The 72,089-nt window shown below is 36.1% G+C and overlaps 4 protein-coding genes and 5 non-coding genes across 9 annotated transcripts; 7 read left to right on the forward strand and 2 right to left on the reverse strand.

The window, feature by feature from the left end:
• Positions 1–14,447: 14,447 nt before the first annotated feature.
• On the forward strand, positions 14,448–15,371 carry LOC106712757 (carbonyl reductase [NADPH] 3-like). The gene has a single exon (XM_045679062.1). It carries the CDS (start codon positions 14,484–14,486, stop codon positions 15,348–15,350), a length of 867 nt encoding a protein of 288 aa, XP_045535018.1. The 5' UTR covers positions 14,448–14,483; the 3' UTR covers positions 15,351–15,371.
• A 1,718-nt stretch (positions 15,372–17,089) lies between these two features.
• On the forward strand, positions 17,090–18,029 carry LOC106712799 (carbonyl reductase [NADPH] 3-like). Its single transcript, XM_045679290.1, has one exon. The coding sequence runs from the start codon at positions 17,103–17,105 to the stop codon at positions 17,988–17,990; it is 888 nt and encodes a 295-aa protein (XP_045535246.1). The 5' UTR covers positions 17,090–17,102; the 3' UTR covers positions 17,991–18,029.
• A 2,462-nt stretch (positions 18,030–20,491) lies between these two features.
• On the forward strand, positions 20,492–21,498 carry LOC106712788 (carbonyl reductase [NADPH] 3). Its single transcript, XM_014505431.2, has one exon. The coding sequence runs from the start codon at positions 20,538–20,540 to the stop codon at positions 21,417–21,419; it is 882 nt and encodes a 293-aa protein (XP_014360917.2). The 5' UTR covers positions 20,492–20,537; the 3' UTR covers positions 21,420–21,498.
• Positions 21,499–21,639: 141 nt separating this feature from the next.
• Positions 21,640–22,565, forward strand: LOC106712790 (carbonyl reductase [NADPH] 1). The gene has a single exon (XM_014505433.2). It carries the CDS (start codon positions 21,672–21,674, stop codon positions 22,536–22,538), a length of 867 nt encoding a protein of 288 aa, XP_014360919.2. The 5' UTR covers positions 21,640–21,671; the 3' UTR covers positions 22,539–22,565.
• Positions 22,566–31,381: 8,816 nt separating this feature from the next.
• Positions 31,382–31,453, forward strand: Trnaw-cca. Its single transcript has one exon. It is a non-coding gene; the product is annotated as a tRNA-Trp (tRNA).
• Positions 31,454–43,737: 12,284 nt separating this feature from the next.
• Trnaw-cca lies at positions 43,738–43,809 on the reverse strand. Its single transcript has one exon. It is a non-coding gene; the product is annotated as a tRNA-Trp (tRNA).
• Positions 43,810–48,040: 4,231 nt separating this feature from the next.
• Trnal-cag lies at positions 48,041–48,124 on the forward strand. Its single transcript has one exon. It is a non-coding gene; the product is annotated as a tRNA-Leu (tRNA).
• Positions 48,125–51,650: 3,526 nt separating this feature from the next.
• On the forward strand, positions 51,651–51,722 carry Trnaw-cca. The gene has a single exon. It is a non-coding gene; the product is annotated as a tRNA-Trp (tRNA).
• Positions 51,723–68,798: 17,076 nt separating this feature from the next.
• On the reverse strand, positions 68,799–68,870 carry Trnaw-cca. The gene has a single exon. It is a non-coding gene; the product is annotated as a tRNA-Trp (tRNA).
• Between the last annotated feature and the right edge of the window lie 3,219 nt (positions 68,871–72,089).

Here is a 72,089-nt window from a genome sequence, read left to right on the forward strand (position 1 = left end):
ATTTCTTAAATTCCTGAAATATAATTTGAACATGTATCTAAGTGAAGACTAAAGTTGTGAGTAAAGCTTTTAGTTTGTAACCCAATCGCAATTATTAACTGGCATCGTTACTGAACAAAGTGATTTGATTCTCGAAGCCTTCGCGCACAATTAATTCCTATCTTGTCCACAGCTTTTGATCCTAACATAATGAAACAAAACGTAAACAAAATTAAATTATAGTATCAAGTAATATTAAAACATATTTATAAGGTAATTCCTAATTTTAGACTTGCTTATCTAAGCTGTAATAGTGGTAGAGGCCGCAAAACAAGCATGAAGTGGGTGCGATTCTGCGTTTTAAACTGATGAGTCTGCCGAAAAACTTATTTTAGTTCTTTTAGTATTTTGCACATTTTATATAAAGAAAGGATGGGAAAAGAACGTGGATTTAGCGGAGGACTGGACGCATAGGAAGGACAAATTTCCTTTTTCTGTCCGTCTCCTTCTCTACCTGTTAAAGGTTGGCAGCCCAACTGTAAATGCTTAGCTATGGGCAGAGTTCGCTTCGATATTTTGGTGAATTAAAGTGGCTGCTTGGTCGTTTACCACTTTTAAGAAAATCTGTGTATGAGAGGCGGCCGTACTTGCCGAGCGCCGAGCACATTACGCGAATCCTTTCGGGACGTATTTCAATTTGATTTGACGGCCGACGAAGCTGTTCAAATACCGCCGAGAGCGATTAGTTTCCCAGGCCCTTTCTTCTGCCCTTCCCTTTCCCCTCCCCTGGTCTTACAAGAAATCTTTATACTTTTGTTTCATGTGAATAAACAAAATTATTGTGTTAATTAACATTTTTGATGAATTAAATGTATTTCGTCTCTATTTACGAAGTTTATTTGGAAATGTAAGCAAAACGATTTCGAACGAAATTCAATTGACCCAAATGAAAGGGTCAAAGAAGCGCTAATTTTCCAAAGCTAACTAAATTATTTGGTAAAGTGATTAGTGTTATGTCAATTCAGTATAAGGAGTGTTTATATTTATTCATTTACATTGCCTAAATTAAAAACATTATGACTAAATGAAAAATTAAATAGCCATCTCACAAGTAGTTAGATAGTATTTGTCTTTGCGAGGCATGAAAACTAATGATACTAACTATGATAAATGTAAAAGTAAACAACTTTAAATGAACCTTGTTAATTATTCTGAAGATTTCACTATTTAATTAGTCTGCTCATTCTTTTCATAGACTTGACATCATAATAAATATGGCTACGGCGCTTATTTCGACGTAAACAAATAATGACATGGTAGTTGTTTCAATACTTTTGATATTGTACTAATTTACTTACATCTAAGTGTAAGGATGTCGAATGAATGATATTTAAACATCATCAATCATCAACCGGTTCTTGTACATCTTCCATACATCTCTATCAGCCATCATATCTCAATTCACTCAATTACTACACATATCATTTACCACACAATCCAACCAGACTTACTATATCTTTCAATACGTTTGTAGCCATCCACAATCAAATTCATTAGTTTTTTGTTTATGTGATCATCATCTCTACCACGTATGTCAGTACCGCGGTAACCTTTTGCTTCTCAATTTCTCCATCACTGATGTTAATTTCATACTTGATGAATGAATGATATTATATTTTCTACAATATGTTAATCAGACTTTTTCAAATCGCATTTACATAGAAATGACGCGATTCATCGCGACACAAATGAGTACTCTAGGTATACTAACGTTCAGCCAACTTCATTATAATATTCTCAAGACTTTCAATATTATACTTGTTCAGTAGATCGGCCATTATGGGTAAAAATTAAGTTTCAATATCGCGTCAAACGCTAGATAAATGGTTTTAAAATTTCTGGCCTCTCTTGTTGTTAATAAACTTTTAAAACTTGGTTTTTGTTTTTGCTATTGCTTATTCATTAGATTTAAAAAAAACAAAATAACATTTGCTTTAAGTTGAAATTACTAAAAAAATCAGGATAATTATTTTCAAGGAGAACCGAAGCTTACAAGTAACGAAGTCTCTTTGTATCGTTTTACAATTAAACGCCTTACAAAATGACGAAGTTAATTTACGAGGCAGCTATATTCATAACAAGCTATTGAGACGCGACTACAGCGGCCGCTTGAAAGACGAAGAAATCCTGAAAGAGAGAAGCACCATAAATTACATACAAGAGCTCTTAAAGTGTCCGCTGCAGAATGGTACGACATAATAAAAAGTAGACCTTCTGTTAGATAGCTGAAAGGAAAGATGAATTTGATAATATGATATATGAAAATGGTTTTAAGCTTTCACTGAATATAATTTTATTACTGACAAAATGATATCAGTAAATTGTTCATTGAAAATGTTTGAAAGCAGAGAAAGGAGGAAAAACTTAAATGTAGAGTGACTATTTACTTTGTACGACTTAGAATCGTCACAAAGTTATAGTAAGTTATGTTATTTTACGTAAGCAATTGGTGGTAAGCACCGATGTGCAATTAACTTCATGGTAAGTCTTAAAAATGTTGGGAGGAATCTTTACATCTTTTGATATTCGCATGAATATTAATTCCTAATTTCGTTAAATTATAGTTACGTTTTTATATATAAATGGTATGAGAAAGTTTGCTAACGCGCTACAGAGGCTTATCAACTTTATCCGCAAATATCTGGCGCAGAGGAAGTCCGAGCTCGAACTATGATAACGCTCCAAAACTCGCCTTCTGAACAGTTAGTCAGCAGTGCGATAGCCAAGCGTTCATTCAGTTTGGAAAATTGCTTGAAATTAAAATATAAGTATTTTATGCTTTAAGTTAACAAATAAGAGGAGCTCTTATGTAGGCCCGTAAACAAAAATAGATAGATATAGTACATAGGTAAAAGTCTATCTTAATATGTGACAAGATTGTATGTACATGTATATAGGTATATTTCAGACCCAAATTTTGTTGCAACAGGATATTATTCTTCATAAAATATTAATGCAAATTCCTCCTTATAATAGCAATAATTTTGTATCTTGTTTCAATTCTTTGTCCTGTTTCAATTTATAGCGCCGCCGTTGTTAAAATTTTATTGGTAATTTTGAGAAGCATCCAACAACCGAGCACTAGGCGCCCCGCGCCCCGTGCCTCACGCCGCGACGTTCACGCGATAGGCTCACGTTTTCATTGTTATTTTATATCGAGACTTTGTTAGCATTTAAATTTGTTTCGTAAAGCTCTTTAAGCCTGTCAATTTATATTTTTGGAAAGGAAACAATAAAACTTGTTTTCATTTGTTGGGTCTGCTGAGTCGTGGAGTTGCTACTACTAACTGTTGAACTATACATATGTAGATATTTTTGTTTCATTCTAAACATTTTGTAGGTGAATGTAATGAGTTAGTTTAAGATCATATAAATCGTCTTTAATTTTTAGTTCCCGCTATTTTTTTAACGAATGAGCCTAAAGTAGGTAAGGTAACATGACACAGTACATATTAAAGTTTTCCTCATAGAAATTATTGGTCGTGAAGTATATGCTGTCACCGTGTTTGCTTTCTGCTTGAGTAATTGCTAATGTTTTATTTGGGTAAATAAGTTACTGATATTAATGTTATATATATTTTTATTAATTTTGTTATGTTCATTATAGAAGTGGTCGCGTGCCGTTTTCGTGCATTAGAGATATTGCGAGCTGAAGAATTGCTTCATCAGCAGACGATATTTATCTGTTCTCTGCTTCTGTTTGTGATAAAAACTGGCTTAAATCTTTTTCTACAAATGAACAGAGGAAACTTACTCATACGGCTCCTCGACTACTGTATATAGTAAGGATATTTTTTATCAAAGTTTCTCTGGAATAGTACACGATGTCTAACAATGGATCAAATTTAATTAGTTGACAGTAATGCTGAGAGTCTTCACGATAGTTTATTTTTTTTTTGTTAGGGGAGGAAAGAAAACGAGCGTCAGGAACACTGAGATGATAAACGACACCAATGGACATTGAAATTGATATGATTGAAATGATTCAAGGACAAGTTAATATTTAATTGTGGCGCATGTTATACGCCTGCATAGTAAATTACTGTGTTCTCCACTATGAGAGATCTTCACCGACATTGTGATGGTCCCGCGGATGCGCTATTACCGAGGTAAGTGATCGCTTGTCCCTGCGGGGTGGGAGTTGTGGGGGGTTTGCTCTGACTGATATTCTTTTATCCCGTCTGACAGAGTGATGGATGTGCAGGAAACGTCCCCGCTGGGCCGTGTAATATGAATATAATGACTACGTACACGAATTACAGTTCGCCATCGATGTAATCTTCATTGATCACTTAGCTGTGTATTAAATTTAATAGTTTATGTATTATGTTGAAGTTGAAGATCTTATCAATGATATCCAATGATTTGATCATCAGTTCAATGTACTCGTCGCCTCGAGTGGTTTAGAGACTCTTTATTTATTCGCACAATCTAATTTTCACATCCGCACCCTTTTAGAGTTTATTTGACGTAATTTTTTATTCAAAAGGCAAAAGGAATGTTTTAGAAGACACCTCGTCAAATGAAAGTTCGCTCGTTACAGCTCTCGATATATAATCTCCAGACAAATTGCTCCATCCAGTCGCCGCACGAAGAGAAAAGCTCTCACATTTCCGTTTCGAATGAAAAATTGTTATGCAAATACGAGCTAGACGTTTGATAAGTTGATATGGAAAAATGCATTCCCAAAGAAATGTCGCCTTCGAGCGACTTGCCAACATACGTGCAGTTATTTTGTCTTTAATGTTTTATTATATATATATATATATATATATACTTCGGTAGGCTTTTAGTATTAGGTCGGCATGTCTAATACTAGTTTGTGTTTAGCTGACTTTTGATGTGACGAACAATATGCATAATATAACAACTTTAATTCCCATCTCACACAATATAGCTTTCGTTTACTTCTTTGCTAGCGGTATTTTTTAGTCCATACATACATTTTATATTACATAAATAGTTATTGATTTGTCAGGAAGTTGTAGATTTTTACTGACAGCCGACCGTACATTTATTTCTAGCAAAATTTAAAATGAGTATAAAAAAGAAGTGAGATTGAATTAATTTGTATGAATCAATATTTATCCGGTTCGTTGGCCGCGACGGGATTTTATACTTTGACGAGAGCTCGAGGCGATCAAATGAATAATTTATTAACCTCTGATCATCCGAAATATCAACCTGAATAATATGCAAGAAAAAGATATAAGAATCAAATATTATTTCCTTATCCACGATCGTCCAGCAGCCGACCGAAAGAAAATCGATGCTTTTGAAATGTGGTGTTGGCGGAGAATGTTGCGTATACCATGGACAGCAAAAAGAACCAACAAATCCATTCTCCGTCAACTAAAGATTAGCACTCGCCTATCCACTACCTGCTACCGGCGAGTCCTCAGTTACTTTGGTCATATTGCCCGGAGACAACCAGACAATCTGGACAAACTGGTTGTGGTAGGGAAAGTCGAGGGTAAAAGAGCAAGGGGACGATCGCCTATCCGTTGGTCTGACCAAGTCCAGACAATTTTGGGGCTCAACATTCCGACCGCCATGAGACAAGCTGCGGACAGAGCGGTGTGGAAGCAGCTCGTCGACACATCAGTGAAGGCACTTCAAGATGAGCACGACCTTCAGTAATGAAGAGTACGAATAAGAAGATCCACGATCGTACTGTTCTAGTGCTGGCTGACAACTGACAAGCTACGAATGGAAATTTACACATTTAAAAAAATACGTATCTTGTTTACAGTTTTCTTCATCCTATGTCGTGTAAAATAAAGTAAATATGAGTGGAGCAATATAAATAGCTGGGAGACCAACAAGCGAATATTAATGTAAGAAAAATTGCAAACTCCCGACGCGGCGCGACGTGACGCCGAGCACGCGAGCACGCGAGCACGCGAGCACGTCGAGCACGTGACATATATTTAAAAGTCAATTCATTCGTGTCACTTGGAAAAATGTCCAACATCTCCGTTGTCGCAATCCCACAAAGTGTTTCTAAGGACGTATGATTTATGAAGCTTTGTTAGGTCATTGAAACTATTTCTTAGTTTAGAGTGAAACAACAAATACGACGTGCTTTTAATGAAAACTATATTATTGAAGGAACATTTTATGTATAGTAAGAATATATTTTCAAGTTATTTTAATATTATTTTTTGTAAAATGTACTTTTGATAAAAAATCGTCTCATTGTTTATTCAAAGTCCGTGACTTTAGCTGAAGCTGAAATTTATTTCAACACAGAAAAAGGAGCGCAATTTATAAATAGAAATAAAGAAAGTATAAACAAGCCACAAATCTAATTGAAAAGAGATTTTACAACGATCAAAGAAGAGGAATAAAAGTTTGAGTTCGGGTGACGAAGTGGCCGCTTGTGCGGCGCGGGGCGCGCGTCACCAGAGCGCGGGGTTCTGAGCGCGGGGTGCGGGATGCTGGGTGTGGGGTGCGGGGTGCGGGATGCGGACAAGATGAATTAGACATGAGCTGTAAATGTGACGCGGATATTATTGAAATCTGCTTCGAGTAAAGTATTACGAGGATACGGAATCTTAATTAGGATACACGAATTCAATTTTATTCATTAAATAAAATTATCCTTTGTGTATTCAATCTTCTCACAAGTAACATCTACAGAGATGAACTTCTGTTATCACTTTGTACCAGATATTAAACCAAGTCACACATTGAATCTCTATTAGTGGTCACTAAATATGATATCTAATATATAAAATTCGCGTGTCACGGGGTTCGAACTTGAACTCCTCCGAAACGACTTGACCGATTCTCATGAAATTTTGTGAGCATATTCAGTAGATCTGAGAATCGGCCAACATCTATTTCTCATTTTTTTTAACTGCGCGCGTACGGAGTCGCGGGCGACAACTAGTATTATATAAAATATAATGTAGAGAATTCGAACAAAGCATAAACAAAGTGATGATCGATCTGGTGACATGTTATATTTGTCATTTTGTATTATTTGTACCACTCTATTATAAAGTCATTACCTTTTTCAAACGCAACTGAAGTAGTTTCATTCATAAAAATGACGACTATAGAATTGTCTCAAATAAGTGATATATATAAATGTATGATGATAAAAATATATTAACTATGATCTGTTTCATATCTAAACTATGATATAATATGTACATATAACGGTCAATAGTTTGTTTTGTTTGTTTGTTTGTCTGTTGTATGATAACAAATCATGAATATAATAATAATAATAGAACGAGCACCGAATACGGCTTTGTATTATATTTTCCTTTCATTATCTCCGTTATTTCAGGCTGGTGAAGTGAGGGTCAGTAATTAAAGAACAATATCAACATAATAAATTTGGTTTCAAAGGGTTAAAATATAATGTGTGGAGTTAGGTGAAACCTAATTATATTTTTTAGAGATTAAATTAGCTGTGTTTTTATATCAGTAGTAGTTAAATATTTTATTTAAATATGTTTTGATATACTTTTAATTGTTGGCATAATTTTGATGGAATCATCCAATAAATTAAGCAGACATCTGTAGCTGGCAGTTTGCTTTAAATTATGATGGTTGCCGGCGCTCGGTCCGTCCGTCCATCCGTAATATAATTCATTAAAATCGACTCGCTCGGGATGGCTCCCAGTAACATATCGCATTTTACATTTCTCGCTAATTATATAGTTTCTGCGAAACTGATGAGAATCACTATTTTTCATCTGTCCAACGAGCAAGTACAACTACAGTAAAAGATTAATCTAAATATTAAAGGCTTAAAAACGTGTTTCCTTTTCTCGTAACATTCAGGGAACATAACTTAGGCTCTAATCCGCAGACACGTCCGCGGAGGGGATGTAATTTGAGCGTATGTTAAACAAATTGTGTCTCATTCGTCAGCTTGTGTTTAAAGGCCTGGAGCAATAAAAAAGGGGACGACAGAGTGATACAAATTACGACCGCAAATGGGGCATAATTTACACGAAATAAGCAAATAAGAATTTCAACGATTTTAATGTGGGATATATAAATACATTCGCTCAATAGTCTCTAGAAATCATTTATAAGGAAAAAAATAGAAAAGAAATCTTGCATTGATGACTAGGAAACAATTTATGACAACTAAAATAAGCTTAGTATATAAATTCGAATCAAGCCTTTATCGAGACTATAGTTGTAAGGATATAGAAGGTTATGATCGATTTGCGTATCAGAACATAGTAAGAAAATTAATACACGTTACCCAAAACTTTTCTTCTTCCCCTCAGATAACTAAGTAGTGAGTAACGAAGTGATTGAAAGACGATACGCGCTAGTGTAACATTGGGTGCTTTGATTGATGCAGTCATTAGGCGAGGCGTCCGGAAAAACCCGTAACATCGATGCCCGAGCTTAGACATTACCGCTTGTCATTGCTCCCTGTCAGCGCTTACATTCCACCCACACCCCGCACCCCACACCCCACGCCCCGCGCCTCGATTCATCAGTTGCACCACTGACAGTCGGAAGTCAATTAATTAAGCGATCACCACGTGACAGCCGTTTACCGCCAATGTGTCGTTACTTACAAACCTAAATTAAAAAAAGATCAAAACGTTTGCTCGAGTAGTAGACGTGTCAATGTGTTCGTAGTGACCGGCTGTTGTGTAGGTAAACATCTTGACTGATTTGTTGTTGAATTTATAAATCTCTATCTTAAGATATTGGGTCCACATATATGTATTACTAGCTGTTGGCCGCGATTCTGTCCGCGCGGAATAAAAAAAAAACTTAATAAGTAGCCTATGTGTTCTACCAGACTATGTTTTACATATGCTCCAAATTTCGTCGAGAGCCGTTTGCAAATTGAGCCGTTCCTGAGATACCATCAAACAAACATCCATCCATCCATCCAATTCTAAACATTCGCAGTTATAATATTAGTAAGATATTTAACAAGACTAATATCAATTACCTCAAACTGTATTTCAATTCAACAATGGAATAGTCTGTATGGTGTGCGCGGCGTGCGGGGGCGCGGCGTGCGGGGGCGCGGCGTGCGGGGGCGCGGCGTGCGGGGGCGCGGCGTGCGGGGGCGCGGCGTGCGGGGGCGCGGCGTGCGGGTGCTCGTGCGGGCTGGAGTATTGAGTATTGAATTGAAACTTACACTTCGATAAACATTATTACAGTTATCTGGTTTTCAGAGAATTTACTACAAAGAATATTACAGTTCGGTGGATGTATTCAGTGCTTCACACATGTCATGGTAAAGCGAAACCAAATAGGATTACAACTGCCTACGTCGTAATATATTACTTACAATATTTGCAGGAAGAAAAAGTTGAGATATTTTTGACATGAGAATAATAATAATTGGAAATGTTTTAGACGTTATGTTTGCGACATCAAAGAAATAGCAATATTTACTACATAATTTGATTCTATGATTTTATAAAAGCAAATATATAATCTATAAAAATCTTTAGTTTATCAAAACTAGTGCATTTTGTAGCTAATAATTTAATTTGATCCAATATTATTTTATCGGAACATTGATTTTGAGTAAATAAATATTCATGATGCGCAAACAGCGGCAGATGTCAAACTTGTACAATAGTAATTCCGCGGGACGTTTCGTGATTTGTCGGCCCGTTAGCCGCCAACTTTGCTGCGTAATCCGGCGACAGGCGTCAGGCGTCAGGCGCTCACCCGAACAAAAGGGGAAAACTTGGCGACTGTTTACAAATCAATGCGTCCAATGTTGACTACTTCGGCAAATATCGTCCGAAAACGCCAATCATTCCCAAGTTATAATGCTTATTGGTGTAATCGTGATGTTCAATACATTATGCATATATTTTTAAATTTTTATACCTATTATATTAGCTATTCAGCTAATTCGTTCACAGCTGTAAGATATAAATTGCACCAGTGCAGTATGCTCCGTGTGATACATGGGCGAAAGCAATTAAGGCAGTAGTACAGCGCCGGCGCGGCGTGGGGCGGCGGTGTTTTCAATTAACAGCGCCTGTCGATATCCTACCCGCAAGCTCTCGATACCACTACCCGCCGCTACAGTTGCCCCCCTCCCCCGCCCCACCCCGGAAAACATACAAATTAACTAAGTACATATATCTAAATAGTAAAATGTATGTATATACATTAGTTAAACATACAACAAGCTGTGAAGTTAAAGTTTAGTGAGAGATTTAGAAAATATTAATTGATCATATAATATGACTCAGCTGTTATCGTTTTAATCTAATGTTAATATGTTGTATGTTGATTAAATTCAGTCAATGTGCAAGTTCTCAGAACTGCAAGATTAACCGTCTTGAATGCAGCTCGACGTTCCCGCTCATAGCATTAATTGATATTGCAAAGTGCATTTCCTTGTACTAGACCGGCAATAAAACTATCACTCGCACCCCGCGCCCCGCGACCCGCGCCTAACGCCTCTTTCTACACTCAAATAAATAGTAATAGGTCAATTGTTGAAGGAAAGGCAAGTAAATTAATTCAGAGGTCATTTACTTTATAAAAAGTGGAGTTTGATTAATGTTTATATCCATCAATGCCACATTATTTACTATAGCGTTTTATAGAAAAATATTTGGCACATCGAATCCTTTTGGGCGGCGTTCGGCCTACATGCCGCTCAGAGCATAGGCTCAAGTGCGAACAGTTTGCTTTGGGACTGTAAAGATGCGCGGTAACGGCAACTAACTGTTGACCTACATCACGAGGGAGTTCCCTTTGACGTGATGAGAACGCGAGCCGGAGTCGAAGCTCTAATTAGTCTGGCACAATGCGTTGCGTATTTATGTTGCCAGTTACACTGCAATTAAAATCTACATATACCTATAGTGAATCTACATATATCTACATATATCTATACTCGTATACCTTTTCCTGTATGATATTGAAAACTTAATTGAGTCTTTTTACGTTACTCATATTAGATATTTAATAAAATTTTAAAATAGAGTCACCGCATTCGCTTTAAGTAATAACATAGTGGTACTTAATGGTAAATATAAATTAGGTACTTATTTCAACTTAATATAGATCTATCGAAGTAATTTAGGACGTTCAGAATATAACTCTCGCAGTTACTAATCACAATCGACTTAATTCGTAAAACAATTTAAAATTTCAAAGTAACATTGAACTATCAAACGTTGCTCTCAACTCCGTTAATTAGATATCGGCCTCGAAAAGTTGCCAATCAAAATTAGTTTGAAATTAATTATGAAGTCTCATATGAAGCAAGTATAATTTAATTGTACCTGTAATCTGTAAAAAGCGGCAAACAGAATTAAGTCTCTCTCTGTGATATTTTATAACTCACTAGCTGTCGGCCGCGACTCCGTCCGCGCGGAATTAGAAAAAAAACTAATTTATAAGCCTATGTGTTCTTCCAGACTATGTTCTATATACATGCCAAATTTTATCCAGATCCATTGAGGCATTCTGGAGATACATTCAAACAAACATCCATCCATCCATCTAAACATTTGCATTTATAATATTAGTAAGAATTTGTTTTTCCCGCGATTTATTCAATTGCAGTTTCAAAATCCCGAATATTTAGGGATGTATTAAAAAAAAAACGATTATTTAGAGTGTACATTGTGGAGACAATAAAAATCAATGTATGGTAAACAAACAAGTCCGCAAACAAATGGCACGGCCGTGTCACTCACTGCTACAGACTTTCTGATCGACAACTATAAAATCATAGGATTCCCTTTGAGTGAAATAAAAACCTGATATGAATCCCATGGTTTAATGTTAATACTTACTTGCTATTAGATAACTTTATGCTATTAGATGACTTCATAAAAAAATATCATATATGTAAGTACTATAGTTAATATGTATGTAAAACAAATGAAGTAATTAAGGTAAATTAGAATATAAACTGACAATGTAGTCGAATTAATTCTGTGAAACTAAACAACAAACGAGAGTCGGCTCATTAGCCTCGCTCAATATCTATTGGCGATTAACAGTTCAACCACACGGTTAAACTCAAATATACACGATGCAAATTAAACTCTATAACTAATTGGTATACAGCTCATTTTGAATCTTTTGCTACGATGTTGATATCCCAAGTATAAATGTACATAATTATGGTAAAATTAAATGCGGTCTTGTTTTCTATATCAAGTTATTTTCAGACTACATTTTGTTAATTTATATGCCTTAGGTATTAAAAAAATAAAATATTGCACCGCTCAAGTTATGCCTACATTTACTTTTCAACAAGTGCAAGACCAATCTCTCAGAGTACTATTCACGTACTACACAATATTCTAAAATGATTTGATAAACTGTCCCACAGTTTCATTGCAGGAAATAGCAAAATAAAGAGACACTTCCTATATTGACGACAAAACGAATCAATTTGTTTAATTTTAAAGCATAACGAAACTATTGAACGTGCAGATAATAGTTTTAAGTAATTTAATACGCTAGATTGACTTCATTCTATGAAAAATAAAATAAAACGTACAAACATTTTAACACTTAATAAAATCGAGCGTTGACTAAATCAAAGTAACACAAAGTAAGTTGTGATAAATATATGAAGAAGTGTCATTACATCTAAAAAGATTTTTAAAAAGTCGAATAAAAAAAATTAAGGAAAAATAGAGTTAGAAAAGTAAGGTATCTAAATAGATTGACGTTGAATGGAAACTTTTCTAAAGGAGTTTTGAGTGAATGCACCAAGTTAAGCAATATCTTCTGGCACTTAGTGTACACTTCTTGTACTTCTATTTGTCCGAGCCTCGGAGCTACTTTCCTCGGATATAACTGGATTGAACACGATATTCGATACAACAGCCTTAAGCTGTCAATAAAAACATGGACATCTCTAGCATATTATTGATTCGTTTGCTTTTTATGGCACATCAGTGAGTCGATAAGTTTTAGACATATAAAAATTTATAAATGAAACTAAATTAAAACATTCTACTTTAGAAACAAATCTAATTTTATGATATGATAATGACAATAATATATCGTTAGAATTAAACTTAAGAGTCATTTTAAACGAAATAAGTATTAATCGTATTACATTTTGAGAGAGTGGAATTGCAACTAGCGTTGCCAGGCGTCCGGATAAAGCTGGATATAGGTAGGCTTTTTGATTGCGTGTCCGACCAAAATAAACGGTTGTCATGCTTTTGTTAGGCATTTTACATTTCCCAAACGAGAGTGTACCTATTAATACTGAGACAAAATTCTAAATAATATAGGGTGTCCGACCTTTGTACCCAAATGTCCGGCCAAACTGGCTGGTCTGTCCGGCTAGTAGGTTTGGCGACCTGGCAACCCTAAGTGCAACACATTCCTCTATAGTTAGATTGTATTGTATCGCCAAACAAAGAGAGTGTGCGCGATGTCGCTATCAGTGCGCACACGCCGCTTGTTTGTTGTCAATCTAATATCAGAGCTCTGAGCAAACATCCTAATTGTGTTGATTCAAACAATCTCCTCTGGGATGATGAAATTTGAGTTTCAACTTACACCAAACTGGACTTAAGGAATCGACATTATATTATTTAGCAATAGATGTCTGATAAATGCTTATAACTAGTGAAATTGTGTCAAATTTACTTACAGGTGTTTATTGTTCAGAATGAGGCCTACAAATTGTAAAACATCCGCATTATATGAATATCAAAAGGCTTTCTTTTGGTGCCTCTATTTCTAGGATTTGATCTACATATTGATGAAATATCTTTTACTAGTTCAGTACTCATGAGACTACTACTATATAAATATGTACATTTACAATAAAAAAAAAGTTGTTCCCATATGATTTTATGAAGATAACTTTTAGGATACCATGAATTTGACGGAGGAGGGGGTCTATAGTAACGGGGAATATTCATTTCATATGTGTCTTCTTCTCGGTCGATTAAAATTAGGTAATCTTACTAATATTATAAACTAGCTTTTACCCGCGACTCCGTCCGCGCGGAATAAAAAAAAAAATAGAAAACGGGGTAAAAATTATCCTATGTCCTATTCCTGGTCCTAAGCTACCTGCCCACCAATTTTCAGTCAAATCGATTCAGCCGTTCTTGAGTTATAAATGGCGTAACTAACACAACTTTCTTTTATATATATAGATGCGAAAATTGAATCTCTGGAACGACGAAGTCGCGGGCGACAGCTAGTAATAATAATAAATGCACGTCACCAATGAATATAATTTATTTATATCATAAAATTTTATTAACAGTTTAACTCAATACCATTAACAATAATCTATGCATGCATAACTTAAATATTATTAGACACATTAGACTAAAGAACTTCAAATATGTATATTGTAGTCGATAAGACGGTCGCCCCCACCGCGCGCTGCCGCCCTCAACACGCCTTATATAACCCAACCCAAGAGACATTTACATACAAGCGCTAAGCTAGCGGTCGGAAGTCAAGTGCGTCAAGTCATGTCGTCCAAAGTGGCCGTGGTGACTGGAGCCAACAAGGGCATAGGGTTCAGCATAGTCAAAGGCCTGTGCCAGAGGTTTGGCGGTATTGTGTACCTGACGTCGAGAGACGAGGCCCGGGGGCATACTGCAGTTGCTGAGCTCAACAAGCTGGGCCTGAAACCCGAGTACCACCAGCTCGATGTAACGGACCGGCGCAGCGTGGCGGCGCTCGCCGACCACCTGCGCCAGCGCCACGGTGGTCTCGACCTACTCGTTAACAACGCCGCCGTTGCCAACAGCGTGGATCTATATAACTCTTACGAGGAGAACGAGGAAATTGTCCGAATCAACTACAAGAGTATTCTCTTGATGCAAGAATTCATTTTCCCGCTGGTCCGAGACGGCGGGAGGATCGTGAACATATCGAGCGACTGCGGACATCTCTCCAACGTAAAGAATAAGTATTGGATCGATAGACTGTCCAGTAAAGATTTAACTATAAAGGATATCAACGAATTTGTCGAGTGGTTCCTCGACAGCTGCAAAAACGAAACATTCAAGAGGGAGGATATCGCAGATGAGGGGACAGTCGCGGCGTACAGGGTGGCGAAGGTGGCCCTGAGCGCCGCAACTATGTTGCAGCAAAAGGAGCTCGAGGAGAGGAACATATCTGTAAATTCATTGCATCCCGGCTTAGTACGCACCGATATGACCAACGGGGTGGGGTTCTACAGCGCGGACGAAGCCGCTGAGACGCCGCTCTACCTGCTGTTAGAAGCGCCAGCAACCCTCAAGGGTGCTTACATCTGGTATGACAGAAGAGTTCTGGATTGGTACGACTACAAGGCTGACTATTACTTTAAAACATCCACACTTAAAACGTAACTTGTTTATATTATTAACAACATAACAGCTCTTTGTGTTAATTCATCGTTTTATTATTCTTTTACTTGTTATCATCATTTTACAATAAAGTTTTATTAAATAAATATATTTTTAATACGCATTTGTCACAGTGACGACAATCACGTCTGTCAAGACGTCGCTACGAGTACGTCGACTTCGAAGCTGAGTATTTCGGTAATAAATGTGAAAAATCACGATATTTGTTAGACGTTAAAGTCGCAATATTTGTCGTTTACAAAATACAGATAATAAAAATAACAAGTAATAAACAAAACTTTTTTTACAAGCCTTTTTGAGAACGCGTCGTTTTGTCGACGTCTTCAATTATAAATTATATAGGATTCTAAAAGAAAGTTTAAAAAACAATGCAAATATTATTTTTTGGAGTTATTTAAATTACTATTACTATGAACCAGAGAGCGGACTGATATTTAGTAAATGTTAACTAATGTGTTCGAGGGCAGATATAATGAGTGCCATACATTTAGAACGCGTTGATAAAGAGTGTTAGCGACGTTAACAAAGTAACAGTACTGAAATTTATATTTTCAAATTATATCGCTGGCACTGACCTTTAATGCCTCATCTAAAGTATATCATTTATAATAAATAGTAAGTTAAAAATGATTGATTCGATAAAATGCCTATAATTCAGGTTAATCTGAATCCTCTGTGATTTTTACATATCAATATCGCATAAAAATTCTACACCAATTGTTGGAGCACTGACGTAATCCTCTCGTACACAAAATAGAAGTTTTTGCAGTGTAATCGCTGTTAAAATTAAAGCTTACCACAGAGCAGCTTACCGCCTACGTAGTGTTTTGCATAATTTTGTTCATCATCATAACGCTGGCCTTAGTGGGTGAGTGGGTCACATGGGTTCGGCGCACAAGGTTTTCATAAATATTAAAGATGTGGCTTCATTTTTTACAGCCGGCCGCCGCCTGCCTGTCACCAGCTCTTCTTGGGAATATCTTAAAATGAAATAGAATACTAACTAAATAATTATAGCTAATTAATTCAAAATTACTTCTAAAAATTAATCGTCGAGCTCGGCAGCACCGGTGTCGGGTGCTCCATCGATGGCCGTACAGTGAACAGCATCAGCTATGCGGACGATATGGTGCTGCTGAGTCCTTCGGCCGCCGCTCTGAGACGACTGATCTTGATATGTGAGGAATATGCCAGTGCTCATGGCCTCATCTACAATGTCCGCAAGAGCGAGCTAATGGTATTCCAAGCCAGGGGTCGCAAGATAGAACATGTTCCTCCTATCAAATTAAATGATGTTGCCTTACTAAAGGTGTCGTCCTTCAAATATCTCAGATATGTCGTAACTGAGGACATGAAGGACGACAATGACATTGAAAGGGAGCGAAGGGCGATGGCTGTCCGCTGTAACATGCTGGCTCGCAGATTCTCGCGATGTAGTACAGATGTTAAAATCATGCTCTTTAAGACGTATTGCCAAACTTTGTACACGTGTAATCTGTGGGTTAGCTACACGCAGCGGGCTCTCAGCGCCCTTCGTGTACAATACAACAATAGCCTTTATTACATAAATGTTGTATTACTTTAATGTAATCAGACCATGACTTGTTTTAAAACTGTATTATACATATTATCAATTGACTTACTTTTTTACTGATAAACATATAATTATACTCGTATAATTAACTGGCACATTAAAATAACATCAGTCGTAATAAAAAAAAGAAAAGGGGAGACATGTTAAAAAAAGTCGCGGTAGTAACGGGCTCCAACCGAGGCATCGGCCTGAGCATTGTTAAAGGATTATGCCGACGATTCGATGGTGCCGTCTATTTAACTTCAAGAAATGAAGTAGAAGGGAAATCAGCAGTCGACAATTTGAATAAACTAGGACTACATCCTGAATATCACCAACTCGATGTAACAGACAGAGCAAGTGTCCTAAAATTTAAAGAACATATCCAAAAAAAGTATGGTGGAATTGATATATTGATTAATAATGCCGGCGTATTGCCAAGTCGAGAATATTCATACGAATCAGAAGAAAATTTTAAGACTATAGACGTTAATTTCAAAAGTATATTAATTATTCAAGAATTACTTTTTCCTGTAATTAGAAATAATGGACGGATTCTCAACATATCCAGTGCGTTTGGTCATCTTTCTAATATAAAAAATAAATACTGGATCGAAAAGTTGTCTGACAAAGACCTATCTACTCGAGTTATCGAAAATTTTGTGGATTGGTTTCTAGAAGGTTGTAGAAACAAAACATTTAAAAAAGAAGATCTCGCAGATGACGCAACGTTTGCCTCGTGCAGAATATCAAAGGTGGCTCTGAGTGCCACCACCATCGTACAGCAAAAGGAACTCGAGAAAAGAAACATATCAGTTAATTCGATGCACCCCGGTCTGGTCCGCACTGACATGACGCAAGGCGTCGGCTTTTACAGCGCCGATGAGGCTGCTGAGACACCACTTTATCTAGTTCTAGATGCTCCCGCCACTATGAAAGGCTCTTTCATATGGCACGACGGGAAAGTACTAGATTGGTATGATTACAAAGCTGACTATTATTTCAAATATGCAAATTTTCTAGAATACCAATCAAAACATCAACAATAAAAAGAAATCTGCAGAACTTTTGCAACTTTCTCGTCATTTACATATGCGGGTTTAATGGACAGTTAAATTATCATACAAAAATCAATGTAAGTTTGCAGTAAATTGACCTTTGACTTAAATTATGCCAACTAAAGTTTACATTGTCAATTACATTGCGTAGAAATTTAATTTTAATTACGAGTATATAAATATTTATGAAAAAAACATATAGCAAAAGTAATAACTGTTTAAGCAATTTTAAGTATTGCAAGTAACGAAAGATAACATATCTATAGTTGTGATCGGACGACATTTTGTTTTTCGCTTTAACGTTACTGATAAAATACATTACATAACATATAATTTTGTTTTTTATAACTTACTAGCTTTTACCCGCGACTCCGTCCGCGCGGAATAAAAAATAGAAAACGGGGTAAAAATTATCCTATGTCCGTTTCCTGGTTCTAAGCTATCTGCCCACCAATTTTCAGTCAAATCGATGAAGCCGTTCTTGAGTTATAAACAGTGTAACTAACACGACTTTCTTTTATATCTATAAGAAGTCGTGTTAGTCACACCGTTTTCTATTTTTTATTCCGCGCGGACGGAGTCGCGGGTAAAAGCTAGTTCTTTTATATATATATATATATATATATATATATATATATATATATATATATATATATATATATATATATATATATATATATATATATATATATATATATATAAATATATATATATATATATATAGATAGAGTAGCTTTGTCGTGAACTATAACTCTATTGCTGTAGTCACGAATTGTCTACTGTGAATATACGTACCTACCTACACACGCATGTGTATACGTATCTGAATCGAGGTACCTACATACCTCGTCGATCTCTATGTAAGATGAGCATTCTCAAGCAAGGGTTTTGCACCCCGCGAATCTCTATCTAAGATGAACATCCTAAAGCAAGGGTTTTAAACCCCGCCAATGGCCTCCACCACCCCTTACAGCCATCCCTGTCCACACGGTCTGAATAACTCTGATTAATATGAACAAACAACTCACCGCAGTGATACATACACGACACATTAACATCGCATATAAACTGTACTTCTGATATTAATACTTAATTTTTTACCGAACCTATTCGCGTGCGTTCGCGACAAGGTTTTACCCGTGACTCCGTCCGTGCGGAATTAAAAATAGAAAACGCGGTTAAAAATTATCCTATGTCCGTTTCCTGGTTCTAAGCTACCTGCCCACCAATTTTGAGTCAAATCGATTCAGCCGTTCTTGAGTTATAAATAGTGTAACTAACACGACTTTCTTTTATATATATAGATGGATTATGTCCTTTCTAAGGTTAACTTGATTTAGATCAAATAAAAAATAATTTTAAAATTCTTAAAAAGTCACAATCACTTCAACTTAAAACAAAAAATCTACATTTTTAAAACTACTGCACCCTTATCTGAAGAAAAATATAATTTATTAAAACAAAGTCGGTCGTCATTGTCACCAGGCAAATTGATGACAGATATAGGCGAAGAAACAAGGAACATATTTGAAAGAACAACAAGACCGGCAACGAATAAATCACCCAAAGGAAGAAAAAGGTTACCTTATCAAGTGAATAAAGGTGAGTCATTTTATCCCAACGACGTATAGATTATTACACTTTGGGCGTGAAAGAGGTTGCTTAACAAATTATCAAATATATATATTAAAAAAAAAAATGGGACCCATCTGCAAGCACTTCCTTTCGATTAAAGTATTTTTTATCAAAATCGGACCACCAGGGGCGGAGTTTCGCGGCAACACACATAAAAAAAAATATAGTCGAATTGATAAACTCCTTCTTTTTGAAGTCGGCTAAAAAACTACCTAAACACATAGTGTTGTGACAAAACACTATGTAAGCCGCAGCAACCATCAGCGCCAAAATATCTAAAATCAAATAGACGCAAAATACTACAACTTAGAGGAGTCTGATATTTATATACATATTTAATAACTGCAATAGTTCAAGGTCAAGTTGTGAGACAAACTAGGCCCAAAAACGTCCACAAGCTAAGAGACACAAAATGTATGTAGTTGTATCGCTCACTCTCGAATAAATTGCTATAAGTATCACTCGCTTGCACAATAAGACGGAGGTGATTTGCCTTTCTGGTTCTCTGTGTGAAATAGACACACTTATTATCTTTAACGATAAGAAAAAAACCGGCCAAGTGCGAATCGAACTCGCGCACCGAGGGGTCCGTACAAACCTGTAGGTATATTAAAAGTTAAACCATCACGACAATCGAGTGATAGTTAAGACATTTTTATTGCAAAATGAAATCCCATAAAAATATAAACGGCAGTATTTTTTACAGTTCCAAGAGACAGTAGACCAGATATAAATTTCAGCACAAAAAAAAAGCAGCGGACAACAAAGTGATTCTATTAGGATCCGTTTTGTCCTTTCAAGGTACAGAACCCTAATGTATAGATTACAACGGGTACATTATATTTATAATCATGAAATCAGATAAAAATTTTAGTCAGTCGGAGACAATTCAGTCAGACAGTCATGCCAACAAAAGTCGCTGTGGTGACTGGATCTAACAAAGGCATAGGCCTCAGCATTGTCAAAGGTCTGTGCAAGCGATTCGATGGAGTTGTTTATTTAACGTCAAGAGACGTAAGCCGAGGAAAAGCTGCCGTTGAAAATTTAAATGCAGAAGGGCTATTCCCTGAATTTCACCAACTCGACGTATCAGACAGAAAAAGTGTTGAGCGATTTAGAGATCATATAAAAGAAAAATATGATGGGATTGATATTTTGATAAACAACGCTGGTGTTTCTGGTGGCTTAAATTCTGCGAACTACGATGAGTGCAAATCAGTAATAAATATTAATTTTAACAGCATTTTAATATTGGAGGAAATAATTTTTCCAATAGTAAGGGACAATGGTCGTATCCTTAACATCTCTAGTGACTGCGGCCATCTTTCCAACATAAGGAATAAGTATTGGATTGAAAAGCTATCCAGTAAAGATATAAAAATGGATGATATTCTACAGTTTGTTGATTGGTTTCTTCAAAGTATTAAGGACAACACGTTTAACAAAGAGGATATCGCAGATGGTGGGACAGTGGCAGCTTACAGAGTAGCGAAAGTGGCGCTGAGTGCCGCCACTATCGTTCAACAAAGGGAGCTCGACAAAAGGAATATTTCTATAAACTCAATGCACCCCGGATTGGTTCGCACGGATATGACCACCGGTATTGGATTCTACAGTGCTGACGAAGCCGCCAAAACTCCTATTTACCTAGTGCTCGATGCTCCTGCAAGTCTCAAAGGTGCTTATATTTGGCACGACGGAAAAGTGTTGGATTGGTACGATTATAATGCAGATTATTATTTCAAGATATCAACCGTTTTAGATCATTTACAAAAAAAAGTTTAGCTATCGAATTACTATAAGCATTTGCGAAATAAAACACTAATTCAGACATTTTCATGTTTTTTTTTTGAAATCCTAATACTCCAAATTTGAAGAAAAAGTTAAATTTATTTTCACTGAACTTAGTTAAGTTCGCTAACAATATTTTTTGTTATAACTATCACACTGATAACCTTTGCCTGCGATAAACATCCTTATATCTCGTATGTATTGATCTGAGCGTTAGTTTCATTTACATCTTCACGTAAAGTAGACATGTCAGTTAAAGTCGCCGTAGTGACGGGATCTAACAAAGGGATCGGTTTTAGCATCGTCAAAGGTTTGTGCAAAAGATTTGATGGGGTAGTGTACTTAACATCGCGGGATGATGCTCGAGGCAGAGCCGCAGTCGAACAGCTCAATGCATTGGGCCTGTCCCCGCATTACCACCAGCTGGATGTCGTCGACCGCGCGAGCGTCCTCAGGTTCAGGGATCACATAAAGGAAAAATACGGAGGAATAGACATACTGGTGAACAATGCCGCCATCGCCAACAGCGCCGAGTGGTATAATTCGTATGAAGAAAATAAAAATATCGTTGAAATTAATTATAAAAGCATATTAACTATTCAGGAATTATTATTTCCCTTAGTAAGAAATGGCGGTCGAATTCTAAACATTTCTAGTGATTGTGGACATTTATCCAACATAAAAAACAAATACTGGATTGGTAGATTATCGAATGAAAATCTGACTTTGAACGATATCAATGAATTTGTAGAATGGTTTCTTGAAAAATCGAAGAATGGAAATTTGTCCAAAGAGGACATAGCGGATAACGCAACATTTGCAGCGTATAGAGTGGCAAAAGTAGCTGTCAGTGCTTTAACGATGTTGCAGCAGAAGGAACTGGAGGGAAGAAACATATGTGTGAACTCGATGCACCCTGGCCTGGTGCGTACGGACATGACCCTTGGCGCAGGCTTCTATAGCGCAGACGAGGCGGCCGAAACTCCTCTGTACCTTGTGCTCGACGCCCCCGCCACTCTTAAGGGCTCTTATATCTGGTACGATAAGAAAGTCTTGGATTGGTATGATTGTAATGCTGATTATTATTTTAAAACTGCTACATTGCAGAAATGATATAAGATTTTAATATATTAAATATTATCATAAGAGAACTTTTCATTTTACATTTTCTTGATTTCCCTTAAATCCTTATTCTTGAAGCCAGATTTTACCGCGACGTGTTACGCTAGTCCTACAAGTTATGCCTGCTTTACTACTAGCGAAATTTAATGCTCACGGCATTACTGAATCTATATTTCTGAATCCATTCTTAGGCGGTTTTACTGCAATTTATTATATTACAGGTTTTATTTATCTTAATTGATTTAATTTCTAAATACAATACTAATTAGTAAACATGAGTGAACAAACTATATAATATATATTGTCTGGCTTAGCTCCAATATTTATAATTCTTATCTTGGAAGTCAGTAGGGCGTTAAGTTCGGCGAATTCAATGAAACCACTAAATTCATTATTCCATAAACAATTGTTCTAATGGCCGGCTTAATGCTTTCGCTCGTTGTTATTGCACCATTGTGGAGCATAATTATTTCTTAAGCAGGAGTTAACTACGCTTAAGTTGCCTCTAAAATAAAGGCGTTAAATTCACACATTACTCAGTTCGGAATTTGTCTCACACATCATAATAACTTTATTAAAAATTAGTACTCATCGTACAAAGGTTATGTATCAAAATTAGTTTGCTCTATCTACACATATATATCGATTGGACTTTGATAGTCGACCTCGACCGAGCGCGAAGGTGCGAGTCATCGAGATTACGATATTTTTTGTGTCGTGATATTATATTTGCCTACTTGCAAAGTATAATGTGATAATACGGTGATTTCTCAAAAATCCAGGAATAAAACTGTTTTATTTTATTTTTTACGTATATCTAAATCATGTTTAAATGTCAATTGAATTTTGATTACTTTTTTGTATTCTTATGTCGTAGTTTCAGAGTTAAGCTCTTTGTACTTTGTAAACATTATTTTGTGGCAAAGCGAATGGCTAAATCAAAATTTTACGAGAAAAAAAAATCTTGTAAATTTAACTTTATAACAAAAAAAATCTTTATGACTGCGAAAAATAAATAATAAACTGAATTTTTATTTTATACTTTACATTGAATAATAATTATTATCTTCATATTTTACAATACCTAAGTCAGATGTTTCTATGCAATGTGATATTAAAAAGCGAGTTATACAGAACGCGAACGCGAAACCGCGGCGATTAGGGTTAGATTGGCCTACCGCTGCCACCGCAGCCAGCCGCCGACAGCCCCCGCGTCCTACAACTCTTCATTCTATTACTACTTCTACTCATCCGTATTTTCAGTGGAGTTCGAAGGTAGCATGTTTCGGCGATGAATGCCGCTTGACTTCCTATCGAATATGTGAGGCATTGCATTGATAGCAAAGACAGCTGCCCGAGAGGATTCTGCATTGAAACTTCGTTGCTCACTGACGTCTCCAGTTACCTGTAACCGTACCGCCCTCGCTCCGCGCCTCTTGTTAGCAGGTCGCCCGCGTGCTCTGAGTAGCTCAACTAACATGATATTGTCTTATACTCTGCAATAATGTGTAGCAAAGAAACACATTTAATTGGAAAATGTACATCATGCAACTAAGAATCTCCTTTGTGATATTTTATTTTGATATAAAGAGACGGCTTAGTTACATTTTATTTTCTAAATTAGAAAAAAAGGATATTTGTTATAACGGCGCGGTGCGGTTCGACGAGTGCTGTCAGTAGCACACCACACGCCCACAACACATCACGTCCCAGGCTATACAGTCGATGTTACAAAGGCAAAAGGACTTCCAAAGCGATCCGGTCTGAAATCACAAAGGGATATCCGTCCATTGTGTCGGCTGGCGGCCAAACGCGGAGGTGACCCTTTCATTAAATATTGTTGCCCTTTTCATAAATTTTCAACGGACGGAGCGATAGCGTCGGGACTCAATTAAAATACAATCAATAACTTGTTATTCAACATTATCTACAGCTTTCTCTAGAGTTCTAAATAATATTGTATGTTCAAAATATTTTCAATATTTGTCCTGGCTCAGTGTAAATACCTACACCTGTATCAGTGAACGAAGAATGGAACATGGAACTGATTATTTTATACAAAAAAATTAATACAGTGTGCTGTTGTCAAAATACCTTTGTGACGTTTATGAAATTGTTTTAAGTTTTATATATTATTTTGTATTTATATCCAGCGAGCAGCAGCTCAATGAGCGTAAGTGATCAGACGCCACGCCCGCTGTTGCCAATCGGATGTCAATCCGCAACACAAAATACAACTACCATTCAAAAATATGTACGTTTTAAAGCTATTGTGTTGTAACTGAATATAAATATAATTCATGGTATATGTATCAATTGAACATTGTAAATGATTAATAAAGGTATCAAGAGAGCTTGTGTCCAGGTAGCCAACAATGCGGTGCGTACTACAATGGCGTATTGTGGATCGCAGCATTGTGTGCAAGTGTTAGCGCTGGGAGACTACTTGTACTGTACTGCTCCTACATATGTACAACATGTACACAATACCCTTTTTTTTTTTTTTTTTTTTTTTTTTTTTTTTTATAGTCTGGAAATGCATTTACGCACCCCCTACGCCGGGCTGTGCAATGGCGTAGGGGAGTGTGGGACTCGCCGGCCGCAGAAGGCGACCGGAATACCCACTAAAACCAGACTGCCCTCTCACGCGTTACGGCGGGGCCACGGGAACGCGTTAGCTTACTTCCGTGACCCCGCCTGCGTTTGGCCTCTACGGCCCTCAAAGTTTAAGTCGTGGGGAGAAGGGCAGCAGCGAATTGCCGCCTCCTTCTCCCCACTCTTCTCTGCCGGAGCGGGGGCGCTAGGGGATCCCCTTCGCGCTCCCGCTCCCTCTCCTCCTTCTGCGACATGACTGTTTCGCAGAAGGAGGAGACCGCGTTCCAAGACCTCTCACTTCCCAACATGGCGCGTACAACGCCGGGAAGTGAGAGGTCGCCGCCAATCGCCGCCACTAGGGTGCGGCGCTCTTCTCTCCAGGCGCAGCACACTTCGAGTGTGTGCTGCGCCGTGTCCTCGTCGGCGCCGCACCCGTGGCAGCGCATCCTCTCCTCCCTTCCGATCCGACACAGGTACCGTCCAAAACAACCATGTCCGGACAGCACCTGTGTCAGTCGGAAGGTGAGGGAGCCGTGGCTCCTCCCACACCATTCCGGGAGCAGTGGGCGTATGGCCTCTATAGTGCGCACGCCGTATTTGGCGTGCGCTAGGCCTCTCGCCCACAGCTCCACGGTCGTCATTCTCCTCGCCTCCCGGGCGCGGGAGATCTTCTCTGGGGCCGGGGCTTCGCCCCGGGCTCTTTGTGTGGCCCGCGCCCAGTAGGCTTCAGCCAGCACTCCCGCCTCGATTTCCCACGGAGGGGTGCCGGCCAGAACGCAGGCCGCCGCGTGGCCTACCGTTCGGTAGGCCCGGCACGCACGCGCCGCAACAATGCGTTGCGGCCTGCGGAGGAGGGCCCTGTTCGGTGCATTGAGGGCGCGAGCCCATATCGGTGCACCGTACAGGGCCATACTTTTGACGACCGTGGTGTACAGCATCCTCGCATGTACACCCGGACCGCTGAGGTTAGGGAGGAGCCTCGCCAAGGCTGAGGCCGCGCCCACAAGCCGGGGGGTCAGCGCTCGGAAGTGGTCACCGAAGCGCCAACCCCCGTCGAGGACAAGACCCAAATATTTTATCCGGGCCTTGACCCCGACTTCCTCTCCGTTGACCCGGAGGGTGGCCCCCGCAGGAACCCTCCACCGAGGCCCTTTAAAACAGAGGGCCTCGGTTTTGCTGAGGGCCACTCGGAGGCCTAGTGCCTCGATCCTCCGGGTCAATAATGTGGCTCCGGCCTCAGCCCTTCTCACCAATCTACTCCACGTGGTGTCCCGGACGGCAACCAGCGTGTCATCTGCATAGCAGATGACCGCCATCCGAGACAGCACCTCTCCGCGGATGGCCCAGTCATATCCGATGTTCCACAGGAGGGGCCCTAGCACGGACCCCTGTGGAACACCGGTGGCCATCCGCCTCTCCTCTCGACCGGTTCTCCCCATGTAGGACACTACCCGCCCTTGCAGGTAGTGTCCCACGACTCTCCGCAGGTAGAGGGGCACTCCGTGATACCGGAGCGCCTCCTCTATTACCGCAAAGGGGAGGGAGCCGAAGGCATTGGCGATGTCCAGTGACACCGCCATGGCTCCCTGCCCCTTTTGGGCCGCTTCGTCGGTGAACTTCTTCAGGGCGGCCAGGGCGTCCAAGGTGGATCGTCCTGACCGGAACCCGAATTGGTTCACCGAAAGCTGCGGCCCATCCCTCGCTAGATGATGGATGATCCGGGCAGCTATAACTCGCTCCAACAGCTTCCCGGCCTCATCCAGCATCACCAGCGGGCGGTATCCCGACGGAGAGTCCGCAAGGCGGCCTTCTTTCCTTATAAGGACCAGCCGCCCCTCCTTCCACACCTCAGGGAAGTGCCCCGCTGCCAGACAGTCGTCGAAGAGGCAGCGGAGGCGGTCCCCGAGGTGCTTTAACGCGATGGGGAGAACCTTCCCCGGAACCCCATCCGGTCCCGGGGCCTTCCGCGGGCCTTGGAGCCGGCGGGCCGCCCCTAGCATTTCGTCCTCTGTTATCAGAGGAGGATTAGGGGCGGATGTACACAATACCCTAATTCAACTTAGTACATTGACTTAATCTTCTGTTTAACTACAATTCAATGGTAGGTATAGCTTGACTTTGAACTATGTTTTACCTGTAAAGTTACATTTATTATAATAATTTAATCTAAGTGAGATATTGTTTTATAACATAGCAGCAGCTGCCTGCGACTTTGTCGGCGCGGAATAAAAATAAATCCAATAGTAAATATATCCTTTTGTCATTCGGGGATAGATTATCTTCCCAAGAGTAAAATAAATCAGTTCTCTAGTAGTTCAATGTAAAAGACGATTAAACCTTTCCTTTATATAACACTAGCTGTCACCGGCGACTCTGTCCGCGCGCAGTTAAAAAAAAACTTAATAGCGGTATGAAAAATAGATGTTGGCCGATTCTCAGACCTACTCAATATGCTCCCAAAATTTCATGAGAATCGGTCAAGCCGTTTCGAAGGAGTTTAACCACAAAAACCGCGACACGACAATTTTATGTATAAAGATGTTATGCGAGTGTTCAAAATAAATAAAATATTCTATATCGATTAGATTGATAAAGCGGCCTGGGACTTATCGTATGTTGTATTACTTACGCAGACTTTATGATAAACATCATTAATTATCACGCAAATGATAAACATTTTAATTGCAGCATTTTATTAATTAATTATTAAGTAAAATTTTACATTAGAAGTATTTTCTAACATTTAGTAAATTTTATCTGAATATTTAGGAAGCAAATAAACAGGATCTATTTGTTTGGACGCGGTCCAATGCCATGTCCCGGTCACCGCCGCGCCCTCTATTCGCCTGTTAACTGCTAACTACATATTTATATTGTGATACCATTAAAGCTATTAAAAATAGCTTAAATCAATTAAAGGAAAGTGTTCATTATTAACAATTAAACGAAATGAGGTGACAGCTTCAAAACGTTAAACTTTTTACAGGACTTACTTTTTGAGCAAGACGAGATTGTTTTGGCTTGGCTACATTTCTTAACATCGTTTAGCGTTTGTTGCGATTAACGCTTACTTACATTAAATTGAAAAAATCGTAGTGTAACAAATATTCCAACATAATACGAATGACGCTGTCCGCAATAGTACTACAACCCATTAGTTCCGACTACGACTCATAGATGGCGCCACATATGTTTTAAAAAGCGGTGACGAATGTCGTATGGTTTTACTTAATTCATTTATTATGTAAACGTTTGGATTAAGGAGATCAAGAGTGTTCTAAGAGCGATTCTGCCTTGTATATATTAGCTTGCCGCCTGGTGACTAATTATATAAAGCGAATAGCTCCTTCTCTTAATATAGGCTGCTTGCGCTAGTGACGGCCTAACTTAATAAAATAACCGCTTGCTTTGGTTGTAACGGTTAATCAAATACCTGGTGTTGTTACTAGGCCAATTCGGCTTATCTCTCACCCATCCCCTACAATCTTGCGACCAACGTGGGGCCAATCGAATCAGCCGACGTACATCTCCTACAGTAGTAAAATATAAAAAGAGTATATCAAAAATTCGGTTATTTGTAAATTATTCAAGGTGCGAGTTCAACTTTACCTCGGTTTACCTTAAAACTTCAGACGACGCGGAGTTATCTACATTAGTATTCAGCATCAGACGACCTTGATAACCAAAATTTCAGACCCCAACTTCAGTATCGAATATTAACTAAACATCGAAAGTAACTTTTGTAAAGACGCGGCGCGTGATCTTACTTTAAATGTATTTTCTAAACACTTACATTGTTACACAACGAGTATATTATTTCAGGACTATGTTAGTACATTGTTACACTTCATGCGAACAAATAGATGTAGTAGGTATGTGAGTTTAACCTTACTAATATTATAAATGCGAATGTTTAGAGGTACACATGTATGTATGGATTGATATTTGTTAGAAGGTATCGCTGAAATTTGGCATTAATGTAAAACATAGTCTGGAAGAACATATATGCTACTAAGTCCGTTGTATTTTCATTTCCGGTCTGACGAAGTCGCGGGTGACAGCTAGTATTTTTATATTTTTATCAACATGAACTACGTGTTCTATGTCTTATACCTATATCCAATATTAACGTAACATAACTACGTTATATTTTAAGAGGAATTTCCTGCTAAATTGTGAACGCCGCGTCGCGCCGCGCTACTCCTGTCCTGTGCCAGAAAACTGTTTAAAAGCCAAGCCAAAAGCAATTTTAGGAACGTTAGGATTTTATCTATAGTTAATAGCGGCATTGGATATTGCATACTGGGGTACGATACCAAATTCTATAATAATTTTCAATGTATTTCAACCCCAATTGAACGTATTCAATTGTAGGTTACGCATAATATGTTTGTAACTAATGCATAGATCAAAGGTATTTAGCTGGTAACCAAGCAGTATATAACAGACGATTAAATTCAGAATATGCAGAGATAGGTATGTAATGTATAGAGTCAGCGGCGGAGTGGAGCGCTAGATCGCAGTAAAAACGTCAATGATTGTTCGCCGCCGATGCGAGCTTCAAGCATATTTGTTTATCTCTCGAAACCGATGAAAAAGTCGTGTTAATTTGAAGTGCATGTTTTTAATGGCACTTCGTTAGAGATTCATCTTTTAATTGATTTGTAATTACAAATCGCAGTGCATTTCATTTCATATCCTCATTTTATCATACTTCATACTAATACTATAAATGCGAATGTTTATATGGACGACGGATGGATGTTTGTTTAAAAGAATCTTCGGAACGCCTGAATAGATCTAGATAAAAATTGGTCACAGACATAGAATATAGTCTGGATGAACACATTGGCTACTTCTCAAGTTTTTTTAATTCCGCGCAGACGGTGTCACGAGCGACAGCTATTTTCATATATTGTAATTTTTTATTTGTACACAAGTAATATTGTGTGTTAAAGTTAACTTGCTTATAGTGCGATATAAAGCGGGTTCGGGAGCCCGAGTAACAAATAATTACCTAACTACGTATTGTGACGACTTACCAACTAGAGTCCCGTACCACCAACTCCAGGTTCTAAGTACTTACACTACTGAGTCTCAGTCGAGTCAATAATATTTGCACAGCACTCGTACTGGCTACCATTTAGCGAGGTATTATAGCGGCAAAATTTACTTATTTGAAAGAAAGAAAGAAAAAAAAACATTTAATACGTTTTTATTAAAAATAAGGATCAGTTATTAATTTCGAATCGTAAACTAATCAATCAATAGAAGTCGCCTGTAGCGCGGCGGAGGTGCAAGTGACTTAGGTTTCAAAAACTTAATCAATATAAAATGGCATGGATATAATATATTTACCGAACACTAATTGTAAGTACATAATAATATGTCATATGATGAATTTGTAATCCTGTCAGCTTATTATAAAGTATAATCCTCAGTCATCTCTAATTAAATTAGAATTAATTACAGTAAGCACAAACTAGATGTGAGATGCATAAGCTTAATATTCCGCGGATCGTATTAGCTTAATCAATGTTAATAGGTTTGAAGAACACGTAAATTCTGAGCGAACCATTTCACTGTAATTATCGAGCAATTAATGCACATTACACATAATTATATATGGATGGAGATGGACCGATCAGATGTCCAGGGGGACAGCTACAGCCGCTCTTTTACATTGACTTTTGATCACATTTTTTCATTGATTTACAGACTTTTTTGAACATTGGTTTAGGGACATCAATGTACAAAAAAGACAGAGACTACGGAGGAGTGGCGGCGCCTCGTAAATCTGGGCACCGATACCTGATGATCACGACCAGTCTGAAAAGACTGCAGCGACCGAGAAGAAGAATTAACTTGATTATTGGGTATAAAGTATTGAGAGTTCTGTTCAAATAATGAAGCGATTTTGATTAAGAAAACGTCAAGAAATAGAAGCGATGAAATAATAATAAAAAAATTAAATAAAAATTTAAATTTCTTCTAGCCAATGATGAAATGTTCGAAAATTATGAAGTCAATACAAACAGAGAGAGTCTGTTCCTTTTATTCCCGCAGAATATAAATTTATTACAGTTTTTGAACATTAAAAAAATAAGATAACACTAACTAATACTTAGTACTTTTTTGTAATATTATAAAATCCTAATATCCTATAAAATTATGTGTCAAAACTTTTTTTTAACCATTTTACAATAAACGGAATTATTATTTATAACATTTCTTTCATCGACTCCGTGGCGCAACGGTAGCGCGTCTGACTCCAGATCAGAAGGTTGCGTGTTCAAATCACGTCGGGGTCAATGTGTTCTTTTTTTTATTAATTTTGCAAAATGTAAATACATATTGATTTTGGGAATCCTTTTATTAAACAATACATTACTTTGTTTCAACGTGTAAAATAAGAACAGTCCTGACAGTATTAAATGACGTTATAGTATACCAACAAAAATTGCAAAGAAAATCACTTAGAGTTTACTGATTTCATATTAGAGTTTCCTTTTTACTCGTGAATACAAAAACTTTTTACCGGCGACAAAATTTATCAAGTGAACTGAGTAGTTTCTGAATTCAACCAGAGCAAAAGAGCGTTCAAATCTTTTATCTTTATGATATTACCTAGTTTATATTATACTTCAATACAAATGCTATATCTGTTCAGAAACGACATTCGATTCCCGGTGGCGAGGTGCGGGGGTAGGGGGGTTGGGGTCACCAAGGGGTTAGGGTGGGGGGCGACATGTCTCGACGCCACAATGCATTGCTGTTGTTATTGCTCAAACATGCTTCAATACATATTATATTACTGCATACGATGTATTTGTTTATTTACCACTTCAACATTTATTATTTTTCCGCATTATTTCTTGGATATTCTTAGAAACAAAAAAGGCTCATCTATAAAGAAAATACTTGTAAAGAACTTTAAATAATCGTGGTTTTAACTCATATACTTTTCGTAAGAAACGGGATTCTTATCGGGATTATATTAATGTCAGGAGCTTAAATATCTCAATCGTGGTAAGCATCCCATATATTACGAACAGTATATACTTATAAAGAAGTTTTTTATGAAAAACTTTGTACTGAAAAACATCAAGCTTTGAGTGGTATGAAAAATGCCTGCATGTCAGATAAATCTCAAAAATATAAGCAAAAAGTACACATAAGCGATAAAAATCTATCTAACTCTACAATCGAATTCAAGCATCGTTTAGAACATTTGGATTTGTACAAAAGCAATTTGCTACGTGATACAATATTGCGCTGCACAATGCCGCGCTGCTTCGGTGCATATGTACTTTTACAGCATCGATAAGTTATGAAACACGTGGCACCTTAATCTATATATATAAAAGAAAGTCGTGTTAGTTACACTATTTATAACTCAAGAGCGGCTGAATCGATTTGACTGAAAATTAGTGGGCAGGTAGCTTAGAACCAGGAAACGGACATAGGATAATTTTTACCCCGTTTTCTATTTTTTATTCCGCGCGGACGGAGTCGCGGGTAAAAGCTAGTCTTTTTATAAATGTAACGAAACATGAACAAGAATTACTTATGTCACCGCAGTGAAAAATTTGACACGATCCCAACAAAACATTTATAGAAATGAGTTATGTGATACGTTCTTTAATTTTCTAGGTTTTAAATCAGTGTAATTCACTGAAATGTTAAAGAACAATTACTTTAGTTGTTCGTTCCTATACATCGAATAAATATTTATATTTTTGCTTTATTTGTCCTAATGTCAAATTTTAAAACGTAATATGACTTTAAGCCTATCAAAAATTGCCCAGCAATTTTACGATTACAATTATTGTAATACTATTTTATACATACTTTGTTTTCATTTCAAGCGTGGCTATAAACTTGTATAAACCTAAACCGCAGCCGCAGTTTTTATATTCATTTATTCTATTAATTAAGTAATAAACTAGTAATTTTTTTCTTTATTGAAACATTTAATTTTGAAAACCAGTATACACATCCCAAGCGCACACTCACACACAGTACGTGTGTACCAGTCGACCACAAACGTCAATTCCATACATATTTAAATGACGATCAATGTTAATTGACTCGTTATAGATTCGACACTGCATCTAATTATGTAAACTAATTGCCAAATGAACAATTAGAATTTAATTTATACCGTATTTGTGTTATGTTTATATTCCTTTTAATAAAAAATTATACCTAAAGAAGTGATAATTAAATATTATGTAGTAGTTACGGTTTATGTAATACAAATGTATGCCACTTAGAATTATCACAAAACCATTAATGAACATATTATATGTTACCTTTTTAGTGCCTTAAAAAGTAAAAAGAGGGGTGGCTCAACTTAGCCGATACCAGACTAAATCCGGTGTTGAGGATATCAGCCACCCCCTCTTCCCAATATCTAAGAGAGAGAACATAATGTAATGTAACGTTGTTGTAGTCAAACTGTCAACTCTATTGTATTTCAATACAAAAATTTCAAACTGTAATTAATAAAAATGCTTGTCCGTAAAGTCTTAGTTGTTATTAAAGTAAAAGGCATTAAGTGAGATGGCAGAGAGGCGGGCATTCAGTTCTTTACTTGTGTCTACGAAATGATTGTCTTCAGTTTAATGAATTGAGCAGTTTTAATTAAATCCCGCATTAAAAGAAGCCCCTCAGGTAATACCAAATCAACCAACAATTTGAACCTTATCACAAACGGCATAAAGTTATTAAGCTTAAAAACGATTTGACTTTTTAAACTAGTTTCTTATTGTTCTGAAGTTTAATTTAGTATAAAAAGAACGGAATTGTATCAGGGTATTTAGTAATAACGATAACTGAAGGTGAACAAGTTCCAATAAAAGTATATTAAGTAATATGTGTCAGGTTACATATAACGAAACGATCAAAAGCGTCGCTAAGGGTAGCTGACACCCCCCCCCTGTCCTCCCTCTCTAGAGAATCGATTTAATGAAAAAATATATAAACTTCTACAAAATACTAAGATGCCTACAATCTTTATAGATAAGTTAAACTATTTGTGAGTATTTAAAAAAATTTTTGCCAAGCGGTTAAAGAGATACGTTCAGGTCGCATTACACTTTTGTGAGCGTGGATTCGAATTCAAATTCTGACAAATATACTATTGTTAATGTTGTACGTTTATTTAATCAATGCCCTAATAAATAAGGTTATTACACATTCAAGACTAAAGAAAACTTTTCAATATTGTAACTAAGATACCCACGCTAAAGTATTGAAAACTAAAGTTGTACTTCCCACGTTAATCTAAGGAATATGTAGGTACCTTACATGAAATTCACATACATTTTAGTACTTATATTTTAGTTACTTTTGTAAAAAAAATCTATTTACTAGTTAAAAACGAAGCGATAAATAATTCGGGTAGTGCAGTGAATACGGTTAACGTGTGAGCTCCCGCGCCAGCTGCGGGCAACGAGCACACCATGTACCTCTCCCCCTACTCCTCGCCCCACTACCTATGGATCCACCACTACATATAAACAACTAATTAATTTTGCATAGCGTTATAAGATATACGTCTACTTTGCTTTATATAGATTTGATCGGCTTCGATTGTTTCGTGTTTATATCAGAGTGAGCCGGAGATACAAGAACCATCAGTAAATTGATGTAATGAATTTTGCCTGATGTCTTATTATATTACAGAAAATAAGCATCACAAATAATTATTTACAACAGCAATTTTATAAAAATAAATTTTGACACAAGATAGTTCTCGTGGAACGATATCTAGTCACACCTCACAACCACACAATGACCGGTTAGTCCTTTGTGACGGCAACGGAGACGCGGCGAGTGACTCTGCCCCGCATCTTGTCTCAGAGAACACAAACAATACAACTGAAACAAGAAACGTCTTGACGCTTGCATTGTCCGTGGGAAATCAACTGAAATTGTTCTGTACTATGACATAGAAATTTTTAGGACTTTAGTTTTTATTTTTCTCAATTTATAAAATCCAAAGTGAAGATCCCCAAATGGAGCTGTAGACCCTCAATGGATTTTTCATTAAAAAAAATACTGAGTACAGACATAGATTATAATAATAAATTCTTAATTTTACTAAAAATAAAACAAAATACAAAAAAATCTTTGTAAGTGTGATATTGTTTGGTCTCGGAATAAATTCAGAGCGAGCGAGGGTGTCGCGGCGCAGGCTAGAAATATGTTTGAGTTAGTGAGGCGAGGCAATCTACTGGAACGACAGTTTTTTTCCTTCGACATGCCGGTTTGTACGCCGCCCTTATATCTCTCGACATAATAAAACCCAGAAAAAGAAAATATATCGCGACCTCTCTCTATTTTATATTTGATTTTCATCTACTTTCATAATAGAATACGTTAGAACCGCTCATGACATGTGGCGGTTGTTGACGATTAGAATTTTAAACGTTTCAAAAGAAATTGTATTCGTTCTGCTTTTTAATGATCAATTGATTATCGCTTTACTAATATTAACATTTTATTAACGAGACAACCGATTTATTTGTTCTATTCAAACTCAGTCCATTGAATATCGCTCTCTGATCGGTCGCTCCAGCTCCGCCCGCCCTAAACCACCGTCAGATATTAATTATTCACTGATATTGTTCCTTTGTTTGGTCCATTAAGTGTATTATATCTGCCGCCCTAATTGTCCCATTGTTAAAGGGTTAAATTATAGATAGAGAAAGCCGAGTCTGGTTAGGGAGATGATATCATTTGTAATGGACCGACTGTCGTTTACACGCCTCATGCCGTCACATGCCGCCCTATGCCGCATCATGCCGCTCCATGCCGCTTCATCGACAACTCACGACGGCGATATTAAAGCAAAAGGAATAAATAATGAAAGAAAACCTCAATTTTTACAAAGCCATCAAACTCAAATTATTCAAAAACTAATAATTTCTAATATTGAATCGCATTTATCATAATTTATATCCACGTCCCGCGCCCGTCAACATCCCGGTTCATCTTCGAAATGATGTAAAAATATGGATTTTTTTGTTCAGTTTCAGGAATTTAATTTCCTCAGCGGCCAACAATTTTAATATCGCAGCTCGTGGCAAAATTCTTTATCGCATTAAATTTGGAGTTCTTATTAAATTCGGGTTTCCATTAGAGTTAGAGTATAAAGGCACGGCCACAGGAATATGTTTATCATATTTTACCTTTTAATAGAGGGCACTGTATTCGTCCCCACGGCACGGCGGTGCGGCGGCCGGCGCGGCGATGTCTGCTTACATTTGCAACTCAATCGGTATCGACTCGGCTCATCCCTTCACTCTTATGTGATACATTATAAATAACTTTAAGTTCATTGATACATAGAAGTTAAAAAGACGGATGAGTATAATAATACATAAAATTATGTTTCAACTAACAATTACTACACTTCCTACCTGACGTTACACTACATTTAAAGGACCGATAACGAAAACTGATGAAGTTAATTTCTACCAAGAATTACCTTATGGGGTGAATGGAAGACAATTATGAGAACATATTCGTACTTGAACGAATCGTAACGTAATACCTGTCATACTATCTCACAATTATATCTTTGGTATATTTACTCGTTAGCAGGAACCAGCGGGGTCTGTCCTAGCGGCTGGTCGGGCGCCAGCGGGCCAGACCGCGGCGGAGAGCTGTGCTGTCAGGCGCATCATTAACTCCAGCTTTAATTAAAACAGCTCAATTCATTTCCAAGTCGGGCGGTTGCAACCTCTACTAAATAATAACTGCCACTCACTGACTCAACACGCGTCATCTTGATGACGTTTCACAATTAATGACAAATCATTTTTATTCCGCGTTGCAAAGTTTTTGTTTTATTGAATCAGTTTTTTAGAATAATGACTAGCTAGCGGTACCCATAATCAATTGTTAGATCCACTCAGAGTCATACAATTTCTAGTTACTCCATTTGAACACATTCTTAGGTCATCGACATGAACTGTACCGTTGATGCAACAGCTGTCGCCGGCGGGATTTAGGAGGAAGGTGCGGCATCAATATAGGTCTTTTTATATTTTATTTAAACTATTTTCATCTAAAAGAGGGAGAGGTTTAGTGTATGTAGGGTTGGCAATGCAATGCTTGAATATTCATAAGCAAGTTGCGAGCACTCCAGTAATCCATTAATGCTTCCCCAGTCCGCTCCCAGTCCGCCGCCAGTCCGCTCTCAAAGTGATCCTTAATTTAAATAAATAGACTTAGCAGCCACTCAGATGTATATCCGCATAACATAAGGACTATTGACACAGAATATATGATATTTACATTTACATAACGCAGCATTTGCACAAAAAAGGATAGGATGAGTTTAAATTAATTATATTGTTTGGAGGAGAAATAAACGGCCAAACAGCTGCTTGTGTGAGATTTCAAATATAAGATGAATAAGTTATACTATAGCGATGATTGCATTGTGTAAAGTAGAATAGGCTTGCAAGACGACATACAATTATTTTGTCAATAATTTCATAGACTTTTGGTTACTATTTTGACACATATTACCTTTTTTTTGTTTGGAGATCGATGTCAGCCGTAACTGTGATCGAGCGTACAAATCGCTTCCCCCGGCTTCGGTCCGGCTGCCGGCTGACCGGCTTTGTGCGCTCCATTGACGTTTCCGATGTGATCCACTCAGTTGTGGCCGTTTGTCCCACGCGACAATTACATCGCTCGGCTGCAAAGAGGAATGAAAATAAACATGAATTTAAATTAAAAATAAATTGAAGGCAATTTTGACAAATTATTAATCTATCTGCATTCAAGTGATTAATTATTGTAACTTAAGTTTTGGCAATAAAGTAAAATAATAAGCAAGAAGTTTTTCTTTTCAAGCAATAAGTGTGCTGAAGTGCTGCCGTAAAAACATTCATTCCATTGTTCGTTTTGAGAAAAAGAAAGGCATTAAAGGCTAACGAATCCTTAAAAGAGGGATCTCGAGTTAATACTGAGCTAAATTATAATATAATATTAGAGACGCTTTCTTCGGTATTTTCCGCTCTCCCTAGTACTGTTTAGTAAATATATCAAGGGTTCGTACACTTTATAATTTGAAATTCCCGATAACTTTACAAGTTTGTGTACTAGTTTTTATCCAGATAGTTGGGTACTTGTTCTCACGAAACAGTATACATATATTTATTATAACTAAAGGTCTGCTTATTTAATTATATACTATGTTATCATAATTCTTACCTTTCCTATTGTTAATTCTACCATTGCAGACTAGTATGTTTCTCGTTTATTTGAAATTCGTGAAACTCAAGCGCAATTTAAGCTGCATAAATATATTTGAAAAGCAGCGCATTTAGTTCCCGTGAAAACGCGTAATTAAAATTTGAAGTCATAAAGACAGCGCCGGCGGGCGGCGGTGGAAGCGGCGGCGACGGCGGCGTGGCCGCGCGTGGATCCAGCTCTCTTTGCAAACGGATGCGAAATAATTGCATTTTTGGTGGTTTTATTCTGCTTCATTATAAATTTCCTTTATTTCAATGTGCTAAAGACCTTAAAACTAAGTTAAATTAAATTGCATAAAGCTTACATAAGCCTGATATTAGGCATTAGATGTAAACGCTTCTGGCATCAAATAAAGATAATGAGCAGTATGTATGCTAAGTTGTTGGGTTGCGGCTCAACTGCGCGGTCTCAGGCTGCTGCCGCGAACCAACTGCACTCTACTTCCATAGTTTACACAACACTACAATATGGAGTCTTTGGTGTCCATAGTAATTCATTGAAATGTAGTTTAGAGGCGCTGTCCTATCATTTTCTTTATTAGAAAATTTTTACACCGAAGAAACATAAAATTGCTTTTCTCCACGATAAATACGAAAACGTTGTCAAGAGAAAGTAAAAATGTGATTGAAATCTCGTAACATCAGCTCCTGTGACTCCAAATTACGAAATTCCAATCCGTAACAAAGCTACAAAATATAACCTTTTGTCATCCAAGAAAGTTCTCCGGTGCTCTGGTCTAGACGTATTCTATCTAAACTTTCCTCCGGCCCTAGATTGTTGTTCTGTTGTACTAAATGAATTACTTGTTAACACGCGTTCGCGAGAGACTTTATTAAATGTACCGAATAAAACGATAATTACATTTCGTAACTTGTAGCAAAATCCGGATATACAAAGTTTATGAACAATTTAATCACTTATGCTAATGACATAAAAATCAAGTGTCACAATGATTGTGTCGGTGTGTGTTTGTGTGTTTTGTGAAAATGTATAATTAGGCTAAGAGTAAGAGTGTAATTGTTCTGTTGCCAGCTGGACACAAAGACATAACAAGAACAAAGTAATACTTCAAACAACTGTTGCAGTACACAATGTTTGTTTTGTAGCAACAAAGCTGCAATATTCAAACAGCAACTATCTTGTAAAGTTGTTTCTCATGTGGGTCTTCATCAAACGGGCGCTCCGTGCCATCGCCGTGCTCACAGGCCCCACTGCACTGTCTCACACAATGTAGAGTCCTGTTCACTGGGTCGCCATTACTCATTATCATGCATAGATGTCATTATGAGCTAATACTATGAAAATCCACGGTTTATTTGAATTTTATCATGGTTATTTCAAATTAAAAATGTTTAAAAGGTAGCAAAATAACATTTGAGGATTGAGACCATGAACTCATGCACATGATGTGCTTACTCACAATATTGTGAAATTTTTAAAACTTTTACTGAATTAGCATTTTTAGCAAAACATAAAAGGACGAATCTGATTTATTTTTAATGCAAGATCAAACATGGCCTGTCTTATAACACTTCTCTAATCGTGTATCTACAACATGACGCCTCCTTAACCATTCATTGGCAATGATATTGACTGTTTGGAATAACAATACGAGTAAACGGAATGAAACATACTTGTAGCAAAGAACCCTTCATAAAATTGTTCCGCAAAATGTTTCTTAAGTCACGACAACGCTTATAAAGTTAAAGTTTAATTTTTGTATTAACGTTTCAATTGCTGTTTCAATGTTTTTAATTAAATTCGTAGCATTTTAAAGCGGCGTAGCGCCGTAGTCCGGAGTCGCTCGCCGTAGCTTGGCGTAGAGCCAGCTTTCGCAAAGTTCCCTTCAATTCGGTCTTCATCTTTTCAAGAAAAAAATTAAACGGCTACTAAACACAATTTTTTAAATTTGCATAACAAGAATTTTATTTGATGACATCTTTGACATCTTTATCATTTGTTAAGTATAAAACAATTTATTAATTCCTTGGGTAAATCTTACATAAGCCAAGGAGGTTATAAGGGTCGTTTATTGAATAAAATGAAGTAAGATAATGAAGGAAAATCTTTTAAGAATGCTTATGAGATAAGCCGTAATCGCTGTAGATTATTAAGAGATTGAGATCGTCAAACTTAATAATAATTATGTTTGAAGCAGACAATGACTCGCTCGCTCGCTCGCTTGGTAATAACACTCTGGTGAAGTAAGTCGCAATGCCAAGGGCCCGTGTTTATGTCTGCGGCAGATGGCTCATAATGCAGCTAAAGCTTTTATGAAACATTTTCAACGAGATTGTATTCCTCGGTATTTCAGTTTAATATTCTATAGTGTCTTATTAAAGTACTCCTTTGTGTTATTATACTTATTAAGTTAATTCATTATTTTGTAAAAATAAAACATAATTTTGTAGATAGCGATAGATAAGAAGAAACTATTTAAGAAGGAAGCTATGTGCTCCGTCTATTCAGTTAAAGCTTACGTTCTAGAAATTAATAACGAGACTTTCTGTGCCTTCAAATTAAATTTGTTTAATATCAGTCGGGGAACATTTCTTAACGTGCTGATATGAGATGAGGTATATATGTTTGTTACAATTTATTGTTTATTATACTCTATATATATATAATATGAATTATTTACTTTGATAACAATTCATTACTTTTAATGTTATAAATAAATTTGTATTAAGCTCAAATTAACTATAGTAGCTTTTGACTAAAGAGCAAGAAGAGCCTTTGCCCTATCCAAATATGATACTTGTTAATGGTAAAAATTTCACGAGAAAAACTATAAGGCGTTTGAAGAAGTTGTTAAATAAAATATAATTAATAGCCAATTAATAGTAGTGTGCCAATTAAATAGCATCGAGCAAGAGCAATACTTATTAGCGCTCCAACGAAACGAACAGGCAAATGGTTTTAATGAAATTGAAAGAAACGAGACCAGATATCACATAATGGTCAGGTAATTTTATTAACCTGAAATATTGAAATTACCATTTAAGTGAATGACTTTCGAAAACAATTAACTAAGAGGAACTTGGAAATCATTTATTATAAAACATTTATTTTTCGTATTATAAATCAACCGCTATTATTTAATTTAATTATGTATAAAGTATGTCTTAGCAAAACGCTGAATAGTTGGCGTGCCACGTAAGCCTCGTCTCTGCAAACACAACAACGTAACAACGCTATCAACAATATTTACATACCGACGCTGGCTTCTATCCAGACAATGTTCGATATAATGTTATTTATACAATATACAGATCTCGTCATTGCAGTCAAGACCTTATTTAAATTACATAAACATATCTATTCCTTCGCAAACAGATTCATAAGGCAATAGAACGGAAGATTTACCCAAAATAGATAATTGCTAGTCTATATATAAAACTCTATTAAAAATCTACCTACCATAGGTGCTGAGTAGTAATATATCGAAATATTAATTTTGATTAAATGTATAGAAAAGAAAAGGTAGGACATTGGCGAGTCCCCGCGGAGGTGGCGCCGACTATCTGCGGAGGTATTCGCTCCAACAGCGACAGTAAAACGAGCTGCAGATTGCTCCGGACTATTTTTACGAGCGACTTGGATTTACACAAGTCATAACTTCATACTCGCGCTGTAAAAAAAGTTGATTGCAGCCATCTAATAAAGTTGAGTGGAGGTACCTCGGCGGAAAATACTACTGAATACTTAACTACCTTTTGTGTTTCATAATATAAGAAGTTAACTTAAGAATGGTATAAAAAACATGTACGTACTATATTTAATTATATAAAGAGTTTCTTGTTGTATTTTGTGTCCATAGATTTTATGTTTTACTTTGTTATGCAATTTGTTATAAGAGTTTATAATATTATTCAAGTAAACTTGACCAAATTGCACCTTAAAATTTCTAATCATTTTTATGCATAGTTTCCTACAATTTTAAAAATATTATAGAATATATTAAGTGTGCCGTGTGTCGTGTGCCGAGTATGATCAAGGCTAAGTTAAACATCAACAACTTACGCGGCGACAGTTTTAACTCAGAGCTGAAATCAGAGCCCTAGTAAATATTGTTAGTACAAATCGCAATGCCGATACTGTCTCAATAAGTGATCAATATAATGTGAATCTAATCGCATTATTCTACGAAGTCGTTTTTATTGACAACAGTAACAGAGCATCGTATAAATATCAAAACTTAGTTCAATCTCGTCAACGTTTTTACTCGCTCCTGGAAAATGAGAAAAGTTACCGGCGAGTTTTTGTTAATCTATTGCGGCCCTAAACTATTGGATCAACTAAAAACTTTTGTCTAACATTAATCACCGAACAATGTCGTGTCCAACAAACTTTTCCCGCCCCGCCATATCACATCTCACAAATTGATGGATCGACGCGAAATTATATTCACTTACACAATAATTATTCATTACAATCTGTATCAATCTCACTTATCATACTTCTAACTTCATAACATCGTAACAGAGGATCTTGTTATCACGTTAAAATCTGGCCGAGGTTAACTCCTGTACTAACGGCGACTAGAACACGAGTCTGTTCTGCTCTTTACTACTACATGTATACTTAACTTTCAATTCAAACATGACTAATTAAATGACAATCAATGTGAATTCAGAGAGCTGTCTATTTGTTCTGTCTAATGCAAGCAGTCCGCAACTCGGTATCAACTCAAATGAAACAACTGATTAAAACGAACCGCAAACTATTACTAGTTTGATTATTCCCCGCGGCCGGCGGCCGGCGGCGGGACGCGGCGTAATTTCCGTTTGATCCCGTATTTCCTGGACACAATTACTGTGTCAGAATATTGTTACAGGTATTACTTTAGTTTATAATAAATATTGGTCAACATTTAGATAACTAGAGCTTTAGGAAGCCAAAGGGTTGGAATGTTATTATGTGGGACGACGATTGAGCCTCACTTAATGTCCTGTGAGGGACTAGAGCCGGGTCGCACCATTCATACATAATGTATAATTTACAAAACAGCATGTTTCACACGATGGCAATTTCGGATAATTCAAAGAAAAAATTAACTACAAATTGTATTTCAACATTCTATACGAGTATGTAGCAGATCTAGGCTGTGGGCGGACATTGAGATAACCGAAAGAGTAGTAACGAGTAGTAGTAGTTTTATTAAAACTTTCGGTCACGTTTCCACGTGTTTGCAGGATAATGATAGTAACAATACCCATATAGAGATTGGATATTCATAATAAAAGTTTAGGTAACAAATAGAGTGTTTTCTTTAGTATCAAACGGCAAATTTTACTTTTATGATCAAAAAGTATTTTGACCCCGACGTGATTTGAACACGCAACCTTCTGATCTGGAGTCAGACGCGCTACCGTTGCGCCACGGAGCCTCTATGAATGTTGTTTCAAACTAATTAAACCAAGAACTTAGAGAAGATCTAAAGTGTGCCGTGAAAGGGAAAAGAAATTAAGTATAATGTCCATAATATAAAATTTAACTTAGAAAACAGTACGCGTGAGACTCATTCCCCTTTCATTTGTTGTAATGTAAATTATATTACAATAGTTACTTAACCATCAAAACTTCATATCGTGTGTAAACTTCGCTCTTCCTTCCCTCATTCCAGTATGTGGCACTGCTGATTGTGCAAAAGTCAATCAACAAGCCCGATCTTGTTGACAATGCGATGTATGTACGTAGAGTAGAGCTGAGAAATGGCAGCGATTCGCTAAAAATCTTGGACGTGCACCAAATGGTGCCATTTTGCCAACAAATTTTCCCTCGGTTTTATCACCTCGCCACCAAACCATGTATATTTACACACTGCTTTGTATTTTTACTTTATTTGTATTCTGTTTGTTCACTTTTTATTACATTATACACTTCACTTGAAATGAACAAGACAAGAGAAAATAAAACAACACGTTGTAACTTTCATAAATTCTTCTTTATCTTTTTATTACTTTTGTTCGTTCGGTTATTTTGTACATTTTCTTTTAAATAGGCTTCGCAAAGAACATTTCACATTGACTGCAACAACAAAATATAACTTTGTTTCATAAAATGTTGACAATTGATGTGAAGCGTTGGTTGCACTTTATGATCCCATAAACGGCAGTGTTTATAAAAAAATACAATATCTAACATTTTAAAACTAAATAACAAATTCTTTATTCACAAATAATTGAATAGTACGAACAAAAATACGACCAATCATAGTTTTATTTTAATAATGTAAAAGATTAATAATATAATCAAATGAATTAAATATTAAAAGATTAACGCAGATTTTTCTCTTGGTTAATTAGATACTCTAATTTGAAGTAATTTAAATAAAATGAAGATTTGCACGAGAAGATGACATTATTAAGAGCAATTATAGTAATAGCATAACAGTACTAAGTAATGAGGTTAGTAAAATTGCAATGAAAACGTTTCAAGATATTTTCAGAAATTTTTAAAACCACACCAACAATTGTGCTAAATCAGAGCGAGCTATTTTGTACAGTTGTAGAGACTACAGGACACGGGCCAAGGCTGGAGCCGCAAATTACACTAATTGTGGTTCACACCTCGCCACTAGTATCTGATATTGCCTCGTCCTATCAAAATGTTCTCATGATTTAACACTATACATGCGCACTTACAAATTATCATTATAACTTATAAAGTACTAGCTGTAGCCCGCGACTCCGCCCGCGCGGAATTAATAAAAAGACTTGGTAGCCTATGTGTTCCTTCAGAAGGTGTTCTACATCAATGCCAAATTTCAGCGAGATATGTTCGATAAATTCTGGAGATACGTTCTAACAAAAATTCGTCCATCCATCCATCTAAACATTCGCATTTGTAATATTAGTAAGATGTATAGAAAACGTGGTGTGGTCAAATCGCTATACGAGTTTGTGTTTGTTCACACAAGCAGAGATAGTTGAAAGAAATCAGCGATGCGTTTGAAGGTTGTTTGTGAAATATTGTTTACATTGAATAGCATACATATTTGCTGAACGTTTGAATGCAGTACTCCTGAGCGCACGTATATTCACGTATAACGCGATATTATTCTGTAACCTAAACGTTGTGAAGACGGCTATTATATTAATGTTTCGTTCAAAAACGGTGCCGTTGTTACAATTTCCTTTGTAGTCCGATTACCAGACAAGAGAAGGAACTGACAGTGTAGAGAGAAGTATAACGCTGCGGCATAAATAATGTTTATTTAACTAGACAACAATATGCCCTCCTAGATTTTAAATTTAAATATATTTACTATTTTAAGCGGTCATTGAAAGTTTATTTTACATTTTGCTAAGAATCTACAACGGAAATAAATAAAAGTATCTAAAATGTCAGCTTGTATTCCCTATTGATGTGGACCTCTGGAGAATTCTTTGTTAAATAAACAAAGCGCGACCGACGAGTCAAAGATGAGAATTAATCAAAACAACATAAAAGGTAACAGGATGCAACGAAATTGTTTCCTTATTCTATCACTCGGAGATTACTCTTTAAGACATCAAAAGAAAGAGGCGTCTTTTATTCATTGTTTGTGACTTTTGTTGGTCCTACTAAAAGTCTAATAATGTTGGTCATTGCGAAGCTTAGTAAAAATATAAATATGTATTAACATCCTTTCTGTGAAATTTTAAAATGAGTGAGATTGTAGAATTCTATTTATAATCTAACTAGTGTTAAAAACGATCGTTAAATTGTGAACTGATACAATAAAAACAAATATTATAAAAACACATGGAGATAGTTTGCTATTGTTCTTCACATTTTTAATTGCGCAAGTTTAAAATAGAGAACGTATAGAGGGAGTGTGTTTGCAGCGCCCCCCTGGGTAAACATCTGCGACGGCGTCAGGTCTCGCCGTATATTTGCTTCCTCCAGCATCGGGAGTCAATACCGGTCCCGACCGGGAGCTAACTTACGAAGATCGCAAAAATAACTTGATATTTTAAGAGATTTCGCTTCTATCTTTTCTGAAGATTTACTCGTACATTTTCAAGTATTCTTTCTTATTAGAACGTTTCGTTTTACTAATATTTAATTGAAGCAAACGCTGTAAAGTGATTAGCTCTGAATGTGATGTGAGCTATGAATAGATTTTATTTACTTTTTACTTACTAACTTAAAATATCAATTGGTGAACTTTTTACGAACTTCAACGAAGCAAGATGATTAGACAATATGAATAGACATCTAGGTCACTGTAGTCAAATGAAGCAGACGAGCTCCTGTCTTTGTTACAAATATAAAAAGCGTAGTGTGATCCGATGCAGACTTTCTTAGGTCATTTATCATTATTCCATTATAATACTTCACTGAAATATCGCTATATATACTTAAGTGCTCCTATCAGTTGATATTTCTCTGTAGAAAAGTTTTATTTCAAATTTTGGTGCGATAAAGTTAATGTCGTCAAAGCGCGCTCTCAGGCGCTGGCGCTATGAATATTGTTAGTTCGCTGCCTTTGAAAATATTTCTCCATTGTTTCGTCGCATCGCAAACTAGAAAAATATTGTTTATTCTCTAGAGAGGGGAGAAATAAGCGGAACACGTGTTGTCGAGCATAAAATGACTGCTTAAATAAATACGCGGGACGTGTCTCCACTGCTCGGCGGTAAAGCGAATCTTTTTCAACGTGTTTTGTTGTGCACATGAATTTATAAATGGACAAATTTTGAACTGAAGTTATGAAAAGTAGAACGTCTAATCCTGGTCCTTAAGTCTGGTTATAGACGTGGTGTGAAATTACTCCAGTACATCAATGGATTAATGAACGTTACTAAACTTACATATAATTGTCATGAAACATACTTCTTATTAATTGTCTAGTCTTACAATTTATGTTTACTTTGTAATTACCTAGACATAAAAAAGTTAAATTAAAAGATTTTTTCATTATTAGACAATAGGGAGCACAAACTGAGGAGCATACATACATCACTAAGACGAGGCGGCAGAACCCGGATGCCTGTTAATATTTAACGCCAGAGCGTTCTTACTCGCCCCGTGTCCCGTTCCCCGTGCCCCGTCCCGTGCCCCGTGCCCCGGTGGCGGGAACACAAACTTTGTATAAATAGACACTGAATAAACAAACATTTCACATGTCTACATGTCTACTGTGCCGATGCCGAATGGATAATTAATTCACGGCCTGCAATCTCTCCGCCCGCCGCTCCACAGCGCCACTCCGCCGCCGCCGCACCGCCGCGCCATCAACGAACATGTTTTCGGGTAAAACAATCACTGCATCGAATAACATCTAGAATTTAAATCTTGTGTTATCAAAAGATATCTATTAATCTTTATTGGAGATTTAAGAACTATGTCGTCTATGAAGCAATTTTCACTCCCCTCCTATTTGTTAATTAGCCGACTTCAAAAAGAAGGAGGTTATCAATTCGACTGTATTTTTTTTTTATGTGTGTTACCGCGAAACTCCGCCCCTGGTGGTCCGATTTTTCAATAATATATTTATTAATATTTGATTGGTATTGAACGTATCAAATAAATTAATGAGTTTTAGAGAATATCTCTTACAATATATCATAGGCAAGTTAGTTGTTCAAGTTGGGTAATATTTGATAGAAAAACGAACTACTCAATGTAACGTCAGGATGGCCGAGCGGTCTAAGGCGCTGCGTTCAGGTCGCAGTCCACTTCTGTGGGCGTGGGTTCGAATCCCACTTCTGACAACAAAACTATTTATGCAACAGATAGTAGTTATCCTAGATGAGTTTATTTTGTTGTTTTTGTTTATTTATGACGGAGTTGTGCGCGTTTTCGTGAACAAGTAGCTTGCGCGGCTGCACCCGCATGTGCTGATGACGTCACATCCTCGCATACAAATTGCTCATTACCTTAAGCTTTATTAGAAATTCTGGAAGCGTAAATAATATTTATAATAAGTAACAAGGTATTTAATTAGATTTAAACACAACAGAACTAAGTAATCATGGATCACATGCATTTTACAATATACTTAGATATAAAACTGTCTCTGTGACGATAACTATCAAACAGTTGTCATAAAATTCTAGCCAATTTCGTTATATTTTCGTTGTTACGTCGACGGAAGGAATTGTAAAAACAAAGAAGCATTGTTCGTGATTGAATGACAATATAGAAAAAGTAATCTTCGAAGATTGAACAAGGAAGCAATTTCTCTCGTTGCGGTCGCAGTCATCTTTTGCGGCGTGGTTTTGATTTTCTCGCGTTCTCCGACCGCACCGTAGCGTAGCGACCTTTCTTGATTTTTATTACTCTTCTTGAAGAATAAAAATGATACATTACTCTCTGCTTTTTAGCTTTCACGTCGACAGTTCACCGAGGTGTAAATATACTATACGTTTATCTCAAATGTATGTATATTGTTTTAAAAACTTTAATTGTTGTCTAAAATAATAACAACTTAATGTATATTAATCTAAGTTTCACATCCTCTGAAAATAGGTTACCTACTTGCCTTAAAAGTATTTTGAAACAATTGTAAACTAAATCGCATTCACGTTGATTTAAGATGAAAATTTCCATTCAATAGTATTACTACGAATATAAAATAGAGAATAAGTATATATTGCGATAGCATTTCCTGGCTGTAGGCCAGCGGTGCCTTTGCTACTGAAGAAATATTGTCGATGTCTGCTTACGCCGACGATTTGCAACAAACACTGCCTGCTGACAACAGAAATCCCTACATAAAAGTGAATGATTAATTGGACATAATAACAGAAAAATTAGACTAATACTTCAAAGGAAATTAATAATGATGGTAATGAGCCACATGGCAACTAGTACCTAGTCAAAACAGCAAGTCACATTTTATTTTCATTTACATTAAACCTTTCTATGTTTCTCACAGATCAATGAAGTATTTAAGTAGTTATATTATGATTAGCCATTGCCCGTAACTTTGAGTGCGTGCAATTCAAAATAAACTTTTTAAACAGCCTATGTATGCATCGGGACAAGATTCTACATTTCTAGTAAATTTCATTCCGATCGATAGAGTCGTTCTGGAGATACTTTCTAAAAAAGAGCATCAGATATATTCAATATCGACTACACATCACAAGTTTCGACTTTGAAAAGTAAAAAGACACGATAAACTAAATAAAAATCTGCTACAAATTGAGAAGGCTGTCGAAAAACTGTCAAAAAATAAACAAAGCGTTTAAAACAACTATGTGCATTCAAAAATACGACTTCCGCAGCGTTTGTGTACCGCCGCCACATACTGTAGTCAATAGTCACAAGCCGACTGTTTAATGCCGACGTCGAGAGCATAGCGGTACACTGGCCGAGTCACGCAGCCCGCGTCACGCTGCCTATATCACGCTCTGCACGTTCTTTGTTTGTCCTGCAATAAGCCAACAAATAATGGACATGTTTGCATCCGCTAGCGAATGGAAATAAGAAAAAATATTCAAAAAACACACACGGTATATCTGCTCGTCACGTATGTATGCACAACTCGCGAATTTCGTGTTTTAGGTGTCTCCGATTGTTCTCGAATTATTATCAGTCCATAGATAAGGTTTCACCCGAGTTAATTTTTATTTTATCTGTTCATACACAAGTATGTATATCAAAAGTATTACGTTTAGTGAATCACAACTTTTCCCAATTTTTTTCATAAAGTAAGGACATTTAGTGATGTAAAAAGGATATTTATTTAATTACTATGTTTCACACCTAATTGCGAAATTTCACGATATGTGACACGCTTACAGCTGCTAACATCGTTAAGAAAAACGAATGAAAACGAACTTGCTGCAAACTGCAGAGATAAGGTCAACGTACTAAATACATGTTCTGTTTCGTGTACCTTTTAATACTACATGTAATTAGAATGAATATAAACAGAACATAATGTTTACTTTATATTTACGGATTTTAATTGCTACAATTACTTTTCGTAATAATGTATTTCAGTGTTTCATAATTTCAAAAAAGTATAATAATGGTTTATTATGAAGTTTGTGATAATAATTAAACTGCCTAAAGAAGGCGTTATCAGAGAAGTGCGGGCAGTGATGGTGCGTTATAAAAGCCGGCCGCCGCTATCTGACGCGGACGCGATGACGCGGCGCGATCGCGGTCCTAACATTTATATGAAAAAGTTTGAATGCCTTCCCCGACGCCACCTCCTGATATAAGATAAGACATCACGCTGACTCAGCTTAACGAACACTTTTCTTTTTAATTTTTAAACGAGTTTCAAAACTTCTTTTATTATGAAAGATGTTATCATAACACGAAAATTTCCTCCAACAACTCCCATATAAAAGAGTTTCCCGAGTTCTTTCTTTATATTTTTATTAATAAATAAAAACTTTTCTTGCGATACAATGTCATCTTTTTAAATATTTAATTAATAAATAATTTTACTTGCCAGCCGCAAAACGTCCAATGAACTGAGCAACTATTTGGACAAATGTTTACGAGCAGCAAAGGTTTATAATAATGTTTCCGACGTAGTACGAAATGTATACGAAAGACGTCTCTTGTAAACTCTCTTACTGCCGATCTGTCTTATCAGATTTTTCATTCTAGTGTTCGAGATAATTTTGTAATTTTTAAAGAACAGACGTCTGGAGTGCTATGAGAAATTCTTTGGTTGTAATAATGTACCCTGTGACAGTTCCTCTGTGTGCGTAATTGTTTTAGTTCGACACCGGCTCAGAGCAAAGTTCTTCCGTTTGTCAGTTTAATGGAGGTCGTTGCAGCGCGCTCTATAAATGAACTTTCCAGTTTTAATGTAAAAATAAGGAAGAGTAAAAAGGAAACCCATTAAAAAGATTTTAAAGCTTTGTTGGACGTTATTTAAATGCTTTAATTCGATCAAGACGACGTCTGGAATGGCTCCATTTGGTATAGCTAAATATATTATTGGTATATGTTTTCACAAGAAATGCAACGTCACTTAGTTTTAGTGAAAGGAAAATACAATAATGTAAATTACATTTTAGTTCTTCTTGAAATGAAGTCACCTTAAGTTGAACTTGTGAAGTAGGCATACTTTTAACTGACATCAAAAGCGCGTGGAATATTATAAAAAAAAAATATAGAATTAAAAAAAGGACACGTTCTATTTTTTGAACAATAGTACTATAATCTTTTTCTTTTTTCTATAAAATATAACACTGTCTTACTATTATTATAAATGCGAATAATATAATAAGATACATAAAGCTATATCTTTCGCTACTAAAGAGCATGGACTCCGTGGCGCAACGGTAGCGCGTCTGACTCCAGATCAGAAGGTTGCGTGTTCAAATCACGTCGGGGTCAATGTGTTCTTTTTGTTTCTATCCTTTTTATTTTAAATTATAAAATTTATTTTAAAATTAAGTGATTTAGATACTACTAGTTCAATTTGGTTCTAACATTGGAGGTACTCGAATAACAAACTCAATAATAATCCTTCGCTTTAAGGAAAATAAGGACCACAAAACTTTACTGGATTTGTTGAAAAACTCATCTGATCCGATATAAAGTTTTCATTTGTAATACAGTGTAAAAAGCTTTAAAAGGACGCTTGAAAGGATATCGGATTTGTTTAAAAGCGTTTATCAGGAAGTGGAACTCAATTTCACGGTCCGCGACACCAGCGCCACCAGCGCCTGCGGAACAGAAAGTCACGATGCGAGTACAAAGAGAGGTAATCACATCCGCGTCCGTGTTGACGTTGCAACTCTACGCCTTAGTAACGTTGCTAGCGAACCTTTTCATCTTATGAAAGCGTTAGCCGTCACCGAAGCACTAGTTCTATTGACCAACTCTTCTACTGTCACAAAACACGTAGAATACATAGTGTCGTCTCTTTGCCTCTCATCTTTATGTTTTCTATACAGTATGTTTTGAAAGTCAAAACTGGTAAAAATCATATAGACAAAAATGTAGAACAAATAGTTGATATTGCAAGTATTTAACACGTCGCTTAATCAATTTGGTAGCAGCACAGTGGAAGTTTCGCTGATAGGACATTGTTCGAGACAATGTTAGGAAACAATTTTCAGTTGATCCGATAGTTGCGATTTAGCAACGCGCTGGCTGGTCGGATTAACCGACACGACGCTAACTTTTCCCATTTCAGTCGGGTAGCAAGATTGTGCAGGTTCAAGTCACTTTGGTACATGGTAGAGATCAAACCTGGACGTGTAGATCTAGGTCCCGTCCCGTCAAGCGTATCATATTTATGAATAACATGATTTTATTTCCTTCGATACAATCTATTTGTATTAATAATATTTTCCATAAACTTTCCGCTTATATTCAAATCTATATCAGTAAATAATGTTATTCAATTTATATTATAATACTTAGTTCCAATTTAAGCAGAGTCAATATTCAAAGGATACAATAAGCTATGTACGCAGCCAGCGGAGGCGGCGCGGCGGAGTGAGGCAGTTCAAACGGAAATTGTGTGTTATCCTTTGAGGCAATAATCAAACTTAGAATAGTTTGCGGTTCGTTTTAATCAGTTGCTTTATTTGTTGAAGAACTAAAGTATTTTTGAGCAAATTCTTTATGTGAAATATATTAACTTTATCTATTTAATCGGATTGATCTCTATTAAAAAAATGTAGTTTAGTTATAATTTCAAATAGTATTTCGTTGAATTTGCATATTGTTTAGTGGCGGGCAGTATATCAGGGGTTTCGGTATAGAGGAGGGGGGTTGTTGTTGTGCACTAATATGCCGCACAATGCGCCGCGCCACTTTGTCCATGCCGATAACGACTTTAATCGGAAATTATTAGCGCACGACGCTTGTATGATGAGGCTTTGTATTTAAGCGTTAACTGCTACATATAATTTCAAAACAAACGTTCTTTATTTACCTACGCATATTCACTAATCCCCCTTCATTTCTCACCAGAGTTCTGTTGCATATTTCTCTGAGTATGTAACTTTGTAAATGTACCTATATTGCAACAGCTGGCGACCTCTTGGCATTTATATTTTACTGTACCTTTATTTTATAAATAAACTATCAATATTAAGTGATCATTTAAAGCAATGTAATTAGTGAAAACATAAATTAAGCTTTATTAACGTTTATCAGTTTTCTATTGCGACGAGCGACCTCATTTTTATGACAAGATTACAAAGTTACAAAACTCGGCAATTCTGGACGCTCGTAAAATTTGTTGACATTTGAATTGTTATTCAATTTGAGATCCTTCTAGCCATTCTGACAATGACAGAAATAAATTTTGTAGATAAAGTATTTATACTTCGTTAAATAGAATGAAAACAACAATTCGAGTTATTATTTGTAGGAACAATTCTATTTAACGGTTAAGACTGCGAATTGAACAGGAATTAAAGTTGTTAGCAAAAGGGAAGCAACTAATTACGTAGCGCCCGGGCGACGCGAGGTCGACGCGGAGTGTGCGCGGGGATGACGCGGGCCGTGCACAGTGCGAGGTGCGCTGCGGTCGCACAAGTTAAATTGTGTTTGCTGGTTACCATTTCAATTGCAACTGAGTTATACTTTCTTCGCTTAGAATTCAATTTATTTTATTTTTATTTATTTAAAACACTGAATAAAATATCAATTATTGAGAACTAAGCTATTTGTATGACTTTTCAACGAATAGCTCAATTCGTTACAAACTTGGTGAAATATTTCTAAAATTAAAAATATTTTATACAATGGGTTTTTCTTATTAAAATGCAAGAAATGGAAAATTGCAGAAAATGCCCTGCTATTTAGGGTTGCAGGTATAAATATTTCGGTAGGTTTCCGTGAAATATTTCAACATCAGTACTAAAACAACAAGCTATGCGCATTGTACGAGTATGTACTCATTGCTAATCTTTCGCCGCGAAACAACAATGTAAATGAGCCGTGCAATTTCTATACATTCGCCGTCGATCGGTCCATTGCTCTGTAAAACTGCAACGACGCCAATATGCACCGTACTTACGGATCAGTGGATATGAAGCTAGAATGGAAATTAAGCCCAATGTACTGACAAAAACCTGTTATTTAACATTTGAATCGTGAAAGTTAAAAAGTACGGGTGAAGTAAGTATACCTCCCCTTTGCTTTAACATTAATGAAGAAGTAATGAGTAAATTCTATTCAGATATCAATTGTAAGGGTCAAGAGGGTTCTGTTAACAGTGAGACCAGCAGCAGCGCTATAAAAATGAATGCGCCTTGGAGTCGGGAACGGAGGTGAGCGGAGGTGTGCGGAGGTGTGCGGAGGTGTGCGGAGGTGTGCGGAGGTGTGCGGAGGTGTGCGGAGGTGTGCGGAGGTGTGCGGAGGTGAGCGGAGGTTTGCGTGGCCGCTTTTGTCTGACAGCGCCGCTCTAATTAGTTATTTGTTCAAATTACATGATGTAAAGAATACATTAATTGTTCAAGAACTTCATTATCTCTTGGAATTACATTCACTTATGTGTCCCAAATATACCTAACTTCAAGAAACATAACTGTTTACTGCATTTAACAAATTAATGTTGGTTTTACTGAACTACACTTCTTTTTTTTGGACCCTGCTCGTTGTCTTTTACGAGACTTATATTTAATTAAATTCATATCGAAATAAAAGTGAACGACTGCGGCAAAACATTTAATGTAAAATGGAAAAGAAAAAACCCAGTGGCCATTTTGGCGAGTGTTTTCGTTGGCGGCGCGGCGCGGCGCAGTAAATCCTCTCGGCGTTCAGTCGGTGGTTAAATAACATCGAGTGCACGTGACCTCGTTAACTGAAGCCTTCACTACAATCGCATTGCGAAGTGCTCGCATTTCGGAGGAGCTTCTAAAGTGGCCCAACTGTTTACCTGTTTCATTTACAAAGAACATCATTTTTCATTAAATTTAGTAACTTTCTTAGGAAAAAAATTTTTGTTAAAAAGACTTTAAAATAAAACCGTTAAATATTACTTTTATGTTAATGTCTCCATCACAATGTACCTACATTTGTACCGCTTATACTAACAGTAGATTGCAACTACTACAATTGAGTTTTTTTTTTATTCCGCGCGAACGGAGTCACGGCCGACAGCTAGTAATAAATAATTTTACTTTGGTAAGTAATTGACCAAAAACATCTAGTGTCATAAATTTCAACAATCCAATATCATTCAAATTATTTTCAGTAATTTCCTCCTTTCTCTAGCAAAGGGTGGCCGAGTACCGGCGCTAGGGGCGCGCTGGTGGGGGGGGGGGTCTGCCCGCCGACTACAGCGAATAAAACATTCATAACTTTAAACAATAAATAACAAAGTTGTTGGCGATAATTGCGGCGCGCAAACTCGCGCGGTATATCACTACCTCTACAACAGACGTATTGAAAACACCGCACAACGCGCACAGAACAACTTTGCTAATTATTCAACCCAATATTTTGCCGCAGCAAACATTCGGGTGAAAGAACCACCAGGGAAAAGTTTAAAACCGCAAGAGTGAATCATAGCTTTAATTTGGATTCGATCACCTGTGGATTGTCCAATAGTCAATGGTTGTTCAGTCCCCGTCTCTTTTATTATTGTTTTTAAATTAAATCTATAGATATGTACATATAAATACAAAATGGTTTTTATGTGAAAAACACGTTTAAACATCTGATATAATATTTGTTCGCTATTCATTATTTATAATTAAATACTATCATTTTAAAAATAAACGATCTAGAATAATATAACGAAAAGATAGACAAAAATAAAACCGTAATGACTTTTGAAATGTAGCCACACCACTGAGTAAATTTTTTTTTGTTAAAAAAATCGTACCGCACAGTAGAGAGGTGCGGGGTAAAGGCGAGGGGTTCCGAGTTCTGAGTAATTAGTTCGGTTTCAAATGAGTATTAAGCTGAGGTAATGTAATTAGACCGAATGCTGGCCCCGGCTGAGGTCACACATATATATGTACATATTATACGTACTAACGATATGTACATGTTTAACGAGGTTTATGTTTACATTAAGGTACCTGTAGTGCGTTTACAATAATAATTTGCTTCGAGACATAACTCAATGTGACCTTAATCAATTAATCTACGAGTATACTGTACGATCACAGAAATATTTTAATGTATTATAACAATATTCTTCCATGTTAAAAAACTTAAGGATAAAAAAATCAAAGGATGCGAAGAGAAATATAACCTCATTGAAAAAATCCATTGAAAAGCTCTTTATTAAGTTGAGATAAGCTCTCCTTAACATAAACGAGATGCTCAAGTACGGAGATAAAAGGGAAGGCTTAACTTAACTAGATCACTTACTTTTATAACCTCAAACCATTACAGATCAAAAGCAGTTTTTTTATTCGAATGGTAATTTATAGAAGAAAGACGAAATGGAAGATAAAATAGCAATTTTAATAATAAAACATAATATAATTATATAAACAAAAACAATTATCCCAAGATTAAACAGATTCATTGTACCTTTCAAAATACTAATCCTCCTACGCGAATAAGCAGAAGGGATAAGTCCTTTGCCACACTTAGGTCAGTAGAAGATTGTGTGCCATCTTTGTTTATACGAGTACTTTATAAAAATCATAGATTTTTTTTTGATGCTAGTTAACATTTAGTTAATGCCATACGCATGAAGCTACCTAAGTTGTAACTGAAGACGTTTCCAACAATAATGCCTAATAAGATGAGCGCGACATGTTCCTATCTCCCGGCCAAACTGTAGCACTTATTTTACTACACGTAATAGCATATTGTATCCACATTATTAAATAATTTAATGTTATTCCCGCGTTAGATGTTTTTCTGTATTCAAAATATGTTGCGAAAAACAATAGATCAATTAAAACGAATGTGTTACAGAGATAGAGTGAACTGTGTGTGCTGTTTTTCACGTAAATTGTTTCAACATGTGTTTCAAATTGCCATTCCTAGTTGTTTCAAACGATATCTATGTAAAATAGTTTTACATAAAATTTCTAGCGAGGTTATTTTGTAATAAATTCCTGAGCCAATCTGCCTGAACAAGGAAATGCTTCGCTAAATTATGAAATACGTTGAAATAAATCATTTAATAAGTACATGCTCAGGTGTACGCCATCGCCGGTGTCCACTAGCTCTGCAGTTGAGAATAAATATAGTTTCATAAGTAAGAAACTCTTAACGGAACCCATTAGTTTCATTCCGCCTATTCGCAGTACAACATTGGACATTTTAAGTAAACATAGTACCTTTTAGTATTAAGGATACTTGGATATGGACAATAGCTTGATATATTTAACGTTACATTTCTTTATTTGAAATGGAAATAAAAATGAAGATTTTTAGGCAACAATATTTAGAAATGAAACATCACTCGTGAAGCCCAAACCAGTTTATAAATCTCACAGCTTGATAACACAAACGTCTCGGTGAAATTGAATAATGTATCCGCTTATTTCTTGTACAATACAGACGAGTGATGTTTCAATTTGGACAATAATTTATATTTATTCATTTTGTTTTCAAGTTTGTTTAAATAAATATGATTTAATGCAAATTCTTAAAAAAAAAAAAAAAAACTTCAGACAGCCGTTTGCCAAAAACTGACAAGAAGCTATTTTATAGAAAGAAACAAAGTATTCATGGCCACAAAAAATATGCCTTATAGCAAATTAAAACTGTTACAAAAAAAATGAAAATGTTGCAAAAGCTACGAGTTCGAGTTCAAGACAACTAACATGTGGTAGAGCACGTGGACAGTGTCTAGGAGAGAGGACTCAGCGCACGAAAACGTCATTTCCGTCGCATTTTGAGAGACACCAATAACATTTATATATAAGTCCCGAAATAAATTCTAAATCCAACGAAACGAAAACTAATGTCAGGCAGCTGTTAATTTGCTCACATTCATAGTAATGTCTCTTTCTAGGTAATTAAAACAAAGCTTAAACTTTGTATTCCGAACTATAACACGAGTTGGAGAACAAGCTTGTGGTGGCGGGGGAGGGGTTCGGAAGGGGTTTGTGCAGATGCCAGTCGACACATTAATGGATTAACGCGGAGTTGTAACACGGTGTAACTTCACCTCGTATGTTATCGAAGACTCAAAGGAGGAGAGGGGCGCGCTATTTAATATTATTGGCTTTCACACATTGAGATACAATATACTATGATATTTTGTACATCAAATGACAAGCTGGTTCTCGTTTATTCTCGAATGATCGTTTTATAATAAAAGTAGCGACATAATAATAAGACGCGACGGTAATATCAAGTACTTTTACAGATGTAGGGTACTAGTGTTCTTTTTTCCTTAATGTAAAGATCGCTTTTTTTCCCTTGTTACTAAATAAAAGTATAATATATACGTCTTTAAATCTTCTTTTACTAACAAAAAAAAATACTTATCTACTACGGTTCTCTTTTTTAATATTAACTATACTTTACAATTTTTCCTTAAAATGGTAAATATTAAAGTGAACCTGTTTGTTTCGTTGCCTTCTGGCACGTAACGTGGCTCTTAACAGCTCACGTAGCAGAGCACGTAGCGCGGCTCGTAGCGCGTCACGTAGGCGCCCGCTGCAACGTCTCAATCCCAGTTAAACTCACCACAACTATTGCTTCAGAATTATCGGTTCAGATTATCACTGAACGACATTATAATCTGTTCGAGACAACAATAAAAGGCATCTATTATAGCGAAAGTTTAACAAAAACCTTTAAAGATTCAGTCAAGTCTCAATCACAATTAGTCAATTTAGAATTTCTTGTTTTCTATCCATTGTGACCCAGCCTTATCAATATAACCAATAAAATGTATTATTAACTTAAAGTAAAAGTATTGAGATAGACAAATATTTTTAATAACGTGTGTAAATACATACGTATTTGTTTACATTGTGAGGAACAAGGAAAACAAAACTAATGGAATTACTTCACGAACAAATAACACTTTGTTAGCGACACACGAATAAGAAAAATTGACAAGCGTAAATAAAATATGAAATTTACTGCTCATGTACGTGCGCAATCAGACGAGTCCGGTCTGTTGTGAGATTCAATTAACACAGGAGACTGGCCGTTAGCTGGATATAAAATTTGCATCCACGTTATGTTTGTACCTGAACATGGAAAATTTTTAATAAAATAAAAAAAATTATACATCAAATTAAGAAACGCAATAACAATATGAAATGAATAAAGCTTTGGTTTAATTTTCTCTTAGATATAATCGTGGATAGAATTTCAGTTAACATTTCATCTGTTACATACACGGGGTGGATTAAATAACTTGGTAATAAGTTAAGTTGATCGTATCGTAAATAAGTTGGAACATGTTCGTATTGTAAGTGAGAATTAATTTGCATATTCCGGAGAGCTTTGTTGAAATTTACTTCTTAAGCACTTTCGGCCGGAGCTTACGGCTTAAGGAAGTTAGTTTGAGATAATGGAGCCGAGGCGGGGACCCGCTTACTCTCTCTCGTTCTCTACTACTCTATGCCACGTCCGCGTTGCTAACAACCTAAATTGTAATTGTAGCAGTGTACTTTACATTTATTTATAAAGATAACAATCAGTTAATTACTTTATTTTCTTTTGAAATTTTATATATAATGTTCCAAATTCAATTTCTTGAATAATGATATAAATTGTTTGTAGCGAAGAGTTATATTTTTTTTAACAAGTCTTAACCATTTTAAATAAGAAATTCAATCAATGATGAATTTATTACGTATAAAGAAAATTTTCTTTAAAAAGGACACGAGTGCACAATAAACATTTTTATCCTATTTTTAACCGAAACAAAGAATTTTAAATGTCGCTTTAAAACGCGTCGAGAGAAAAAACTTGTTTTTTCACGTTAATGTGCCTTGTTATGTTTTTCGAGTTAAATAATTTATGCTTGGGTTATACTAAGTTGGAACTGTTCTCTATCAACTTCTCGCATTTGCATCTTACTAATATTATAAATGCGAAAGTTTGGATGTTTATTAGAAGGTCTCAAGAATAGCTAAACGGATCTCGCCGAAATAAACATAGTCTGGAAGAACACATAGGCGACTAATTATTTATTTTTTTGATTCCGCGCAGACGGAGTCGAAGCAAAAGCTATAAATACAATAATATTAAAAATATTTTCACAAGTACTTACACATTATGACTCACAATGCTCAGTCCTTTGAACAAAGAGCTCCAATATAAAATTAAAAAAAAAAGCGTAAACGAGCGTAAACAGAATATTGAGTTACGCGGCGCAATCAGCCAAATGGGCGTCCTTTGAAATACGATTGGCGGGAAACAAGGTAATTTGATATATTATATGACTTTTTATTCTCGTGCTGATTTTCTCCGGCATTTTCCGTTTTGTTCTTTGTTTGATCCAAACTGGCTTACATTCGGCTTTGTGCCTCACTGTCACTGGGGAACTGGGGAACTGGGGAGCGACGCGTTATGTATCTACAAACCTAACTTACTGGATAGATTCTCGTTTCGTTAATATAATACATACAATGTAGTTTATCTAATTCCACTTATCACACTTCTAGTCGTATATATTTTTAAATTATAAATAATGAAGTAATCTTGAACCTCAATAGAATTCAAATATGTTTTCATATTTTGTATGAAGATTAATTTAGACTAAGCTATATGAAGTGCATACAAAGCGTGCTCTGGTCGGAGTTAAACAGTTGATAGCTAAGCCGGTGTCGGGGCGGGCGCGACTTGCAGCTGCCACAGCCGCCTGCGTTAGTATCTGTGCCCGCCCCCGCCTGCTATCGCTCGCTTCCGCCTGCCTCAATGTACTGTGTGCTCAAGAGATTAAATCTCCTCCGTAAACATGGGACACACGGCTATCACCTTTATATCTAATACTTTTACAAAATATTTCACATAATTATGCTAAATATATTCTGTTTTAATTCTCAAACAAAAAGAACTGGTTAACTAACATTGACACCGTTTTCAAAAATAAATAAATGAATAAATATGCTTATTCCTTTATTTTCTTATACGCTTATACTTGAATATTTAATTGTATTATAATCTATGGAAATTAAGGTAATGCCGTTAATAGATACACTATGGGTAATTACGAAGAATTAGTTTTATATAAACTTCATTCTAAAACGCCTAATTTTGTCATTTTTAGAGCATAAATTAAAACCGAGCCATACATTTTAAATAGATACTATTGACAAATTTATCTCAGTGTCGGTGTAGCACGTGTAAGGCTTTCCTTGAGAGGCTGATAGAGCCTTTGTTTAACAGAATGTGTGCTTAGTGCATTAATATAGCCGCCTAGTTTGCCTTTGGCGCGTTATTACTCAAAATGAAGCCGAGCAGCTTCACCTCCAGTAACGAGGAGAGGGTCTAATGATCTAACTAGTTTCGATACACCGAAGGCTTCACTCTAATCATACATTGAACGTAACTTATACGATGATTTAATTAAAGGCATGTAATTACATAGTCAAAGTCATTTTTAAAATTAAAAGAACCAAAATACGGAAAAGCTCATGAATGAATAAATAGTGTATTACACATTTAATTGAATAAATTAATTAATTATCTTTATTTCGTAGTAAATCTGCATTTAATTATAAATACCTATACATAAAACACAGCCGGCACGTTATGTTCCAGTTTGTTTTCTCTAAATGTGAAATGAACAGGTTTTAATGTGAATAACGTTAAATAATTTTCAACTCATTTACTGCTTTTAAAGCGATATAAAAGAGGATATGTATTAAGGGCCAGACATACGAACAGAGGGATAGCGGAGTAATTAAAATGAGGAGCTTTTTCTCTAATACTGCACATTTTGACATATAATAAATACATCAAAATAATATTTTCAGTTTGTAAAATAATTTTTACAAATACAATTCAAAAGTACAATACTCACAATCTGGTTTTGAGAAGTCAAATAAAAAAAATCGTATAATTAATTATACGATTTTTTTTTAATAAGTGTGTTTTAAACCAAACCATTGTTATTTTAAAAATAGTTTGTTTAACTACTGAATTAAGTTTATAAAGTTTTAAATGCATTTTCGATGTAATCATATTTTTATTATGAAAACGGATTTTTTTTATATTTACTTACTTTAATTATGAAGTCAAAAGGGCATTAGTAACTAGAAGCAGGAAGCGTGGAACACTTTAATGATGCAAAGAGCCGGCTGGTCGCCACAAGTTTGCATTGCAATCGCTGAGCTTAGCTTTGAGCGCGGCACACTAGCGCCACCGCGCCACCGCGCCACCGCGCCACCGCGCCACCGCGGACACTTGAAATATGTCCAGCCTGTGACAAGTGGAATACTCTCACAGTCAATAACAACTAGTTCTCTTTGTTCCGGAACACTGGAGCTGTGGTAACAAATTGTCTGCGGAATGGAACTTCCACTATCACGATTTACATGTTCCTCCTCAGTGCACCTTCAATGTAATATAACTATATTTACACCTTTTTGGCTTGACTTTGTTAAGTGCTTATAGTAGTTTCAAGGCAAAAGGATAACACTAAAGATTTGAATAAGAAATGTTTTATTAAAAACTATACATTTTTACTTATACAAAAACAAGCTAAAGAAATAAAAAAATTCCAGACAGTTATGATTAAAAAAAAAGTGGCAACACGTGTAGTTTTGTACCAAACAATAAGAAAATATAAAGTGTTTTAAAATACAAAAGCCTAATCAGTAGCCGGGAAGTGGAATGCGGGATGTACGGATGTATAAAAAGAAGGAAGAGTTGCGAATACAGGTTGGAGCATAACCAAAGTGCGCTCTCTAACTGAAAAATTATTTTAATTTGTCCGTGAGCTCGGCCCGGTGCGAGGCTAAAACTGAAATAATTGTCGTGTTTCTCTCACAGAGGTCGCAAGCTTATTGTGTTTTTCGTATCTTTTGCAGCGCTGCCTCTATGACATATATTTTATATTCTGTTTTCCTTGCTACTTTTGTAAATTTTTACATTTGAAATTTCTTTTACAGAATAAATAACATGCTTTTCTTTTTAATAACCGTATGGATTAAATTAGATTTATTTCATAAAGATATATATTGTGATGGTATCGTCAAATAAAATCTAACGACGCCATTAAGTGCTCGTAATATTGAACAGAAATAAAAATATAAACGAAACATTTTCTTGTGTTTATTCAAATTCGTTTAACGAGCCCTCATCGAACACAAAGAAGATGTAATTTAAAACATAACAGGCGTGACGTCACGCAAGCGAACCTAAATAAAATATTGGATCGTTTCGCGCAATCAGCTAAATAGGCTCCTTTGAAATACGAATGAGGAGAAACAAGCTAATTTGCTATAAAACATTGTTCATTTTATACGCTTGTTTGCTTAATCGCTACCAATTTTCCTTTTTTCCTGTTAACCGCTTTATGGAAAGTATCTTTTTTTTTACAATTTATTACGATTGATAGAATCCATAGAGTGGTTAAGAGAGAATAATCTGACACTCATCGAGCCGAAAAAGATCCCTCTGCACAATGACCTTTTTTATTAACGAATGAAGAACTCGTCGTAGAATTTGTCTACCATCTCAGACTATCTGATATAAACAAATTTACGTCAATTACCAGTAATTAATAAAAAAAAACTTAGATGCCCAACTATATCCATATGTTGATGTTGATGACGATGTCCTCCATGATGTGTCCGTGAACGACTAACATTACTATTTCTGGAGCGATCGGAGATGGCTGGTAATTCAGAATTTAGTCCTGAAGGTAAGGTCACACTACTCACATTAATACCGGCCTGCGTAATTGATACATAAGGGCATTTAATAAACATTACCCTCTTTTTAGGCAGACAAAAAATTTAAAAAATTCCGATACGCGATAAATACTAAAATATGGTAAAATTCATGTTTCACATTTCCTGATGGAAAGAAAATATAGTATAAAAAAAACTAAAACGGAATGTTTCATATTCAAATATTCAAATGGCGAGCGAGGGCGAGAGGGGCTGCCTCTCGCCGGCCTGCGCTGCGCTGCGCTGCGACTGGAAAATTTAAAATTTTTTATCTAAAAAATGTAGTCTCTTTTTCAATGGATGCAGAATTAATTTCACGTTTTGCTTTCAAAGGCGAACTTGAACACGGCGCATCGTATCGGTCGTTTGTACAGTCAAAGGAAACATTCGATACAGTTTGATTGTATTCATTAGTAACTCGTAGAATATATTGAAATACCGCTGCTTTTAGATTGTATGAGTTTTAAATTTTATTATAAATATACAAAAGTAATGATCAGCAGATGTTATTGTAATTTAAAGATGTGTTAAAAATTATTTAAGAATTCAAATAAAATATGAAAGGTTATTTTATTCGTTTAAAAATCTCTTCAAGAAAAATACAAATTCCAACAGACTTTTAGAATAATGTTTTAAGGCAATAAAATACATTTGTTTTAAATTAAAAATTAAATACATATCAAAATAAATTACTTTGAAAATTGAAAATTCGTTGACCTGCGAAATTGCGTTCGCAAATCACTTTTTTGGTAAATTGCGAAGTAGTATTATACTCTATACCCACGGAGATAAAGGGCAGTAGAGGACGGATTTTGATTTGTTTTCCCAGTTAAAGACAATTTTTCTTCTAATGATTTTCTCTCACTAAAAGTGTTCTTAAGTGTGTCATAAACATTAACTTGAAAGCATGCCAAATATAATTTGAAGAATCTCATTAATAATTTAATGTTATTTTTAGTTCATTTTGTTAATTAAAAGAACAGAACTTAGAAAATTAGAAAAGAACTATGATTAAGAAATATTTAACCGCAAAAAGAACTAATGAGTTTGAGTTACACGCCGCGCCAGCGCCGGGGAAGTAATTTAAAGCGGGACCGAGAAAAGATTTCATTAACGTCAAGTCGAGAAGTTGTTCTCAGCTCAGAGTACATAAGTCAGGTGGACCGACTGCAGCGCCCTCTGCAACGTCTCCGGGAAATGTAAGATCGGGGAATAAAATAATGGTAACGCTTCGCTAATTCAATGTCAAGGAAGGTAAGTACAATTTAAAGATATTTCCTTGATTATTTTATGTAAAGAAATATAATATTATCTGCTTCCTGAACCATTTGTGTACTGTAAATGCTAGTTCAAGACGTTTTATGAAGTTATCTTACTTTTTTGATATAAAAAATTCCGTCGTTTAAAAATACAGACATAGTAGTTACCAAGGATTTGTTTCATTTTATAATTTCTGCAAATATGAACAACAGTATTTACTATAATATCCCTATAACGACACGTTTACGGCGCATATCCGCAACGCGGTGCGTGTTTCCATTGCCGCGTCCGTGTTTAACGACCGACGTTTTACTTCAGACATAAAGTCGCCGGGTAACTTTACGAGTTCGCAATGACAATGGAACGATTTATCGCTTGAAAAAATTACAAACCTCCTCACGGCCACAGTAAAAATGTCCTCAACCAAACTGTGACAGTGAACAAATTTCATCTGAAAAAAGATAAAATGTTACTGCTGATATTTTACAAGGAAGTTCTATAAGTTTTGAAAAGTGAACGACTGCATGATAAACTTTGATGCAATTGGTACTGCTTTGTAGAAGTATATAGCATTTGCTTGTAATTGTCTGTCGATATTAACTTATACATTTTTGCTGAAAACTACATAATCCGTTTTCAAAGAGTTCCTCTTTCAAGCGGCTTGTTTCAGCAGTAATATAGCACAAAATGCAATTTAAATTTAATTACCTTATACAGGTTTATATGTTAATTAATAAGCAATAAAAAGGTAGAGTAGAGAAAAATCTTAATTAAAGCAATTACATAACGTTTATGTTTATAGATGTCAGTGAGCCGGGCGCCTCCGCAGCCTGTTACGACTTCACCGCGGACCATAAAAAGCCCCCTAACTCCATCGCATTGTCGGCCGCTTTGTGGCCGTCATAACGGCAGGACAAACGTATCGTAACCACTTATTGTTCGTAATTGCTGATTGTACACGTTATCTTAACAAAATAATGTTCAAATATACTTTAAACGACTTCGTATTCAAGACCTTGAAGTTTTCTTATGGTAATGATAAGCATACTTAAGTTGTATTAATTGTTTCATTGAATCCCTACATAATGCAGTATCGGTATTGCGATTTTATGCATATGCGAGATTACTTTTTACTTTGATATCTGTACGAGGAATTACGTGAACCTATTTATCATTTTCAAGTGCTGAATTTTAAATCTTAATAATTTTCGTCTGAGGACAGGCAATAACTTTAAAATGCTTTTTATTAAAAGACATTTTAGTTCGCCTCGCGCTGCCGCGGAAAAGATTTTATTACTGTCGCGGAGAGGAATTATTGTATCTGCGAGAAGAAGCGCTTTGATTCACCTGGTCACACGGATTTTAAAAATTATGGGCGGAACAGACATAAAGTTTTTGTTTTTCTTTTTAAATTTAGTTTCGACTTTAAAGTGATTTGTTACACCAATTTTAAATTCTTAAGAACTATATACTATTCCGTAACATGCTAGAATGTAGGAGCGCCGCCGACCGGCTTGGGAATTGCCCACTGTTGTGGAGCACCGCTGCGGTCACTGCCGCGCGCTCAATCCTGACCGCACAATACGCATTGAGGCATAGCTTCTGTGTATTATCTACGCAATCCGCCTGTAACAAGATAAGCGCACTTTCTCTCCATTGTGTGCTTAAATTTACATTAATCTAATATTTTCTTTATCGTACCGTAATCTGGCAACAATTGTAGAATGAGGCATATTATTACTTTAAGGGTTGTAACAGCACTAAGTAGTTAGCGCATGTCGTAATTCTAATATTACACTCATTGTAGGATTTAAAAGGCCGTAGAGTCAGTATATTATATCTTTATGACGCAATGACGTGACAGTTTATCGCTTCGAGGTTTTACGACTATGTATGTTTTGCACGCATTATAAAGCGTTTATCTCTTTTTATAATGTTAACCTCCGTTATGTTTGTAATGCGGAACGTTTAACCTCTTTATTATATTTATAAAATCGACTGGATTTTGTTAGACATAATTAATTTAACGATAAAATCTGACTTTATTATCTGACGGCATAAGTCTGACATAATCCGGTGATCGCTGTAGAAGCTCGAATTGCGCCTCTACGCGCACACCTCACGTAGCGTGTGCTACGCCGCCGCCGGTAGTCTACTTAAGAGAGTTTTAACAAAGAAATTACAGTATCAACGAGATGAAAAATGGATAGATTTGTTGATCCTGTTGATTCCGAATCTCGGCTCGCTGTGATCACTCGGGCCATCGCCTTTAATACAAAGGGGTAACTGGGTTTCATCGGCAAGCAGGGTTGAACCGATCCATGTCTTACCATCACGTGATACATGTGTCAGTCATGAAGTTGCGGAGCTCCTACTACTCACTTACAATCTCGTTAAATACGACAACTATAAAGAAAACTAAAGCTCTAGATTGTTTTTTGAAATTATAAAGTTTTTCAATGGATTAAAAATTTAAAGCCAGCGATTAATGCACCGAACGCCGACGGTGAAGTTAGTAAGTAAGGCTTTAGTTAATGAGATCACGTAGTCTGGATGTTAATATTAAGCCGTGAGGCAGCTTGTCTCGCCCTTGAGAGGTGGAACGCGACCAATTATCGGCGATAGCTTTTAGCGAAACTGAGTTAATTAATGAGGCTGTAGGAGACTATGAGCTTAATCTCCGAGACTACTCAAACTGCTGCCGGCTTAGCAACGTAACTTAGGTCTTCAATAATTTTAGTTATTAAAAAGCACTAATAGCGTTGAACAAATAAACACCACTTTTTTTCAAATTTCAGTTAAAAACTATGTTATAATATGATTATTATGATAATAGATATTAAACCAAACATATTAAACAAAACACCAACGCAATCAATACTTACATTAACTTTTGTGTTAATGAACTAAAAACAATTCATCACAAAAATTTATAACAATAGTTACTTGTGATAGATAAGACAATGCGAAGAACAGCGCATTAAAAAAATAGAGCAGACACTTTTGTTGTACAAAAAGAGTTGTCTCATTGTTCATCTTATGAATATGCAATGAGGCAGTGATCGCAACACTCGTATAAAGACGAGGCACTCCTCCTCTCCCATTCTGCGGCGAGCGCTCGATTCTTAATTAAGAAGCAAACGTGCGTGGATTTAATGCGATCATTTGTTTTTGAGATTAATGTAATGCCGAGGATTCGTCATCTGTTTTCAACCTTACTCTCTAAATCCATATATACCTTTATGTCGATATTATGCCGTAGCGGGGCACAAGCCTTTCTCGCTAAGTGTATGGCACGTGAGAGGGATAAATTAAATAAAGGCAGTCAAACGCGAAGATTATGTTTATGGATGTTTAAGATTTATAAATAAAAAAAAATATTTTAAGCCGTAATATTAAAAAAATTATTTGACCCCGACGTGATTTGAACACGCAACCTTCTGATCTGGAGTCAGACGCGCTACCGTTGCGCCACGGAGCCTTGTCAACTTAACCGAAATATTTCTCCTGTTTAATACCAACCTGGTATATCTGTCTATCCCTGGTTTAATGGATGTTGTTTTAATTCTTTTAAATATCACAAATTTTACATTTCTAAAGCTACGTCTATAAACTCTAATCGTCTTAATTAATCAGTAAATTATTGAACTGTTAACTTCAAAGAAAACTCCAAAGGTTTCCATGAAAATATGAACAGAGGTTTTGAAGCCTTTGTATGTCAGTAAAACTTACTTATTGTAAATAGTAATTGTTTTCTTTTTTATCTTAAAGCTTATTCGAGAACCTCCGTATAAATAAGACGTCTTTGCTCGTAAGTATGACTTAAAAAAAATCGTTTTATCAAACATCAAGAATTTTTTTTTATTATGAAGGTACGGAATCCACTAAAAAAAGTATTTAAAGCACTGTAAGCTTAGTAGCAAAATATTACAATGTAAGCTCGTCATATAAGCTCCACTTGACACTACGAGCTTTAACGAGTGCTTGAATCTCCGCGAGCGCCCGACTGCCACAGCGGCAGTGTGTAATATGTGACACTATTAAACTTTAGTCTTAGATAAGTATCATTCCAGAGCACTAAGTGCGGAATAGAGTAATACGGTCACGTAAATTTGGCGTTAATCAACTGGAGACAGATCTAAGAGCCGATTTCTATATTCATTATTGGTGATAATCACGTAATATAGTAATATTAGTTTCTTTGATGACTTATCAAGTTACTTTGTTAGATTTAATACATGGTTACATTGTTGTTGACATGATCGTGAATATAACGTAATATAACATTGTGTCACTAAGAATTACATAAAATAATGAATTCCTCAGTCTTGTGAGTAATTTAATAAGTGAATAAGTTATAATGTCGATGCGACGCGCCGCGGCGTGTGAACGAGAAATAATTTGGTACTCTAATGAAAGTCGCGTAATTGAACGATCGACGGGGGCGCGGGAGTGCGGGGCTTCCATTCAAGTTATTTATTCCAGTAATTAACAACATTTTCCCTCTTTACAGTACGCTACTCGTTCATTTAGAATATATTTTATATTTAAAGTATTAAGTATGCGAAACAAAATTAAAATTTATGAATGATATTAGTTGTTATAGATCCAGAGAATTACGAGATAAATATTTGTAATGAAAGCAAAATATTTTGTTTAATTTCAAAAGTTGTTTTTGTAAAGTTTTGTAATTAGTTTTGGAAAGATTATTAATACCTATTTAGTACTAACTATATACAACGCTAAATCAAACTATTACGAAATTATTTTAAGTAAATAAATTGGAACAATATATTTAGTAGAAGGCAAATAACATTCTCATTTGTACAAAGTAAATGAAAGGATTCCGTTTAACTTTGTTACGGAATGAAACTGTTTTCCATTTCCAATCAGGGCGGTGGCGGTAAATGTGTCGTGTGGGGGCCACGAAACGCGCGAGATAGCACCGAGCTGATAGCGGAAAAGAGCGTATTAGCATTCAGAAATGCAGCTAGTTAATACAAGATGTGGGCCACAAAACTAGAGATTTAAATTATCATTTTACCAACGCACAGAGATAATTGTAACCAATAGATGAATAATTTAACTCTTGTTAATACGACTTAAATTGAAAAAAGAAAAAAATTATGTGTATTTTGTTCGTTAATTTTAATTACATAAAATGAATTACATTGTTCAATTTAATAATTAAAAGTGACGAGTATTTCCAAAAATAGTACAAAATTTAGTAAACAGTTTGATATGCGAAATAACCTTTTTTAATATTCTCCGCAAAGCTTCCTTTTGTGATGAAAGCGATAGTTTGGTGGCCACACTGTAGAAGTCCACTCGTCGGTCTCAATGTTCTAAGATGTATGCTAACTATGTGCTCAGACATGCGCAATGTAATATGCATTCAATTTATACGCAACATTGTTAACTTAGACCCGCCATAAACTTGAGCATTGCCTGGTACAATATTACACGTATGTGTATACTTATTTATTAATGCCAAAAATAAGTTTATTGGAAGCTCAATAAATTAATCTACTTCAGTTGTTATTAATCATTTCTTTTTCTTTACGTAATTAGATTTTGGGAACAACCTTATATATTAACCTACTCAAATGTAATAAGTATATACTCGTATGTAATATTACTTTTTTAATGTTAACGTTACATACATTGTCTGACAAAATCCGCTCGCGTTACCTTCATTTCTCAATGCAAATGAGAAGAGATTAAACAAACTTCCCTCCTTAAGTCTTTATCCTTTGAAATGACGTCAGAGCGCGTTACGTCATTAATGTAAACCTGTGGTTACAAGTTGATTTAAATAAAAAGTCAATACCCCTTATTATTTATCTTCTAGTCTACTAATATTTCATAAATGCAGGTCATATGACAGGAAACAGTGATATTTCAACATATCCAATAAATGTCCATTTATAACACAAGAGTATTTGTGTCATAAAAATGTCATAAAAGTCGTAATATTAATTGGCGTCGAGTTTAGGGACAGGACGTAAAATATTTATTGTCCGTTGTGTGCCGACCGTACCGATGTTACGTTTCTTCTGAGCTATAAACATTTTCTTTATCAATTCCAAATGTTCCAAGTTGGGAAATAGACGGAATAAAATTACATCAAGAAGTTTGTCTGAAGAATTCAGCATAAGTTTTTACTTATTGTCTTTATTATCACAGATACATAAGAAAATGATTTTTTTCATGTGTCAATTCAACAAAGAAGTAAAGAATAATTTTCCATTTTTATGGTAATTAAACACGATATAAAAATTATAAAAGCGAAAGTCTTCAGTCGTGTGCCTCGTCAGATAAAACCTACAAGTACAAACAGATTCACAAACAGTAGACAAATGGGTTACCCTTTTATAACGTTATAATGAATTTAACAATTTCAAAGCTTTCAACATTAAAACACAGCTTACATTGTAAAAGCACAAAGCCATCATAAAGCGACACTAAACAAGTCTAAATATTAAAGTCCGCGCTAGTGTCGTGTCGTGTCGTGTCGTGTGACGTCAGAATAATGAATATAATTTTTGCGCTGCAGCGGTCGCGGAGACGGAGCTGCGAGGGTACAAATTGTGACAGCAAGTGAAATATAACGCTGTTATAACGAAAAATGCTATTTTTACAATGTACAAAAAATTAAATTAACGTAGCAACTGGGACATGCATTCTCGCTCATCTGCTC

This window comes from Papilio machaon, chromosome 1, assembly GCF_912999745.1.
Source record: "Papilio machaon chromosome 1, ilPapMach1.1, whole genome shotgun sequence".
Lineage (NCBI taxonomy): Eukaryota > Metazoa > Arthropoda > Insecta > Lepidoptera > Papilionidae > Papilio > Papilio machaon.

Excerpts from the sequence above, each read along its gene's own strand:
- LOC106712757 (XM_045679062.1), top strand. The coding sequence starts at position 14,484 with ATGTCGTCCAAAGTGGCCGTGGTGACTGGAGCCAACAAGGGCATAGGG.
- LOC106712799 (XM_045679290.1), top strand. The coding sequence starts at position 17,103 with ATGTTAAAAAAAGTCGCGGTAGTAACGGGCTCCAACCGAGGCATCGGC.
- LOC106712788 (XM_014505431.2), top strand. The coding sequence starts at position 20,538 with ATGCCAACAAAAGTCGCTGTGGTGACTGGATCTAACAAAGGCATAGGC.
- LOC106712790 (XM_014505433.2), top strand. The coding sequence starts at position 21,672 with ATGTCAGTTAAAGTCGCCGTAGTGACGGGATCTAACAAAGGGATCGGT.